At 41.1% G+C, this 72,089-nt stretch overlaps 2 protein-coding genes and 1 pseudogene across 2 annotated transcripts; 2 read left to right on the forward strand and 1 right to left on the reverse strand.

Annotated features, from left to right (window-relative positions):
- Nucleotides 1–8,212: 8,212 nt before the first annotated feature.
- On the forward strand, nucleotides 8,213–10,409 carry LOC132099015 (uncharacterized). The gene is made up of 4 exons (XM_059505380.1): nucleotides 8,213–8,350; nucleotides 8,494–8,782; nucleotides 9,009–9,903; nucleotides 10,073–10,409. Exons 3-4 carry the CDS (start codon nucleotides 9,086–9,088, stop codon nucleotides 10,407–10,409), a joined length of 1,155 nt encoding a protein of 384 aa, XP_059361363.1. The 5' UTR covers nucleotides 8,213–8,350; nucleotides 8,494–8,782; nucleotides 9,009–9,085.
- Nucleotides 10,410–28,778: 18,369 nt separating this feature from the next.
- LOC132109505 (large ribosomal subunit protein eL34-like) lies at nucleotides 28,779–46,187 on the reverse strand. Its single transcript, XM_059515636.1, has 5 exons — nucleotides 46,137–46,187; nucleotides 45,634–45,704; nucleotides 45,410–45,509; nucleotides 44,614–44,717; nucleotides 28,779–28,902 (listed from the first exon to the last, which is right to left on the reverse strand). The coding sequence occupies exons 2-5, from the start codon at nucleotides 45,696–45,698 to the stop codon at nucleotides 28,818–28,820; spliced, it is 354 nt and encodes a 117-aa protein (XP_059371619.1). The 5' UTR covers nucleotides 45,699–45,704; nucleotides 46,137–46,187; the 3' UTR covers nucleotides 28,779–28,817.
- Nucleotides 46,188–47,275: 1,088 nt separating this feature from the next.
- LOC132099022 (piggyBac transposable element-derived protein 4-like) lies at nucleotides 47,276–49,862 on the forward strand (annotated as a pseudogene).
- The last annotated feature ends 22,227 nt before the right edge of the window (nucleotides 49,863–72,089 follow it).

The raw sequence follows: 72,089 nt of genomic DNA on the forward strand, positions 1-72,089 counted from the left end.
CAACATGGATATTAAAATCACCAACTATTAAAACTTTATCTGCAGCCAGAACTAACTCGGATGTAAAATCACCAAACTCTTTAATAAAGTCTGTATGGTGCCCTGGTGGCCTGTATACAGTAGCCAGTACAAACATAACAGGGGATTTATCATTAACATTTGTTTCTCTGGATAATGTTATATGAAGCACCATTACTTCAAACAAGTTATACTTGAAGCCTGCCCTCTGAGAAATCCTGAAAACGTTGTTATAAATTGAAGCAACACCTCCACCTTTGCCTTTTAGACGCGGCTCATGTTTATAACAGTAATCTTGGGGGGTGGACTCATTTAAAATAACGTAATCATCAGGTTTTAGCCAGGTTTCTGTCAAACAGAGTACATCTATATTATGATCAGTGATCATATTATTTACAAAAAGTGTTTTCGTAGAAAGGGATCTGATATTCAATAAGCCAAGCTTTATCATTTGTTTATCCATATTGCTTCTGTTTTTTATTTGTTGAACCTCAATTAAATTGTTAATCTTAACTTGGTTTGGACGTTTTTTGTTTTTTCTAGTTTGGGGAACAGACACAGTCTCTATAGTGTGATATCTAGGTGAATAAGTCTCTATGTGCTGAGAATTAACTGACCTCTGTGACGGGAGGCAGCTAGCAGACGGTCGGTTTAGCCAGTTTGTCTGCTTCCTGACCTGGGCCCCAGTTAGTCAAGTATAAACTCTAAGACTATTTGCCATATTTCTAGAGAGAAGAGTGGCGCCACCCCAGGAGGGATGAAGACCATCTCTTTTAAACAGGTCAGGTCTGCCCCAAAAGCTCGTCCAATTGTCTATGAAACCTATGTTATTCTGTGGGCACCACTTAGACATCCAGCCATTGAGTGATGACAATCTGCTATGCATCTCATCACCACGGTAAGCAGGGAGGGGACCAGAGCATATTACAGTGTCTGACATCATGTTTGCAAGTTCACACACCTCTTTAATGTTATTTTTAGTGATCTCCGACTGGCGAAGTCGAACATCATTAGCGCCGGCATGAATAACAATCTTACTGTATTTACGTTTAGCATTAGCCAGCACTTTTAAATTTGCCAAGATGTCAGGCGCTCTGGCTCCCGGTAAACATTTGACTATGGTGGCTGGTGTCTCTATATTCACGTTCCGTACAATAGAATCACCAATAACTAGAGCACTTTCATCAGGTTTCTCAGTGGGTGCATCACTGAGTGGGGAGAACCTGTTTAATGTTTTGATCGGAACAGAAGAGCGGTGTTTTGACCCACGACTACGCTGCCTCAACGTCACCCAGTTGCCCTGCTGCAGGGGCTCTGTTTCCGGAACCGAACAATGTACAGGAATCCCTGAGCTAGACGCATCCAAAGCCGTATCTAGAGCCCTAACATTCTAACTGTCCTCAATTAAAGTTTGGATGCGTGTCTCTAATTCTGAAATCTTCTCTGTCAGCCTAACTATTTCCCTGCATTTATCACATGTGAATCCCTCATCAGCGACAGAGATAGATAAACTGTACATGTGGCAAGAGGTGCAAGTAACAATGACAAGAGAAGCCATTACTCACCGTGCTTGATGAAATATTCTTACTGCGGTTGTTTGATGAACTTGTGAAAAACTGGAGCGAGAGGAGAGTAGAAAAGAAAACAGCGATAGGTTCGAATGAAAACGCTAATGACAAGCTAACGAGTGCTAATGCTTTGCAGGTGTACTGCACTCACGGATATAAAATAAAAGTGAACAATCAAAGTTAATCTGATAAGATTGATCGATAATATCAGAAATATGGTGTGAATTAAGTTATATTTTACCACTTTAAAAAACAGAGAGTGATAGTAAGATAAAGATTCTAGAGAAAAAATAAAATAAAAACAGCTACACGGAGCTACGATTTGCTACAGAAGGCCAACGGGAAGTAGAGAAAACACTGTCCTAACCTTTTATTTAGAACCAAGAACCAAGAGAAAACATTACTGTCTACAGCCGCGAGAGGGCGCTCTATTTTTTCAGTGGTAGGCTACAGGAGCACTGAGCAGCATAGAGCGCCCTCTCGCGGCTGGAGACGGTAATGTTTTCTCTTGGTTAATTTCTCTCGGTTCATGTCAAATTAATTTTGATAAGTCGCACCTGACTATAAGTCGCAGGACCAGCCAAACTATGAAAAAAGTGCGACTTATAGTCCGGAAAATACAGTAAGTATGGAACATGAGAGGAGAAAGAGTTACTTGCTAGGGATGATGTTAGGAAGTGATATTCAGGTTGCTGCTACATTTTTAATGATTACAGTAGTTAGAACAGCTAAACTTCAACATTTTAGCTATAAAATGCCACATGCAGTAGCTAATATTAAGAAATATTTTGTGCTTTTACTTTTAAAAATGTTGGTAACGTTACAGTTAATGCTTACAAACTTTGAAGATTTTGAATACAGAAGTTACATTTGTAATGGTGTATTTTAATTTAGATGTGGTATTATTATTTGTGCAGTAAGATTAATTACTGCATAAATTAATTAAGATTATTAAGTAATAAATTCATTTTAAGACAGCATGGAATAGATTGTATAATATGCTGTTATTACAGCATATTATATAATCTATTCCATGCTATCTTGGAATAAAACTTTTTTTTTTTTTTAATCCATTTCATAATTTGTTTATTCAGGTTGAGCTTAGACCAAGAGCAGAGAAAGACACTCACTCCAGCTCAACTTTAAATTACTTTTAAGCGCCCCAAGTCAGATAGTCACATCCTAGAGTTTTTTTTTTTTTTCAAACCACCCTCAGAAGAAGACAAAATACCTGACAGTACAGAGAGTGTTTAAGTTGAGTGTTTAAATCAACAGTACACAAAGATGGCGCAGACAGACTGTTGTCGAGTTTCCGCACGCCGATTGCTTTGGGCCGGGTTTAGTCAAAGTCCAGGGCAGTTTTATATTCCCAGTCCGTCCCTGTTTGGAGGTTATTGCTCACGTCTCGTTCTGCACATATCCAAATGTTTCCATATTCGCAATGTATCTGAATATTAAACTATAATATGTTTTATTTATTTAATGTAAACTAGACGGAAAAGATCACCCTCTTCACATGAGCAAAAACGTCCTTGGCATAACAGCAGAGTGGACCGGAATACAGTCTATTTAAACTGACCAGTGTAACCTTTTAAATGTTTGGTTGACTGTACTTTATTTTAATAATGAACAGACTGCGATTTAAGTTTGAAATTAGAATGCACTTTAGATGTTCTGTGTCATTTATACCAAACACAAATGTTGCTGGTTGCTAGTGTGTTTGCAGCACTACTGTTATTTATTTTTTATATATTTATTTTTTTTATATTTTTCAGTTTGATTTTTATTTCTAAAATTGTATTTATTTAAATGTATATTTGTTTACATTTATGTTCCAACAAACTTGAAAAATTCTACTTGATAAATGCTCTAAAACTTTTATGTAAATGATTGACTTGATATATATATTACCTGTTTTATATATTTAATACTTGGTCAGTTTATTGATTTTGTTTGGTTAACTTTGGATAATTTTTATATTTTAATACCGTGCAGTGCACAAAATTAAGATTCGAGAGATGGTTCAAGTCAGTGCTCAATAAATGATGATAAGTTTAGAAATGTTGTGCATCCACTTATTATTAGTGTGACATTTTAGCATGCAAATGAAGGGGAAAACTTCAAGATATCGGCCCTAAAAATCAGCAGCACATATCGGCCATCGGCTGACCCTGACCTCTAAACATTGGCATCGGCTATAGAAAAACCCATATCGGTCGATCTCTAGTACTTATCCAGAGTGAGCAAAATGGCCAGTAAAATCACTCTGGACCCCTCACATCCAGCTCACTCCCTCTTTGAACTGTTGCCATCTGGTCGACACTACAGAGTACTGAGCACCAGAGCGACCAGACACAGGAACAGTTTCTGAAAGTGAAAGTGACATGACATTCAGCCAAGTATGGTGAACCATACTCAGAATTCATGCTCTGCATTTAACCCATCCGAAGTGCACACACACAGAGCAGTGAACACACACACACACTGTGAACACACACCCGGAGCAGTGGGCAGCCATTTATGCTGCGGCGCCCGGGGAGCAGTTGGGGGTTCAATGCCTTGCTCAAGGGCACCTAAGTCGTGGTATTGAGGGTGGAGAGAGCACTGTTCATGCATTCCCCCACCTACAATTCCTGCCAGCCCGAGAATCGAACTCACAACCTTTCGATTGCGAGTCCGACTCTCTAACCATTAGGCCACGACTTCCCAAAGCTAACAGCACCTGGTATTCCCAGGCGGTCTCTCCTCTAAGTCCCTATACTGACCAATTATTGACCAATCATTGAGCGCCGTTGAGCAAGTTGAGCAGCTCAATCTACCAATCACTGAGCTCTGTTGAGCAGGCTGCTTCCTCAACCCACCAATCAGATGGCCGCATTGCTTTGATTGACTGAACGTGCATCATGTGAGTGACGAGCGTTAACAATATCATCAGTGGACGGAGATCGGTGATAGCAAAAAATAGGTAAGTCCAGTATATTCTCCAGTATATTCATATAAATGCTTTCTAACAGTTTTTTCCCGCATGGTTTATGCGCAGTAATTACAAAGTTATTAACTGTTAAAGTTTTAAAACCATTAAGGGAAAATATAATCGCCCATCTAACTAACATTACTAACATGAATCTCAAACTGCAGTAATTCTTGATAGTCTTTGTAATGTTTTACTAAAAAGTAAATTCTTTGGAAATACCCAAGCACAATCAGGGCTGGACATTAGGAATAACCTACTATCCAAATACAGGTCGATTTTACTTATGGCTAGTAACACTACTGTCACTTGCCAGTTTGTCCTGTTGGAATTGACTGACTACATACTGTACATTTACTGTACATTTAAACAGTTTAGGCCGGTTTTGTCCGGCTATCTCCACTAATCTAAACTATTTTGTCTATAAGCCATTAACATTAAATAACATGTTAAAACACTGAAAACACAAGGCAAGCAAAAATATAGTCTAAAATTATAAAAGCATTACCTTTTGAACTTTCAGCTAATCATATGAAATATCACATTAAAAGGTAAATCAGATAACATCCATAAAGATAACTCAGTACTTGTGTAGTATTTTTTATTTATTATCTACTTTAAGTAATAGTAATAACAGTACTGTTACTTGTGTACATGTTTTGCATCTCCTGGTCTTCCAGTGTTTAGTCCCCTGTACAGTTTGAAAAGAAGAAACTAATCTGAATCTGTTTCTGTTTTATTACAACAGATAAAAAGCATGGATTTGGCGGGACACAATTGCAGTGTATGTGGCAGTAGTTTCTCTGTGAAGTCCAACCTGACTCGGCACATGCAGCTTCATGGTCCAAAGGAACGTGTGTGAAGTGTGTGGGAAAAGCTTCTCACTGAAACAGCAGCTGAGCAGCCACCAAAAACAGCACCTGTACCCATGCATCCGTCTGTACAGGCAGGGAGAGGCCAAGCTGCAGTGTACGGATGCAGCTAAGAGTGTGGCAATGGCCCCCAGCAAAGCACTAGACCCCAGCTGTCTGGATTCTGAAAAGGCGGAGGGTGCTGCAAAGAAAGCTGGACGGGAAATGTGGAAAGGCCAGCTAGTTGTCACATTCGGCAAATATGCAGGACAGTCTTTCAGGTGGCTGCTTGAAAATGATGTGGGCTGGGTCATATGGCTGCTGTCTGAATATTGCCAGCAGGGTGAGAAGAACGATCTCCTAAAGTGGCAAAAGGAACGATTGCTGCAGTATGCCAGAGAGTTCCCACCTGTCTCCTTTCATCTTGACAAATGCTTGGAGGTAACTTTGACCCTTTAACTGAAATTAAATTATATTTACTGTTTTGTTTATAAAAAAAATATATAGTGCATGTGTAAATCAGGCACATGTAATGCACCTACAAAAGTAAAATCATGTTTACTCTGCACAAAAGCTTGTGCTTTAGACATAGGAAGTGGTAACAGTTTAAGTACTTGTGTTTATGTGGTACAGTACAACTTTGTATGTGTTTTTCTACAATTTCTTTATTTTCTGCATTAACAGGAGTCAAGGAAAGACAAAGGAAAGAAGACTGAATCTACCCTTTCTAAGTTCCAGCAGGATCCTGACTATGCCAGTGATGCTGAATTGTTGGCAGCTGCTGGTAACATTTAACACGCCATAACTCTATTTTAAAATTCATATAACATTTTCTTACTGATGTATTTCAAACATAAAAATACTAAAATCTAACTAAAAATACACTGCCAAAATATCACACATTTTATGGCACTGATAATGATTAGTATTTCACTTTAATTTTCAGCAGTGTGAGGGATATTATCAAGCTAGCTGATTGTTGGCATTTAGATAACACATAAAAAATCAATTTAATTTGTAGATGTGATATGTTGGATTTTTTATTATATTAAAATATTTGTATTATTATTCAACTATTGCCTATATTTTTTGTAGCAGCTCTATACTAAAATGTTTGTATCAAATATCATTTGTGTTCTCTAAAATAAGATCTGATAACATGGAAAATATAAACAAACTTTGTTTATTTTGATTATGCTTATGTTTGTCATTATATTCACATCTTAAGCAATGTGCTCAATACATTTTGTCTGATTTTTTCTACAGAGACTGTCCTTGAAGAGTCTGAGGTAGCGATCTCCACACAGCTGACCACCTGGGGAGAGCTCACACCGGCTGTGAGTCAGGACTCTTCCTGAGCCTCAGCACATCTCAGGGAAGACCTTCTTCCCCTGTAGACACCTCTACCTCAAAAACCGGTAACACCTTGCTGGAGGGCTGACAAATACTGGGAGCATCCACCTCCATCTACACAAGCCAATGGTATAGCTCCTCCTTTAAGTGGCTGAAATGTGATGAGATGTATGGTCTGTTTGAGAGGCCTTTCAAGTACAAGAATGCCAAAGGAGAGATTGTGGAGAGAAGGCTTTTAAAGGAGAAGATGGAGTTCCACCCACCCCCAATTCCTACTTCTGTCAAGGGAGGACTGCCCAACATGATGGCCTTTTTCACAACCCCTGTCTTCTTCTGGCGCCCAGTTGATGTGATGCAAGCCAAGATCCGCTGCCCTAGCTCCAACTGCCCTGCACCACCAGGTGAATACCTTGAGAAGAAAGGCTTTGGTAGTTATGCCAGGCAAGTGTGTGGGATGAAGTACAATTACACCCTGTTGGCGGAGAAGCTGAAGTGTTCACATTGTGAAAAGATGAGGCAGGCAGTGAGTAAGACACATAGTGATGCAGACAGTGAAGATGAGGAGAGTCATCATGTTCAGCAGTACATTTGGCTGGCACACAGTCCCAAGATTCTGATGAACTTGGCCCCGGCCATCAGAAGCATGTTTCCTGCCATACTATGTGGGAAGCGTGCCATTGATAAAGGCGTGGTTACTCTTCTGAATGACAGGGTCAACAGTGTGTCCATGAACAAAGTCCAGAGACTGCTGCAGCAGGGACATGATGAGTGGTATGTGGTGGGCCGTGACCTGTACCAGACTCTCCTGTACGAAGCCCAAACAGCTGGATCTGCATCGTATCAGAAGAGCATCCTGTCCTTCGTCAAAGCTGCTGGTACTTACACCTCTCCTCTGCCCTGGACTCCCCTTCCTTGTGCCCGTGTGCTGAGGCGTGCACACATGATCATGGAGAAGATGCCTGTGTACAGAGCCTCAATCCTCAGTGTGACTGGAGACATCCTCTGCATTGATGGTACAAAAAAGGTATGTGTATTGAATCAATTCATGAAGCAGACTTAATATTTATTTAGCCACTTTAAAGTGACTTGAGCCAGCTTATTGTTTTGAATAAGGGACTTTGGCCTCACTGTTCAGTGTTCAAATGTGATGGATACAAAATGTACATGCACTGTAATTCATATAAGTTATATTGGACAGACAGGTTATTGATAGAAACTAGAAAACATCATTACGGAGTTCAATGGACCTGCAGGCCTTGACATTGATGGAATCCACCTGTTCAAATCAGCACAGGCAGTGGATTCTCACTGGGCAACTGCAAGCAAGCATCTTAGTTGTATGCAGGTGGGTAAACATTTTTGTAAAATCTTACAAACTCAAACTCACAGACACCATAATAAATAAGCAATGTACTATGTTTTATAGGACCCCCCTGGCATACAGCTATATGTCAGTGAAGGTGGTGGTGCTGAATGGTGTCCGCCTGAACAAGTACAGGTGTCGGCGAGGCAGTAACTCCTTGGAGGGCTTGCACTCACACCTATACAATGCCATTCCCTCACAGAGATGTGGAGTTATGCCATTCCAAGTAAGTATAAACAGCTTTAATATATAAAAAAAATGTTGATTAAACGTTATTGTTCATAGGCATATTTTATCTCTATTATGTCCATTTTGTAATCAAAATTAGTTTCTGATGTACAATAATGCATGAATGGTCATGTCTTTCAGGTGTATCTGATTGCATTTGCTGTGCAGTGGAACAGCCGCATGGAATCACTCCGGGTTGCTGGTGGTCACGGCAGACAGATGTGGTGTATGGACCCGCGGCAGATTCAGCGCCTGAATCAGCAGTCTGAGGTGCTCTTCGGTAAAGAGCATGTCCTCGAGCCCAACTTTGCCGCTCCAATGCCCTACCCTGCTGTATACAAGGACCCAGACGAGGAGGAGCTCCTTGGAGTAGAGTATGCCATGTGCCAGTCAACCAGCTTCATTGCAAAGGATTACTATGCCCAGTAAGGTACACAATCTTGCATTATAACAATATACATACAAACTAAGCAGTCAAATATCTATAAATATCATGCATATTCTATCCATGACAAGTATGTATGATATAGTTCATTTTTATTTTACATAATATGAAACAAATGAACTGCAGCATTGCCATGTTGTATTAATTAGTCTACTGTTAGTTGTTGTAACTGCCTAGACACACTGGTGATTAGTACATTACATATTTGCAGTTGAGGAAGAGCAGTCCTGTGAAGAAGAGGAGACGGCTGAACAAATTGAGGACAAGCTGGCAGATGAGGGTGTGGACATGGGTGCAGAGTCAGAGGAGGATCCTATGGACACTGTCAGTGACAAACATGTCATCCTCACTCAGTCAGAACAGGTGGAGGAGGAGGACAGTCTTGCTCTGCAGGATGTGCTGATGACCCAGAGCCATCTGCATCTTCCTGGGCTGGAGGAAGTGGAAGCCTTGGCCCTGCTCATTTTAGAACTGGCAGACAACAGTGACCGTCACCTAGTGCCAGCTGACCTAAGGCTGAAGATTGGCACTGCAGTTGGTGCTCTGCATGAGCATAACAGGTCTGCAGCCAACTTTGTAAAAAGGTATGAGTCAAGGTGGGGTTACACCCTGTTTGGCAAAGGCTTGGGAGCTGACACACCTGAGACAAGAGCAGCACAGAAGACAAAGTTTTCCTGGATGAGGTACCCTCAGGCAGCCCAGGTGACTGAGGATAGTCGTCTGTTGTACCTCATTATTAAGATGCTGAAAAACCGGCCACCAGCCAGTCGTCTCACTTCCCCCACTAAAATCACCAATGCAATCAAGAGCCAGTATAAAAGGATTGTAGACAGAGTCAGAGACGATCCCATCCTCAACGGTCTCTCCATTCCTCTGCCCAATCTGAATGCCAAGTCCATCTCTACATTCATGGCACGGGAAGAGAAGGCGGCTAACTACAGGGCAACAGTAATGCCAAAGGTGAAACCCCACCAAAGAGTGCTGTCAGAAGAACCAATGCCAGCAGCTCCTACTCTGCCAGAATCCCTTCCAGCTCCAGATCGACCTCAGGTTCAGTACCAGAGCCTAATTCATGTAGCTGGGAAAAGGCATGGTCAGAAGCGGAAGTAAGTTGCTCAGTTCTTCATTTTACAAGTATGTGACTTTACTACTTTATTACAATATGTGAACACGGATGGTTTAAACTGAAACACAACAAACCATGTGACTTGATAGTCATACACATTATTTCTCATGAATTATACTCATCATCGCATGTATGATTTATTTTTGCAGGTTAGATGTGGAAATGCTTGTGAACCGGCCCATTCAACCTAAAACCCCTGTGGCCACGTACATCCCACCCAGAACGTCAGCAGCAACTGTCCTGGTAGTGGTTCCTGCACAGCCACAGGGACCATCCATGATGCTCTGTGGGGCATCCAGCAGTCAAGGGTTCATACCTTTTGCACCACCTCCTGCGCTGACATCCAGATTAATCAAGCCTCATACAGGTAAATCCATGAAGCCTTGTGGGGCCTGCCAAGTACCCCAGTGTGGTGGGCAGCGTAAGAGGTACACGCCCCCCAAAGACAAGGCTGCTGAAAGTGCTTTCCTATTGCTCAGCAACTAGGAAATCCACCACTTCAGGTTTTGAAGGTGTTGTGTTCAACAGTTTTGAACACTTCAAAAGTGTAGTAGATGAGGAACTTAAAAAGAAAAAAACTACAACTACATCTGCAACTACATCCCCCAAATCACAATAGCAGATTTCTGTAAAGCAGGCCCTTTTATGTGTACATTTTACATGCTCCCTACAGGGCGAATAGGGCCTACAGAGTGAATAATATCTCAGATATGAGCAAATTACACTTTGGTCGAGTAGCCTAATAAAGTTTCTAAGATTTTTTTCAGTGATCTTGCAAACATTGTAACTAAAAGTCTCAAGTTTATTTGTAAAGTGCATCCATTCATACTTCAAACAGGTATGTGCAAACACATTTGTTAAATTACTTGTTTTTATTGAAGAATTATGTTTGTTACATTAAGTGACAGACATCATATTATACTTAATAAAACATTCAAGTCAGAGATTCTAATCTTCATGGTCTTACAAAAACATAAAAAAGAACAGTAAACCATTTCATAGGGAAACAAGACTTAGTAATGATGTCCTGAAGTGTGAAAACATTGGTCGCTCTTTCCATTTGGCCCCTCCCCTGTCTCCTACTGATCTGTTTTTTTTTCACAGTGATCAGGCCCCAGGAGAAGGACTTGGAGGGGTCAAGGCCCATTCTCAGGCGGTCTCCCATCCAAGTACTAACCAGGCCCGACCCTGCTTAGCTTCCGAGACCGGGGGTGCTGAGGGTAGTATGGCCGTAAGCGATCTTCTTCCCTCAAGCAATCCATCTAATGAATAATTGATAATGACTGTGGAACACACTACACTTACTATTTATATTTATATACACATACACTTATTTATCTAACACACATACTTGATGTACACTTAAATTTTGCACATAATATACCTGTACATACATAACAGCTTTTTGTAATATACCTGCCATTCAATTATCAATTGGTATATTGTCATCCCTTACCTACTTTTTTGTATTTTATTCTTTTATTGTTTTTTTTCTGCCACTGTCATTCTGTTGTACTGTGGAGCTTCTATCACGATAACAAATTCCTTGTTTGTGTAAACATACCTGGCAATAAAGCTCATTCTGATTCTGAGACTCTTGTTCTATATGTGGTCACATACCACTCTGGTGATTTTCATATCATTTTACTGTATCATTCTTTAATAATTGCATGCCAAAATCATAAAAATTGCTATCTTTTTTACTATACAGTCATTTTAAAATTCATAAAAGATTTAAATCAAATTGTTTTCTGCAATCTCCATGAGACTCTTGTTATACATGTGCCCACATACCACTGTGGTGATTTTCATATCATTTTACTGTATCATTCTTGTGATGAGTGGGGCGGGGGGCCGAGAGCCGTGGGAACAGAGCGAGGCTGGTGGAGTGATTGGAAATGAACGACACCTGCAACACTCACCGGTCTCAAGTCCCACGGAGTAGATGGAAGGATACAAAAGAGGAGCGACGACAGTGAAGGACGAGAGAGGACCAGGCCTGGATTTTAGTTGTGTTTGGTTTTTGTTTGTGCGCGGCAGTCGTCCGTGAGGGGCTGCTGCACTGTTTTGTCTTTATTTTATTATTAAAGTCATTTGATTGTCCGCCGGCTCCCGCCTCCTTCTTCCCACGAAAGAACTGCGTTACAATTCTTTAATAATTGCATGCCAAAATCATGAAAAATGCTATCTTTTTCAATATACAGTCAGGTTTGAAAATTCATAATAAATTAAAATCAAATTATTTTCTTCAATCTCCATGAGACTGTCCATGAGCTGTCTAGTGCACTCTCAACAACCTGGAGCTTAACACTCTCAAAACAGTAGAGATGATAGTGGACTTCAGGAGAAACCCCCCTACTCTCTCCCCACTCACCATCATGAACAGCACTGTGACTGCAGTGGAGTCATTCAGGTTCCTGGGCACCACTATCTCTGAGGGCCTGAAATGGGACATTCACATTGACTCCATTTTGAAAAAGGCCCAGCAGAGGTTGTACTTCCTTCGCCAGCTGCAGAAGTTTAACCTGCCACAGGAGCTGCTGAAACAGTTCTACTCCACCATCATTGAATCCATCCTCTGCACTTCAGTAACTGCCTGGTTCAGCTCAGCTTCAAAATCTGACCTCAGAAGACAACAGAGGGTAGTCCGAACTGCTGAGCGAATCATCGGTACAACCCTCCCTTCTATTCAAGAACTGTACTTATCCAGAGTGAGCGAAATGGCCAGTAAAATCACTCTGGACCCCTCACATCCAGCACACTCCCTCTTTGAACTGTTGCCATCTGGTCGACGCTACAGAACTCTGAGCACCAGAGCGACCAGACATAGGAACAGTTCTTCCCTCAAGCAATCCATCTAATGAACAATTGATAATGACTGTCAAAGTCAAAGTCAAAGTCACCTTTATTTATATAGTGCTTTAAACAAAATACATTGCGTCAAAGCAACTGAACAACATTCATTAGGAAAACAGTGTCAATAATGCAAAAATGATTGTTAAAGGCAGTTCATCATTGGATTCAGTTATGTCATCTCTGTTCAGTTAAATAGTGTCTGTGCATTTATTTGCAATCAAGTCAACGATATCGCTGTAGATGAAGTGTCCCCAACTAAGCAAGCCAGAGGCGACAGCGGCAAGGAACCGAAACTCCATCGGTGACAGAATGGAGAAAAAAACCTTGGGAGAAACCAGGCTCAGTTGGGGGGCCAGTTCTCCTCTGACCAGACGAAACCAGTAGTTCAATTCCAGGCTGCAGCAAAGTCAGATTGTGCAGAAGAATCATCTGTTTCCTGTGGTCTTGTCCTGGTGGTCCTCTGAGACAAGGTCTTTACAGGGGATCTGTATCTGGGGCTCTAGTTGTCCTGGTCTCCGCTGTCTTTCAGGGATGTAGAGGTCCTTTCTAGGTGCTGATCCACCATCTGGTCTGGATACGTACTGGATCCGGGTGACTGCAGTGACCCTCTGATCTGGACACAGACTGGATCTGGTGGCCACGGTGACCTCGGAACAAGAGAGAAACAGTCAAATATTAGCGTAGATGCCATTCTTCTAATGATGTAGCAAGTACATAGGGTGTTATGGGAAGTGTTTGCGGTTCCGGTTTACCTAATTAATGCAGCCTAAAAATCCTTTAACGGATTTGGATATTAAAAGCATCTTAGTACGTTATGTGTATGCCAGGTTAAAGAGATGGGTCTTAAATCTAGATTTAAACTGCAAGAGTGTGTCTGCCTCCCGAACAATGTTAGGTAGGTTATTCCAGAGTTTAGGCGCCAAATAGGAAAAGGATCTGCCGCCCGCAGTTGATTTTGATATTCTAGGTATTATCAAATTGCCTGAGTTTTGAGAACGTAGCGGACGTAGAGGATTATAATGTAAAAGGAGCTCATTCAAATACTGAGGTGCAAAACCATTCAGGGCTTTATAAGTAATAAGCAATATTTTAAAATCTATACGATGCTTGATAGGGAGCCAGTGCAGTGTTGACAGGACCGGGCTAATATGGTCATACTTCCTGGTTCTAGTAAGAACTCTTGCTGCTGCATTTTGGACTAGCTGTAGTTTGTTTACTAAGCGTGCAGAACAACCACCCAATAAAGCATTACAATAATCTAACCTTGAGGTCATAAATGCATGGATTAACATTTCTGCATTTGACATTGAGAGCATATGCCGTAATTTAGATATATTTTTGAGATGGAAAAATGCAGTTTTACAAATGCTAGAAACGTGGCTTTCTAAGGAAAAATTGCGATCAAATAGCACACCTAGGTTCCTAACTGATGACGAAGAATTGACAGAGCAACCTAATCAAGTCTTAGACAGTGTTCTAGGTTATTACAAGTGGAGTTTTTAGGTCCTATAATTAACACCTCTGTTTTTTTCAGAATTTAGCAGTAAGAAATTACTCGTCATCCAGTTTTTTATATTGACTATGCAATCCATTAGTTTTTCAAATTGGTGTGTTTCACCGGGCTGCGAAGAAATATAGAGCTGAGTATCATCAGCATAACAGTAAAAGCTAACACCATGTTTCCTGATGATATCTCCCAAGGGTAACATATAAAGCGTGAAGAGTAGCGGCCCTAGTACTGAGCCTTGAGGTACTCCATACTGCACTTGTGATCGATAGGATACATCTTCATTCACTGCTACGAACTGATTGCGGTCATATAAGTACGATTTAAACCATGCTAATGCACATGCTAAACCATGTGGAACACACTACACTTACTATTTATATTTATATGCACATACACTTATTTATCTAACACACATACTTAATGTACACTTAAATTTTGCACATAATATACCTGTACATATGTCACACCCAGGGGCTGGCTATGCTTTAACTAAGCCACACCCCTTCTCAACTTCCACCTCGAGGAGGTCCCCAAACCCGACCCAATGGCCAACCAACACGAGAACAAGTAAGTGATAAAACAATCTTTATTTAAATATCTAAAAATAGCTTGGGGAATAGGGAAAGGGCAATTAAAACTAAACTCTGACTCGGCCCTCCAGATGGGCTATGGCCGGGAAGAGGTCAGGGAGCAAGGGGGCCACGGGGATCCGGGGCGTGGGACTCGGGCCCCGGCCTGAGTCTTAGGTATCCGTAGCGCCCTCCTTCTTCCTCCTCTTCGCTGAATACAGCTCACGGTAAGTACTGGTTCACACAGTTCGTTCTCGAGGTGCTCACTCTCTTTCTCTTCCTCCACAGGCAACGGGCTCTTTCTCTTTCTCCACAGGCAACGGCTGGGACACACAGGCACAGTTAATTCAGCTTGGTTTTGCTCTCACCTCTTCGCTGATTACAGCTCACAGTAAGTACTGGTTCACACAGTTCGTTCCTTGGGTGCTCACTCGCTTTCTCTTTCTCCACAGGCAACGGCTGGGACACACAGGCACAGTTAGTTCAGCTTGGTTCTGCTCTCACCTCTTCGCTGATTACAGCTCACAGTAAGTACTGGTTCACACAGTTCGTTCCTTGGGTGCTCACTCGCTTTCTCTTTCTCCACAGGCAACGGCTGGGACACACAGGCACAGTTAGTTCAGCTTGGTTCTGCTCTCACCTCTTCGCTGATTACAGCTCACAGTAAGTACTGGTTCACACAGTTCGTTCCTTGGGTGCTCACTCGCTTTCTCTTTCTCCACAGGCAGCGGCGTAAGTACAGGTTTCCTCAGTCTCTCCTCGTGTTACCCACTCTCTCTCCTTTTCTCTCCACAGGTATCAACTTGGGCACAATAGCACAGTTAGTTTGCTTTGAATGGCTCTCACCTCTGGGCTGGACACAGCGTACTGTAAGTACAGGGTTCGCTCTATTCCTCCTCGTGTTATTCACTCTCTCTCTCCTTTTCTCTCCACAGGTATCAACTTGGGCACAATAGCACAGTTAGTTTGCTTTGAATGGCTCTCACCTCTGGGCTGGACACAGCGTACTGTAAGTACAGGGTTCGCTCTATTCCTCCTCGTGTTATTCACCTCTCTCTCCTTTTCTCTCTCCACAGGTATCAACTTGGGCACAATAGCACAGTTAGTTTGCTTTAAATGGCTCTCACCTCTGGGCTGGACACAGCGTACTGTAAGTACAGGGTTCGCTCTATTCCTCCTCGTGTTATTCCCTCTCTCTCCTTTTCTCTCCACAGATATCAACTTGGGCACAATAGCACCGTTAGTTTGCTTTGAATGGCTCTCACCTCTGGGCTGAACACAGCGCACTGTAAGTACAGGTTTCCTCTGTTTCTCCTTGTGTTACTCACTCTCTTTCCTTTCCTCTCCACAGGTATCAACTTGGACACAAAACACAGTTACTCTGCTTTGGATGGCTTTCACCTCTGGGCTGGACACAGCGTACCGTGCTATCTCCGGAGATCTGAAGCACGCTCACAACATATACTGTACTGAACTAGGCTAGGACCAGCAATCTCCTTGTCCTCCCACGCCGAAGTGCGTGAAGGCGGGGGTTTATCTGACAGGACACACGGCAATACACAGCAGCCCACAGCAATATACAGCACCACGTCAAAATTATAGGTTTTCACAGCACGAAGACTCACCCACCACACTCAGTGTACGGAAAGGACACCCGTCTTCCTTCACTTCGCTTGGTTCGGATCTGGCGATGGAATATGCGGCCTAGCTAGTGATGTCGTCGTTGTGACTACTTCAATAAGTATTCCTTCGGCTCTCCCACCACACTATATTAGGGGTAGGGCCGCCCTCCTCCTCCTGGAGAGATCTACACAACGCCAGGTCAATATACAGGGCACTTTCGACTGGCTCTTAGTACTCACATCAATGCCACTCCCAATCCCCTTTTTCACGTCGTCTCAGTTCGCCGTATAATCTGTTCACTTCTCAACCTTTAAGGTTCGCGATGTCTTCACAATCATACAATTCCAGCCTGAGGGAGAGAGAGAGTTAGACAGCTACCAGCAGCGTACCAAGACGGGCACAACCCAGTGCTTCACACACACCAAAAAGAGCTTCCCAGACTGGGAAATAACTTGGCCTTAAGTACTGCCTTGTCCAGCGTATCCTCCAATCACCAACCGCTGTCCCTAACTAGGCACAGGTGCATCGAATTCCCTGATTTTCCTTCTTACGGCGCTACCGGAAGTTCCGGTGTTCTGTTTTTCCGGTCCGGGCGGAAACGCTTCCGGGCGGAACCAAACTTCCCGAATTTTGGTTCCGCCCCTAAAGATCGTCACCTTGTGACATCCTCCCCCGCCAATCCGTTCTAGTCCCTAGAACGTCCTCGGGCTGTCCACTCCCCATAGCGGGCAGGGGGTCGGCCTCGGTTCTCTCGCCGGGATCGTCTCACTGGTGAATCGGGCTCAGCTTGTTCAGGGGCTGCTTCTGGTTCTCTCGGGGCGATCGGGGGTGGTGCCACCACGGGTCTCCCTGGTACCACAGCCCAACCTTCAATCCAGGGGGCCGCTGGTACAGGTTCCGTGGGGACTTCTTCCACGGCTTCAGGGTAGTTAGGGCATGGGCGAATCATGTTCCGGTGCACCACACGGTCGGGGCCTGACTTCCCTTCTGGCCGGATGGTATAGACCGGCTGCCCCGGCCTCTGCTGCCGGCAGACTACATAAGGGGTGGCCTCCCAACGGTCACTCAGTTTCCCCTTCCCCTGCCGCCGATTATCTCTCACCAACACCCTCTCTCCTGGCAGTAGAGGGGCTTCTCTAGCAGTCCGATCATACAACCGCTTACTTTTCTCTCCTGCCGTCTGTATCCTTTTCGACACCTGCTCGTAGGCGAAATGCAAGCGCTGGTGATGGCGCCCCACCCACTCCGTTACACTTGCTTCCTCTTGGTCGGCTATCACTCCTAGGACCAGGTCAGTAGGCATTCGTATGTGTCTGCCAAACATCAGGTAAGTGGGAGCGTAACCCGTAGTACTATGTATACTGTTGTTATAGGCCTGTAGGAGGTTTGGCAAGGCACTCACCCAATCGTCCTGCCGTTGTTGGTCCAAGGTCCCCAGCAGCCCCAATAGGGTCTGATTGAATCTCTCACAGCCGCCGTTCCCCTGAGGATGATACGAAGTGGTGTGAGTTTTCGTGCAACCGTACAACTGGCATAGTTCTCTAATTACCCTGGACTCAAAGTTGGCTCCTTGATCGGAGTGCAGAAACTCCGGGCATCCGAACGTCTGGAAGACGGCCCGCCATAAAACTGTAGCGGTGGTGGTTGCAGTCTGGTCGAGGGTGGGGATAGCCCAAGCGTACTTTGTGAACAAATCCGTTATTACCAAGATGTTCTGGTAGCGATCTCGTGGTCGGCCCAGTGTCAAGAAGTCCATAGCCATGATATGAAGGGGGGCCTTCGCATGGATGGGTACCATTGGCGCTCGGACCTCCCGTCTGGACTTAAACAATATGCATCTCGGGCAAGCTTGAATTAGGGCGTGCACCGATGCCTCTAGCCCGGGCCAAAAGAAGAATCTCCTAAGCAGGGACACGGTCCTCTCCTGTCCCTGATGCCCCAACTGGTTGTGGTACGCCGAAACTAAAGCCGTTACCTCATCTGCGGGTACCACGATCTGGCGTACTTCTTCGCCCAACTTCGGGTCACTGACCCTTCTGCACAAAACGCCATCTCTCAGCTCCAGCCTGTCCCATTGCCCCAGCAGCCTCCTCCCAGTATCCGTCTGGGCTAACCTCTCCGCTGGCGTCAGCCGTCGGCCCTGTTCCAGCCATTCTCTTACCAGCCGCACATCTTGATCCCTGGCCTGTCTCTCCCTCCACCGACGGGGATCCCATCCCCAGTTCTCAGGCACGGCCTCTTGTCTGCTGCCTGGTGCCTCTACTGCTCCTACCATATAGCCCTCCTCCGGGCTGGCCCCTCCGGGGCTTTCCGCTTCGGGCAGCCTTGAGAGGACGTCCGCGTTCGTGTGTTCACGCCCTGGTCGGTACTGTAGTTGATAGTCAAAGTTGGCCAGTTGGGCCACCCACCGCTGCTCCACGGCTCCCAGCTTCGCCGTCTGTAAGTGTACTAATGGGTTATTGTCTGTAATGATCGTCACCTTGGCACCCCAGAGGTAGTCTTTAAATTTCTCACTTAGGGCCCACTTCAACGCCAGCAGCTCCAATTTGAAAGAACTATAGTTCGCATCGTTCCTCTCGGCTGGGTGGAGGCTCCGGCTGGCGTACGCGATGACCCTCTCAACTCCGTCCTGCCGTTGAGCCAACACCGCTCCCAGCCCGAGATTGCTGGCATCTGTATACAAAAGGAATGGTTTTGTGAAATCTGCGTATGCCAAGATAGGGGCCTGTAGCAGCTCCTGCTTCAATGTCTGGAACGCCGACTCACAATTTGCATCCCAGTCTACGTTGGGCGACCCCCGGCCCCGGTTACGACCTGTGCCAACCAGCAACTGATTAAGGGGTTTAGCAATTTTTGAAAAGTCCTTTATGAAACGCCTATAGTATCCCACAAATCCTAAAAAGGATCGCACTTGCCTCACTGTCCTCGGGGCCTTCCAGTCCTTCACGGCCGATACCTTTCCAGGATCGACGGACACTCCAGCCGCACTGACCACGTGGCCCAGAAAGTTGACTTCTCTCCGTAGTAAGTGACACTTATTGGGCTGTAGTTTCAATCCGTACTTCTCCATGGCCCGAAAGACTTCCTCGAGGTGCCTCAGGTGTGAATCAAAATCTGGGGAGTAGACAATCACATCATCCAGGTAAACTAATACTGACTCCATTAACTGACCTCCCAAGCACCGCTGCATCAGCCGCTGGAAGGTGGCCGGAGCGTTACAGAGCCCGAAAGGCATCCGGTCCCATTCAAATAGTCCAAACGGGGTTGTAAAGGCAGTCTTCTCCCGGTCTGCTTCGGCCACCTGCACCTGCCAGTAGCCACTGGCCAAATCTAGGGTAGAGTACCATGCCGACTGCGTGAGGCTGGCAAGCGAATCTTCGATCCGTGGCAAAGGGAAAGCGTCTTTCTTAGTCACGAGGTTCAGCTTACGGTAGTCCACGCAGAATCTCCAAGCCCCCGTCTTCTTTTGCACCAGCACTATGGGGGCCGCCCACGGGCTGCTGCTTTCCCTAACAACTCCTTGCTTCAGCATGCCTTGCAGGAGTGTACGTACCTCGGTATACAAAGTGGGCGGAATTGGGCGATACCTCTCCCGGCTGGGCCCTGCATCCCCGGTAGGTATATGATGTTGTACCACCTGGGTGCATCCGTAGTCTTCGTCGTGGGTGGCGAACACATGCTGCCATCTCCGAAGGAGGGCCTGTAACTTCTGTGTCTGTGCTTGCTCTAAATCCTCCCCTTGTAACGACTCACCCGCCAGGTGGCTCGGCACACTCCTCTCCATACCACCCCATGGGGTGTCTACTTGTGTCAGGGCCACCTCGATGACAGTGGGGCACACCTGACGAAAACTAATATCCCTCTCTTCCCTTACTTGGTGGGATGTAACCGTTGTCAGACGGGCTAATCGTTGGTGCCGATGTAGTTGCACCGCGTATGGATGTACATTCCGTATCCTCACGGGGACTCTCCCCCGCCGGACCGTCGATAATCCTCGTGCCACTTCCACTTGTGGACAATCCACATGGGGCTCCACCAGCACCCACTCTTCTGGGCCCGCTCTTCGGGGCGGTACTCGCGCCCACACAACAGCCTCACTTTTTGCGGGGACAGACAAAGCAAAACGACACATCACTCTTCCTACCTCTTCCTGTTCCCTGCGGACTTGGCTCATTTGCACCCTTCGACAGTCAGCTACCACACACTCCCACTTGGGCCTCTCTGCAGGTGGTATCTTCGATACGGGCCTAGCCCGAAATAGCTCTTCCCAGCAATCAGCGAGGACATTCATGCCCAACAGGGCTCGATGTGCACCCAGACAATGGTCTTGCACGATAATCACACCTTTCTGGGGGACCATCACTCCGTGAACCTCTAGGTCCGTCAATCGGTAGCCAATATATGGGATGTCGAGGCCGTTTGCGCCCTTCAGAGTAAGCCAGGGGGCCTCCGCCCCTGGTGCCCCTTGTTTCCCAAACACTTCTTCGGATAAACTCTCAGCAAACAACGTCACTTGGGAGCCTGTGTCTACCAGGCATTGAATCTCCTTGCCGCACACTCTCACCTTCGCCACGGGGCTACGCCCAATCATCTGGCTCCTAGAGCCATATCCTCTTCCAGGGTCTTCTCGAGGGGTCCCGGCCACACGACCCACAGTGGCCGGCCGACCTAAAAACCCCCTTCTGACGCCCTGCGGGGCCCACACTGACGGCTATAGTGACCTGGTTTGCCACAGCGGTTACAGATGGGTCGCCCTTGCTCGTCCCATTCGAAACGGGGCCGGTTAAAGTGGTTCGGGCGCCTGAACGGCTCTCGGCCTCCCTCTGAGTACACTCGGTCTCGGGGCGCCGGCCGTGGTTCCTCCCGCGCCCGTCCTTGGCGCAATTCTCCTACGAGGGCTTTAGACAGTTCAGACATCTGATCGCGGACATCTTGCAAAAGTTCAGCCTTCAGTGCTTGCTTCCAGTCAGGGCCTCCGGGTTGTGCTGGTGCTACTTCACTGACAACCGCACACACTGGGGAACCACTCACCTCAGTCTCATCACCTTCCAGGGCCAGTGCCTCTTTCTTCAGATCTTCGAACGTAAGACCCGGGTCCCTTCGAAACTGGATACGTAGGCTCTGTCTCACCGGACCCTCCTTCAACCCCAGAAGAAACTGGTCCCGCAATAGAGTCTCTCCATCTCCCAACCCGTGGTCCCGACGGGTCTGTAGTCGGGCGAATTGCTCTCGCAACCTCAGGGCGAAAGCTCTAATCGGTTGGCGGGGGCCCTGCTTACAATTGAAGAACTGGGAGCGAAGGACAGCTACGGGGGTGTGGTCACCATACTGTTCAGTGAGGAACTGGAACACGGTTTGGGCGTTGGCTCTAACGGCTTCGGGGGCGGCATGCACCTCTCGCCGCGCTTCTCCATCCAGGGAGTTTAACACAAATTGAAGCCGCTGGGCTGCACTAAGGCCCTGTAGGTCGGCCAAGTACTCTAGTTGAGCCTTCCATTCAGACAATCGTACCTCGGATTCTGTCCCCCCATATTTTTGAATCCAGGGGTCTCCCCGCGCAGGTTCAAACCCTGCCGACTACGCCAAATCTGTCACACCCAGGGGCTGGCTATGCTTTAACTAAGCCACACCCCTTCTCAACTTCCACCTCGAGGAGGTCCCCAAACCCGACCCAATGGCCAACCAACACGAGAACAAGTAAGTGATAAAACAATCTTTATTTAAATATCTAAAAATAGCTTGGGGAATAGGGAAAGGGCAATTAAAACTAAACTCTGACTCGGCCCTCCAGATGGGCTATGGCCGGGAAGAGGTCAGGGAGCAAGGGGGCCACGGGGATCCGGGGCGTGGGACTCGGGCCCCGGCCTGAGTCTTAGGTATCCGTAGCGCCCTCCTTCTTCCTCCTCTTCGCTGAATACAGCTCACGGTAAGTACTGGTTCACACAGTTCGTTCTCGAGGTGCTCACTCTCTTTCTCTTCCTCCACAGGCAACGGGCTCTTTCTCTTTCTCCACAGGCAACGGCTGGGACACACAGGCACAGTTAATTCAGCTTGGTTTTGCTCTCACCTCTTCGCTGATTACAGCTCACAGTAAGTACTGGTTCACACAGTTCGTTCCTTGGGTGCTCACTCGCTTTCTCTTTCTCCACAGGCAACGGCTGGGACACACAGGCACAGTTAGTTCAGCTTGGTTCTGCTCTCACCTCTTCGCTGATTACAGCTCACAGTAAGTACTGGTTCACACAGTTCGTTCCTTGGGTGCTCACTCGCTTTCTCTTTCTCCACAGGCAACGGCTGGGACACACAGGCACAGTTAGTTCAGCTTGGTTCTGCTCTCACCTCTTCGCTGATTACAGCTCACAGTAAGTACTGGTTCACACAGTTCGTTCCTTGGGTGCTCACTCGCTTTCTCTTTCTCCACAGGCAGCGGCGTAAGTACAGGTTTCCTCAGTCTCTCCTCGTGTTACCCACTCTCTCTCCTTTTCTCTCCACAGGTATCAACTTGGGCACAATAGCACAGTTAGTTTGCTTTGAATGGCTCTCACCTCTGGGCTGGACACAGCGTACTGTAAGTACAGGGTTCGCTCTATTCCTCCTCGTGTTATTCACTCTCTCTCTCCTTTTCTCTCCACAGGTATCAACTTGGGCACAATAGCACAGTTAGTTTGCTTTGAATGGCTCTCACCTCTGGGCTGGACACAGCGTACTGTAAGTACAGGGTTCGCTCTATTCCTCCTCGTGTTATTCACCTCTCTCTCCTTTTCTCTCTCCACAGGTATCAACTTGGGCACAATAGCACAGTTAGTTTGCTTTAAATGGCTCTCACCTCTGGGCTGGACACAGCGTACTGTAAGTACAGGGTTCGCTCTATTCCTCCTCGTGTTATTCCCTCTCTCTCCTTTTCTCTCCACAGATATCAACTTGGGCACAATAGCACCGTTAGTTTGCTTTGAATGGCTCTCACCTCTGGGCTGAACACAGCGCACTGTAAGTACAGGTTTCCTCTGTTTCTCCTTGTGTTACTCACTCTCTTTCCTTTCCTCTCCACAGGTATCAACTTGGACACAAAACACAGTTACTCTGCTTTGGATGGCTTTCACCTCTGGGCTGGACACAGCGTACCGTGCTATCTCCGGAGATCTGAAGCACGCTCACAACATATACTGTACTGAACTAGGCTAGGACCAGCAATCTCCTTGTCCTCCCACGCCGAAGTGCGTGAAGGCGGGGGTTTATCTGACAGGACACACGGCAATACACAGCAGCCCACAGCAATATACAGCACCACGTCAAAATTATAGGTTTTCACAGCACGAAGACTCACCCACCACACTCAGTGTACGGAAAGGACACCCGTCTTCCTTCACTTCGCTTGGTTCGGATCTGGCGATGGAATATGCGGCCTAGCTAGTGATGTCGTCGTTGTGACTACTTCAATAAGTATTCCTTCGGCTCTCCCACCACACTATATTAGGGGTAGGGCCGCCCTCCTCCTCCTGGAGAGATCTACACAACGCCAGGTCAATATACAGGGCACTTTCGACTGGCTCTTAGTACTCACATCAATGCCACTCCCAATCCCCTTTTTCACGTCGTCTCAGTTCGCCGTATAATCTGTTCACTTCTCAACCTTTAAGGTTCGCGATGTCTTCACAATCATACAATTCCAGCCTGAGGGAGAGAGAGAGTTAGACAGCTACCAGCAGCGTACCAAGACGGGCACAACCCAGTGCTTCACACACACCAAAAAGAGCTTCCCAGACTGGGAAATAACTTGGCCTTAAGTACTGCCTTGTCCAGCGTATCCTCCAATCACCAACCGCTGTCCCTAACTAGGCACAGGTGCATCGAATTCCCTGATTTTCCTTCTTACGGCGCTACCGGAAGTTCCGGTGTTCTGTTTTTCCGGTCCGGGCGGAAACGCTTCCGGGCGGAACCAAACTTCCCGAATTTTGGTTCCGCCCCTAAAGATCGTCACCTTGTGACACATACATAACTGCTTTTTGTAATATACCTGCCATACAATTATCAATTTGTTTATTGTCATCCCTTACCTACTTATTTGTATTTTTTTTTATTTTATTCTTTTATTATGTTTTTTTTTTCTTTTTTCTGTCGCTGTCATACTGTTGTACTGCGGAGCTTCTATTACAATAACAAATTAAGCAATAAAGCTCATTCTGATTCTGAGACTCTTGTTCTATATGTGGCCACATACCACTGTGGTGATTTTCATATCATTTTACTGTATCCTTCTTTAATAATTGCATGCGTAAAATCATGAAAAAAAATCTTTCACTATACAGTAAAATTTTAAAATTAATAAAAGATTTAAATCAATTTGTTTTCTGCAAACTCCACCAGACTCTTGTTCTACATGTGCCCATGTACCACTGTGGTGATTTTCATATCATTTTACTGTATCATTCTTGAATAATTGCATGCCAAAATTATGAAAATATATTTTTCAATATACAGTCAGATTTGAAAATTCAAAAAGTGAGAAAGATAGCATTTTTCATTATTTTTAAATTAAATTATTAAAGAATGACACCGTAAAATGATATGAATATCACCTCAGTGGTACATGGGCACATCTTGAACAAGAATCTATTGGAGATTGCAGAAAACGATTTCATTTGAATTTTTTATGAATTTTCAAAACTGACTGTATAGTGAGAAAGATAGCATTTTTCATTATTTTGACATTTAAATTATTAAAAAGAATGATACGGTAAAATTATACGAAAATCAACACAATGGTACTTGGGGACATGTAGAAAAAGAGTCTGGTGGAGGTTGCAGAAAACAATTTGATTTACATTTTTTATAAATTTTCAAAATTTGACTATTGAGTGAAAAAGGTAAAAATTTTCATGAATTTGGCATGCAATTATTAAAGAATGATACAGCAAAATTATATGAAAATGACCACAGTGGTACTTGGGGGATATGTAAAACATGACTCTGGTGGAGTTTGCAGAAAACAATTTGATTTTATTTATTTTTTTATGAATTTCCAAAATTTGAGTGTATTGTGAGAAAAATGTCATTTTTTTTATGATTTTGAAATGCAATAATTAAATAATGATACAGTAAGATGATATGAAAACCACCAGTGTTATGTAGGGACTATTTATTTATATGTTTAGCTAAAACTATTTATTTTTGTTCATTTTGTTCTTTATTTTTTCATGCAATTATTAAATAATTAAAGAGTTTGGTTGTCTTTTTTAACATTTTTCCCCCCTCACTTTATGTTGATTTTCTCCACATAAGCAGGAAACACCATACAGCAGCTGGTACAGATCGAATGATAACATGCACTTATAACGTGAATGAACTCCGTCATTCTTAAGATAAATAAATAAATAAAAACTGATTTACAATAATGTTAACTGTAAGTAGAAAGACAGTTGTACAAAACACGATCCAAATTATGCATTAATTCAGCAGCATTCCACAAAAAAGGAAAAAGTACACAGCTTGAACCCAAAAATACATAAAAACACAATTATAGTAAAATAAATGGTGAAAACTTAAATAGAATATTAATACGCATATGAATAAATATGACAACCGAAAGAAGGATTTACTAAGCATGGCCTTCAACACGCTCGCACCTTAATCTGCCACGCACCGCCGAGTAGACGTGCAATGAATTTAAAGAATCTGAATCAGAATGAGCTTTATTGCCAGGTATGATCACACATATGAGGAATTTGTTTTCGTGACAGAGCTCCGCAGTGCAACATAACAGCGACAGAACAAAAAACACAATAAGGAATAAAAAATACAAATAGGTGGGTAAGGAATGACAATATATACAAATTGACAATGTATGGCAGTTATATTACAATGAGCATTTATGTATGTACATGTATATTATGTGCAAAAAATTTAAGTGTACGTTAAGTATGTGTGTTGGATAAATAAGTGTATGTGTATATAAATATGTGTAGTGTGTTCCATGTATGTACATGTATATTATGTGCAAAAGATTTAAGTGTACGCTAAGTATGTGTGTTGGATAAATAAGTGTAGTGTATATAAATATAAATAGTGTAGTGTGTCCCACAGTTATTATCAGCTGTTCATAAGATGGATTGCCTGAGGGAAGAAACTGTTCCTGTGTCTGGTCGTTCTGGTGCTCAGTGCTCTGTAGCGTCGACCAGATGGCAACAGTTCAAAGAGGGAGTGTGCTGGATGTGAGGGGTCCAGAGTGATTTTAACAGCCCTTTTGCTCACTCTGGATAAGTACAGTTCTTGAATAGATGGGAGGGTTGTACCGATGATTCGCTCCGCAGTCCATACTACCCTCTGTAGTCTTCTGAGGTCCGATTTAGAAGCTGAGCTGAACCAGACAGTTACTGAAGTGCAGAGGATGGATTCGATGATGGTGGAGTAGAACTGTTTCAGCAGCTCCTGTGGCAGTTTAAACTTCCTCAGCTGGCGAAGGAAGTACAACCTCTGCTGGTAGCGCAGATGTCGTGACCGCGCTACTCTGAAACGCAGATGGCTTGTCTGCAGTGATTAACTGCAACTTTGTCATTGCACATATAAGGTACAAGGCAACGAAATACAGCTAGCATCGAAACAGAAGTGCAGAATATACAAGGTCTTCGATGTTAAATGTACAATAAATATGTAGTTATGTCTGTATTATGGACATAATTTACAGATTTTAAATACTATCAGCATGATACACATAGGTGTACTATAAACATATTATACAGATGGATTATGTAAAAGTGTATTTACACTATAGGCAGAAACTATGAAAATATGAACATTTCAGTGTGCAAATGGATCACTCTGTATTCTGGATGAACAGACAGTAGTGCAAGTAATAACAGGTTCACTGTTTTGTGCTTGTTTGTATATAAATCAATCAGATGTAGAGATGAGGATGATTGAGGAGTCTGTGGTTGCTGTGTCGGGGGTGTCAGAGGGCAGAGTTCAGTAAGGAGACAGCTGTGGGGAAAAGCTATTCCCGAGTCTGCTGGTCCTTGTCCGGAGGCTCCTGAAGCGCCTCCTGGAGGGCAGGAGGTTAAACAGTCTGTGGTCAGGGTGAGAGGAGTAGACAGCTTTTCCTCTGGATGTCCTCAATAGCAGGAAGTGGTGTCCCCGTGATGCTTTGGGCAGTTTCCACCACTCTACAGTGCCTTGCGGTCAGCAACTGAGCAGTTCCCATACCAGACTGACAAACTGGTCAGGATGCTCTCGATCACACACCGGTAGAAGTTCACCAGGATGGCTGAAGACAGCTGGTTTTTCTTCAGTGTCCTGAGGAAGAAGAGGCGCTGGTGAGCCTTCTTGACCAGGCTGGAGTTGTTTATGGTCCAGGACAGGTGCTCCGAGATAGTGGTTCCCAGGAACTTGAAGCTGGAGACACGTTCAACAAACATCCTGTTAATGTGGATGGGGTCATGCATGCTTGCTTTCTTCTTCCTAAAGTCCACAATGTCTTTGTCTTCCTGGTGTTGAGCAGGTTATTGTCAGCGCACCATGTGACCAGGTGCTGTACCTCTTCCATGTAGTCTCATCGTTGTCTCTGATGAGGCCAATCAATGTGGTGTCATCTACAAACTTAATGATGGACTTGGATCCATGCACAGGCTTGCAGTCGTGGGTGTTAAGGGGAGTAAAGGAATGGGCTCAGCACACAGCCCTGTGGTATGCCGGTGTTGAGTGTGATGGAGCAGGTGTGGCCTGACCTAAAATGCTGAGGTCTGTTGGTCAGAAAGTCCATAATCCAGGTGCAGAGGGAGGTGTTAATGTCCAGGTCTCGAAGTTTCGTGGTCAGCTCGGAGGGAATGAAAGTATTAAATGCTGAGCTGAAGTCAAGAAACAACATCCGTACATACCTGTTTTTATTGTCCAAGTAGAGTGCAGCACTGTGCATACTGCATCCTCTGTGCTCCTATTTTTACGGTAGGCAAATTGGTGTGGGTGGAAGACAGTCTTTGAGGTTTATATATATAAACTTCATAAACCCAGTTTATATATATACATACACACACAATATGTACAGAGTATACACAGTATGTCAAGTTTAGAGATGCAAAAAAGTTCCTGAATACTACAAATGTGATGATACATTTTAGTTGCCTAGAAAAACTACTTTGTGGAATTAGGTTAAGAAGTTTTTTTTTTCTTCATTTTGTAAAGGAACTGGGTTAGCTTACCATTCTATCAACAAAATATTTACTCATTTCCAAAACATAATTTAAATTCCTGCCACTATTATATTATGGTAATTCACCTTTATTGGCAAATAAGGACACAAAACAGTGCTTTCAATTATTATTTTATTTAAACAGTACAAATCAACTTCTACTTAGACTTCTGGCTCTGTGCCTGGGCCTTCAGTACTTTGACCACAATTTTCTGCTCCTCAATTAGGAAAGCTCGTTTGATCCTGAAAAGACAACGGATGTGGATCATTAGCTCACAAAAAGCATTTAAGAGTTTACCTACAGCATTCAACCCTGTCATAATTTTTCTCTTTATTTGTTTTTAACAGCAGAATTAATATTTATCCATTTATGGTGTATTTGGAGTGTCCAAAACAATGGTGTCCTGCTTCACAGTTGCAGAGTGAAAGTAGGGTTTTATAATGAGAGGACATGCATTTATACAGCACTTTATTCAAAAGGAATAAATACGTAATTACGTTATTTCTGCGTCATTGCACATGATTAGTCCTTTAAGTTTCATGGTTCAATCCGATCTAATGTTTACATGCACTCTCAATCATATTACCGGGCTCTAGCCAAACTTTTTTACTTGCGTACACCAGCACAAAAGTCAGGTGCCCCCAAATTTTTGACCGCATCGCACCACACCACAGTTTTACAAGTTCACTTTTTTAAAATCACTGTCCATATAGGCAATATTGACTTGAAGCCTAAATGACTAATTAACAATCTGGTCAACAAAGTTCTTTATTTGAAGCACAATTTTACAAGAATGGTAACTTACTGAAAAAGTGTTGGTGCTTAAAGTGCTTAACTGAGCTGAAATTTAAACTTAAAACATCAAAAAATAAATGAAATAAACATTAAATCTAAAATATAGTTATGGGGCCAAGCACTCCAGCGGCAAGTTGAGGTTCTAAGCATGGCATGGATCATCAGACCAAATGCAACGAGCAATAAAAGCAATTTTAGGATGATTGTAATTTAAATGGCTGAAAAATCAAATAACCTCTAGTAGTATGATTTATCTCTTTATCAAGTGTAACCAATAGGTGACGCTGTTACCAAATTGATGTGGCATGGTCAGTGTGAGGTGACAATACAAAGTTTGGTGTAAATATGTCAAGGCTTTGCAGAGATACAGCCCTCAGGTGCATATTGGCATCTTTTTTGAAAAAGTAGGTTGTCAACATGAATCAAAATGGTGGACAGGAAGTTCAGCCAATATTGGTAAAATCTGTAATGGATGTTCTCATCATGATCCAAGGAATGCACTTAATATCAGTCCGATTCCAATAGGTTAATGTAAGCAAATGTTATTAGCATTTTTCTAAATTTCATTATAACTGCCCCCAAACTTTGAGTACCATGAGGCCATCCTTAAAAATATTCTTGTCTGCCGTAACCCGACCGACCCTGTCAATTTAGGACCGACTAAATTTTTTATTTTTTTTGCTTTTAGTCCGACCGACTTGCCGATTGTAAATTTGCGTTAAGACAGACCAATTTTTTTTTTACTCTTCAAACAACTAATACAAAAGCAATAAAATATTAATTATATTTAAGTATTGTAAATATATAAATTTCCTAGGCCTACATACAAACGATGGCTATCTTCCTTAATTAAAAAAAAACCTGTGACGTCATCTATGTTTACACAATTGGTTAACGGATGTCACACTATGGCCTGTGCGTTCGCTTCGTCTCATACTCTCATTCATTGTCAGAGTCAACGGTTCACGCTTGGTAATGATGGCTGCGGCTGCAGTAAACAAAATGTTCACGGTCACTGTTCAAAGTCATACGGGTTCGGGCACCATAATACATCTAAAAAATGCATTAAAACAGCTCGACACCGCTTTAACTTGGCATGAAGTTCTGGAAAAACTGTGCCCAGATCTTTTCCCATCCCTTCTCCCGTCTAGTCTAATACATCTAATACTCTTCTCAATATCTTGAGGCCTCAAGATAGCACATCGAGCAAAATATTACTGCACGTTTATTCAAAGCATTAGAATACATGACTGTAAAAAAAACAACATAATATTTAAAATTAAAATAATTTTTATGAACCAATTATTAAGTTGCTTAAAGAACTATAAACAAAACAGCGTCATGTATGCATGTATTGTTAAATAAATAAAAAGGGCGGAAAACCAGTCACACAGAATACATTTTTCCATTTAAAAACATGAGATGCAGTGGGATGGGGAACAAAAACCCAACATAAAATCTCGAGATATTTTTAGAAAATTAAAATACATAAATTTTACATGTCTTTCTTAACATGCGGCTCTCTTGTGCAAGATGCGAGTCCAACGGTGTCCCTCTAGAAAATGCACGAAATATGCGTTCTGTGTGAACGGCTTGGTTTCAGTTTTGATGTAAACAAGATCTTCTCCACATTGATGTTCTCTTGTTTTTATTTATTTATTTTGTAGTGACACTGCAGAGGATTTTTTTCTTTCTTTTTTTACTTCGTTACAAAGGGGTTTTCAGTGGTGGAAATCCATTACTGAAATTTCCTTGTTGTAACGGATATCGCAGCTGATGGATGCTTGGCAATGACAGACGTCTCAGGAGCAGCTGCCCGAGCACTTTGGAAAGGAGAAAACGAGTGTGTGTGTGTGTGTTAACTCACACAATCACATGCCTACAGCATACCTGCCAACCTTGAAGAAATTTTATGAGTACTACAACCAGCAGGCACGCACGCGAGAACCTAACAGCCCACCGCCAATGTATGCTCCACCGTTGCACACACACCTGTGAGAAACCTATGAGATACCTAACACTATAATACATGTTATACACCTAATATCCTTTCACCAATTAAGATTTATTAGTTACTCCATAACATATACAAGTAAACCATAAATGTTATACAATTACTGCAATCACTCCGAACATTTTGTACAGGAGGCATAGCCCATGGAAACTTCTTCCACCTGAAAATCTTGTCAGAAATAAAAGTAAACTGAGGACATTCTTTCTAAATAAATAAATCAAAACATTTAATAAATGTGCAAAACCAGCAGTTATCAATATCAAAATCAGTTTGCTAAAAACAAGCAACAATTTTTTAAATAATTTTCCATGCATAGTGTTTAAACTATTGTTTAACTCGTTAAAGGTTGCAGATTTGGCTTTTTTAAGTAGTGCATCAGTGAAAGTCTCTTTGTAACAAATGCTGCCTTTGGAGGCAATCATGACTTTTCTTGTCACCAGAGAACTAAACCTCTCTGTGCTCATATTAATAGATTATTATTAATGTTGAAAAGAGCGGAGAATCCTTTTTTTTTTTTCAGGTTTTTCGGGGGGGGGGATAAATTGAAAGAAAAGGCATTGTTTGTTACATTTGTTACAGTTACATTTATTTGTTACATTTATATTATTTACATCAAGCTTTTGAATGGTATAGTATTGCATATTGTTATTGAAACTTCATAATGTTTCACTTGATTATACATTTAGTCAGAGATTATAGTTTGGAAAAAGTCTAACTTGTACTAGTTTTCACATAACGTGTAAAAATTTTACAAGTATATAAATAAATAATAAGAGACTTACTCATGTTTATTATCTCTGCTGAATAAAGTGCTTCATTCTTTTTTTTCTGAGGAAATCTCAAATACTCAACCAAATCACATTTTGGGGTGAATTATATCTTATTCCTCTCATCGCGAAGCAAACAGTACAATAAAAAAAAAAAAAAAACTTTAACATTAGAATCTGAATAGAGCGTTCAGCGCGGGGGGGCGTGATCGAATTAGAAGATAATGAATGAGACATGAAAAACAGACATATGGATTACTTTATCACAGAACATTTTTTTTCGGCAGCACTTGTTTAGTTTAAAAGTAGACTTGTCAAGCTTTCTATAGATATCTCTCTCATGTCTCTTCGTTGAGTATTAACGGAGTTACAGTTCATTTTAATGACGTGTTTGTAAATGAAGATCAGCGCAGACAAAGGCTGCAGACAGCACGCCTTGTTTGTTTTATTTTATAAGTGCACAAAGCTTTGTTGTTATTATATCTGTATACAAATAAAAGTAGACCATTTACAGATTTGATTGATGTATTAATAGCTCTTATCTGTACGTTCAAAACTGAAAGTGTAATTTAAATTACTTTCGGGGTTATCAGGAGAAAATGATTCATAACGCGTATACACGTTAAACGACTCAAGAGGTTTGAACAGAACAATTCAAAACGAAAGAAAAATGACTGCTCTCTGCTTATGTAATGTTAATCCGTATGAAATGTGCATTTCTCTGGCGCTTTCACTACTGCGAAGATCGCGAGACAGCATCGTCAACTTTATCTTTGCAGTCGACAACATTGATACAGAAAACACTTGTTTATTAATAATTATATTCATAAAATATAAAATATTCATAATCATTGCTTTTGCCGGTTCTTTGTGACAGCTTTTAGGTGTGTTATTGGCAGCGCCACCCTTAACGTTACATGTTAGCCTACATGAACGCGTGAACTGAACTGAGCTCGTCACAGCTGGACTGCTTGTTATGATGTCAAGGTCATTTTTAATGTTCATAAATTCAATTAGGCTAAACATAGCCTAACTGTTACCTTTATCTTACGTTAATCAGCACCTGGCCTGTCTAAAACCTTCTAGATTTCAAGCTATTCCACCACTTTTCTAACTCCCAACTAAGCTTGTGGATAGGAGGTGGGCGGCGGGTTAACATGCAGTGCTCTGATTGGCCGAAAGCTTTTCACTCCACTTACACGCTGTGGCTCAGCGGCAGAATCAGCGTCATAGATTGCATAGAAACTGAAATCGGCGAAATGCGAGAAGCAACAAAATGCGTACCTAGAGAGCAGCAAATCGTACAAGCGTACTTTTGGGTCAAAATGCGTGCAGAGTACGAAAAATGCATACATGTTGGCAGGTCTGCTACAGACATATTTAGCTGAGCAAGCCAAATGAAGTGAGCGAAAAGTAGGCCCATTTCAACAGAAAGGGCAACGAAGTTACTTGCAAAATATGTGACGCAGTATTAAACCAAACCATTCTGTCACCGATGGAGTTTCGGTTCCTTGCCGCTGTTGCATCTGGCTTGCTTAGTTGGCTTGATTGCAAATAAATGCACGGACACTATTTAAATGAACAGAGATGACATCACTGAATTCTATGATGAACTGCCTTTAACTATCATTTTTGCATTATTGATACACTGTTTTCCTAAGGAATGTTGTTCAGTTGCTTTGACGCAATGCATTTTGTTTTAAGCGCTATATAAATAAAGGTGACTTGACTTGACTTGAAAATAAAGTACAACGGTTGTGAAAGTACAATGCTGTATCAACTGAGACGCAAACATCCACAAGCAAATGCAAGGCGCTTCCCAAAGCTGGTCACTCTAGCGAGACGTTATTTCTTTATTCCCGGGACATCTGTGCCATCGGAGAGGGTGTTTTCTACCACGGGCTGTCCACAGGCTGTGCTCCAGACTAACCCCACATCATGACATGACATGCTACATTTAAATAAAAACTGAAAAATCCCAGCCGAAAATTAATTGATTTATCTACTATCGTGCCTACGCAAAGATTAGGCAACTAGTCTGGTGATGTAGGTCTGCACGCGTTTCTCAATACAAAGTATGCTGATTTTGGACTTGCATCCTCAGTAGTTCAGACTTTGTGCATTCGACTGGGAAGTGTGATGTCTGCAATGACGAAAATCCGGTAATTCTGCAAACAGCAGCGTCTTAACATCAGTCAGCTCGCCTTTGCTACTGCAATTTTCCTCTCTGTATATTTACAATAAAACAAAATAGGATATAAAATACCACTGCCTCCTTTCGTTTTCATTTGAACATAATAACCGCAGAAATGTACTCAGTTCAGGGAAATGTGTATATATACAGCCATAACAATGAAACGAAATTATATAAATTTGCATTTTTTATTTTCATTTTAACATACATTAATACAGACCAAAGATTACTTGTTAGATTTACCTAAAATGAATTATATTTTATGTTTAACCACTAAAGAGACATCAGAGCCAGCGGCACATATCAGAAGGACTAGCCGAGGTGAGGTGACACATTTTTAACCCTCTGGAGTCAATTAACGCGTATACGCGTTATGAGTCCTTTTCTCTCCTGATAACCCCGAAAAGAACTTAAATTACACTTTTAGTTTGGATCGTACGGATAGGAGCAATACATCAATCGAATCTGTAAAGGGTCTACTTTTTATTTGTATACAGTCATAACAAAACTTTGTGCACTTATAAAGATAAACAAGGTGTGCTGTCTGCAGCCTTTGTCAGCGCTGATCTTCATTTACAAATACGTCATTAAAATGAACTAACTCCGTGAATACTCAACGAAGAGACATGAGAGAGATATCTATAGAAAGCTTGACATGTGCCGCCGAAAACAAATATTCTGTGATAAAGTAATCCATGTACGCGATGTACGTTTTTCACATCTCTCTTCATTATCTTCTGAGACCACGCCCCGCGCTGAACGCGCTATTCAGATTCAGACTGAAGCACGCGGCTTGAATACGCCCACACAGAAGAAAAAGCAGCGAGACTGTTCAAGTTTTTTTATTTTACTGTTTGCTTCGCGAGGAGAGGAATAAGACATAATTCACATAATTCAGGATTTGAGATTTGGATTTCCTCAGGAAAAAAAAGAACGAAGCACTTTATTCAGCAGAGATAATAAACATGTGTAAGTCTCTATTTATTTATATACTTGTAAAATGTTTACACGTTATTTGAAAACTAGTACTAGTTAGACTTTTTCTAAAGACTTTTTCCAAACTATAATTCCTGACTCAATGTATAATCAAGTGAAATATTATGAAGTTTCAATAACAATATACAATACTATATCATTCAATAGCTTGATGTAAATAATATAAATGTAACAAATAAAGATAACTAATAAATGTAACAATGTTGTTCTTTAAATTTATCCCCCCTAAAAAAAACAGAAAAATATTCTCAGCTCTTTTCAACATTAATTATAATAATAATAATATTAACAATAAATGTTTTTTGTAGAAAATAAGATTGTCAAAATGATTTCTGAAGGATTGTGTGACTGGAGTAATGATGCAAAAAAAAAAAAATAGTTTGAAAGTCAGCTTTGATTGTTCCTAATAAACTGTTTAACTGCTCCCCCAAGGGGATATTAAATTATGTTGTGGGATAATTAAATTTATTCTAAATAAACTACGAACATAATTATATAGATTTATTTTGTTCTCACATTCTTTCTTGTAACTCTTCCCTCTCAGTGACACAAGCTGACTTAAAGGCTCATTATGCAGCTCAGGCCAACCTTAAAAATATTTTGGTTTGCAGTAACAGTCATTTTTTTTTTTTTTTTTTTTAAAAGGGTCGGTAGGTTGGTCTATATTTTTTTTTTCAAGTTTCAATGTAAACAAAAAAAGGAACATTTTGGTGATGACGTAGGTATGAATTTAAACAAATTAGCATATCGTGGCGTCACTGACTGGGTCTTCAACCCGTGCCTTTGGGCGCATAATTGCAAACCTCATTTTGATGCAGGCTATATAGACCACAAACAAATTAAAATCTTTGTCAAAAACATGTTTATTGCACGAATTTCAGGTGAGAAGAAAAAAAAAAATGAGGTATTGTTATACTGTTTTACTCATCCAACGCTAGGTATCAATGCAACCTACAAATGAGAGACTGTTTGCTTTCTTAGGTTGTCACTTTTGTGAAAAAAAATCCTGTTTGATTTGAGTGACAAGTGTTCATTGAATCGATTGTAAAATCGATTTTGCATGTCTAAAGTTTTATACGGCAAATAACACCAAATATAGGTAATATAAGGAAGCTGCCTTATGAACCCCGGTACTTCACAGTCCGTGTTCCATTCCATCTCGCTGTGCGCACAGCCGTGTCTACACAAATTTCAAAGGCGGACGAGCTCGACACGCAGTAGCTGCTGTCTCAGCTTTCACCTCGTGTACGCGCACCGTCCGCGCGGTCTCAAAAAATGCCCGCACGCGGATGACGAAAAGGACAGTGTGCGGACGGCCGAAGTATACTTGATCTTTATCAGTGGCGCACGAAATGCGATGACGATGTATGTGGCATTGCATTATGAGGTTATGTTAGCCTATACAGTTGAAGCCATCAATGTGGAGAAGATCTTGTTTACATCAATACTGAAACCAAGCCGTTCACACAGAACGCATATTTCGCGCATTTTCTAGAGGGACACCGTTGGACTAGCATCTCGCACAAGAGAGCCGCATGTTTAGAAAGACATGTAAAATTAATAAAAATATCTCTAGACTTTATGTTGGGTTTTTGTTCCCCATCCCACTGCATCTCACGTTTTTAAATGAAAAAAAAAATTATTCTGTGTGAACTGGTTTTCCGCCCTTTTTATTTAACAATGCATGTATACAAGACGCTGTTCTGTTTATAGTTCTTTAAGCAACGTAATAATTGGTTCATAAAAATTATTTTAAATGTTTTTTTCAGTCATGTATTCTAATGCTTTGAATAAACGTGCTGTAATATTTTGCTCGATTTTGCTTGAGGCCTCAGAAGAGAAGCAAAAGGCTTTTCTTCACCCTAACTGAAATTATGCATTTTAAATTTGAATACAATTCGAATTTTGATCATATAAGTAAAAAATTTGAATTTAGTTTTTCAGCTATTTTGACAGCCCTAGGCGATTCTAGTCCGAATCTGGATCTGTATGCATGAGACCGTCTGAATACCGGCAGAATTCACATTTCTGTTGTAAAAAGAGAAACATTGTGCAGAAGTATTATTTGCTTTTATGCATTTGTCCGAAGCTGCAATTGCTATGTGACGCGTGTTCAAAAAAAAAAAAAAAAAAAAACCTGGACGCGCTCTGAGAGAAGGTCGTTAAAATCAATTTCCTATTTTCGTTTTTAAAAATCTTGTGTTGGTCGATTCGTGCAATAGATTTTCGAACATAAAGTGACAGTCGACACGGTCACAGTTTTAGACAAGACGGGATAAGGGATGGGAAAAGATCTGGGCACAGTTTTTCCAGAACTTTGTGCCAAGTTAAAGCTGTGTCGAGCTGTTTTAATGCATTTTTTAGATGTATTATTGTGCCCGAACCAGTATGACTTTGAACAGTGACCGCGAACATTTTGTTTACTGCAGCCGCAGCCATCATCAAGCGCGAACCATTGACTCTGACAGTGAATGAGAGGAGACGAAGCGCAGGCATAGTGTGACATAGATGACATCACAGGGTTTTTTTTAATTAAGGAAGATAGCCTTCATTTGTATGTAGGCCTAGGAAATTTATATATTTACAATACTTAAATATAATAAATATTATTTTATTGCTTTTGTATTTGTTTGAGGAGTAAAAAACAAGTCTTAACGCAAATTTACAATCGGCAAGTCGGTCGGACTAAAAGCAAAAAAAAAAAAAAAATTGAGTCGGCCCTAAATTGACAGGGTCGGTTGGGTTACGGCAAACAAGATTATTTTTAAGGATGGCCTCATTATGCAATGTTCTGTGTGTTTTTTTGCCTTATTCAAGTGATTTAACATTTTTAGTTTTTCACTAACCACGCATAATATTTTTCTCAAAAATACAACCATGTACATACATGCATTTCACAAATTATTATAGCCCAGTTTGTGCTGATTACAGTGATATTAGACTTTACCCATTTAGATATTTATAAGAAACTGAAAAAAGCACAAATGTCAGGGCATGACAAAACTTCTCCAGGCCCCAAAAATACCCTTAGACTCCAGTTAATTTAGAAAAACCTTTGGAGCATTTTTTGTTTGTTAAATAAGGTTTCGTTTTTTTGTTTGTTTGTTTTAAGAACCGACCAAACGGCCAGCAGAATACAACAGTGAGCCTGTTTATTTAACTTTCAATTAAGCCTTCTCAAATCACCACGACTTGCCTCAAATAAAATCTATAGATATAAAACAGTTCAAGCATATAACAGTTTAAACATTAAACCTAGATAAAAGCGTGCTATATCCAATAGTTTGCACAGAGACGCTTCAGGACATGGAGATGCCTGTGTGATCACTTTTTTTCAGTGTAATTTTCAGCTGTCATTTTTTATCATAAAGGTAAGAGCAATACATCATTTGTAACTGCAAAGGGTCTACTTTTATTTGTGTGTACTCAATTTCAACAAAATGTTGTGCTTTCTGCCGTGTTGTCTTTAACAGGTGTACAAATATGAACCGACATGCACTGAAAACATGCCTCGCAGACATGATAAATATATATATATAGAAAACTTTAAAAATGACTACTAAATGAAATAAATTATAATCATAATCTGTGAAAATCACTTCTATCTAAAGTAGGGCCCTAGGTTTTATTTTTTCCCAAATTAATTTTCTTTCCACTTAAATTTTTCTGGATTCAGTTTTTTTAATTTTTCTTGACACTTATTTTATGGTTAAAATTGTATTAATCAAAAAGCATGTCTAACTTAAAATAAGGAAACTTATAAATTTTCACATCAATTTAAGAAAAGTTTTACAAAAATTACATGTATAGGGCCCTATGAAATGTTTTATTTTTTCTTCACCATATTTTATTGTTTCCTAATTCTGTGTTTTCGCATGTCTAATTATTTAAATGCATAAAAACAACTTAATTTTCTAAGACTCCAAAATATATATTTCACCAATGTTTTTTGTTTTGTTTTTTGTAATAGATTAATTTATGACAAGAGTGCACCTTCAAAAAATCTAAATCATAACAGGAGTTCTGTACCCGGTTGCATGAAACTCCTTAAGCTAAGAAATCCCTTAGATATAAGGTTAAGGGCACCCTTAGTGAAACTTGGGTTGCATGAAAAAACCCTAAGGGTTTCCTTAAGGAACTTAAGGATGTTATTAAGTTTTTCCCCTTAATTATCTAAGTGTTCCCTTAAGCGTTGCTACAAAGTCCTTAGTGAGCATTTCACCGTAATACATTTAAGGGACCAAAACAGCTCCCTTAAGTCAATTTAAACTCAAAATACGATGGCTGATTTGGTGTTAATTGAAGAGGAGGAAATACCAAGGCGTGTTTTTAATGATCGTAATAACCCCTTGAAGACGATGACGTTTTTTGGTTTTCTGTTATGTTTGTACTCTCCCTAGCAAAAATATATTAATACAAGTGTGATTTTAGCAAGGGTTTGGATTTGTGGTTCGTTATGTTCTGTTTACTGTTAGAGGTAGTAACTATAGCAACTGCAGCGATCTTTGCCGTATGTTGTCAGAAACTACTGTGAAACGATAAGTATAAACACTTAGGTAAGGGTGACAGTTAAGAGGTTTCTTGCAACGCTCTTAATGAAATCCCTTACCTCAGGGATTTTTTCTCCCTCAGGGATACCCTCACTTAAGGAGTTTCATGCAACCGGGCACTGAACTTTATTTTAAAAAAAGACTTCTTTGTCGCCTTTTTCCTCTATCACATTTTAGAAATCATCAGAAATGATATATCAACTGAAAACTTAAAATCTCAAAATTCATCCTTTAAAACCCATTTTAAAATCAGACATTGCATTACCATGTAAATGGTACATCAGCATCATGTTACAAAATGTCTTCATTCATGAATTCAAGTTTGGATCGTGCACTATAAAGTCTATGTTCAAAAACGTGAGTGACAGTTAAGGGGTTATAAAAAAAAAAAAAAAATACCCTCAGAAATCCTGTTATGTTTTAAAAAAATTTTAGTTATCAAATGAAGGCATAAAATATTCATTTCATTTTTCTTTTAGTTACTGAAAATTAAGCAAACAATTTTTTGATAAAGTGGATTTACATTTAAAATAAAAACATGGACAAAATGTGTCATTATTCCTTAAAAATAATGTATTTCTTTTTAATAGTTGTAGGCTATGTACATTCTGCTGAACAGTAGTAATACATTTCTGGCAAAAACTTATTTGACGGGCTGCCATGAATGTGATATGATGCTAGTTACTATTTCCTTATCTCCCCGTCACATTTATGGTAATTGCTCTTGCCATTGCTTTGCGACAAGTTTAAGCCTATTGCGTGTATCTGAAAGTAGATCTGTTCAGCTGCGGGACACTAAACACCATCGAGCCGCTCTTGACAATCGTGGTAGCACAGTATCGTGTTGTTTCCACCAGCGCGGCAATTTTTTTTTCATCACTTAATGATGGATGTCTAAAACATTATAGTAAGTGTAAGTCTAAAATAGGCGTGAGGCCTACTGTTCTGTCAATTTGTCCTAACCTGTCAGATTTTGCTACCTCAGTTGATTGTAAGGCCTATATATCCATTTATCAAACGTGTTCACCATCTGCCTGAAGAAGACCGAGCAGGGTGGAAACATTGCTTTTAACTCCCATATGTAATAAAAGGCAGTGTTGCAGACATTAAATTTTTTTTAGATTTTGCTACCTCCCAATAAAACAGTGGGTAGTAGGCTACAATAACAATGAAAAATGCTACCAGTAAAATTCTGGTTTATTAAATGTCTAATAGGGATGTTCATTTTAAACGGTTAACTGTTAAATGACCGTTGAGAATTTTGACCGATTTATACAATCAGTTAAATGGTTTAAAAAGTAATTTATTTTCAGCAATTTATCAAAATATTAAAAGAAAAAAAAAGTTTGCTGCATTGTTAAAATACACGTATTTAAAAAAATCATATGTCACGTAGCCTATTAATGAGTCACATTTTATTTCATTCAGAAATAGGCCTAATGCTGAAACAAAATGTTTAATCAGCTGTAAATCTCCACCTGCGCGCTGTCACATGGAGCAGCATTAACTACACAGAGCCGTTGTTCACTGACAAGCTGCGCAAAAACATTCATATTTTGTATTTTCATATTATCAGCACGCAGGTGATGGAGATTTACTGCTGATTACAGAACCGGCTTTTCTGACAAGATGCGCATTAAACATCGAATGCAATTTATCTTGCAGCCCTAACAAACATTATAATGAACACCGTAAACATAGATTTTAGTTCCCCTCAACCCACAACAAATCCTTTCAAATAACAGTAGCCTATTTAAAAAAAGAACACGTCAAATGCCAAATACGTTTACGTTCCAATATCCACGTAAAACAAACAAAAAAAAAAAAACATTTTCTTAATTTATTATTCAAGTAAAATATATTTCTCGTATATGCCTATTTATCCGCTATATATAGACTGTCTTTATTATGTTTCTCACCACTCGCAGAAGTGCTGCAGGTGTGTGATGTGATATGAAGACCATGTGAATCCTCAGGTTATTTTCTTTGTTCCTTTTTGAACATGTGAAATTAATCCCTGGGAAACAAATGTTAGTATTTTTAATGGGTCACAGACACTTATCCTAATTTAATTAAACTCAAATTTAAAATAATCTTGTCGGTTAATAATCTGTTAACAAGCGTCAGTTGTCGGTTAGCAAAAATAACCAAAATGAACATCCCTAATGTCTACACCTACCACAACCCTAAACATACCCTTACCATACAGTAATGCAAATACAGTAATAATGTGTTACTTTTGCGGTTAAAGCCAGAAAGAATACAGCTACAGAAAACAGAAAAAAAAATCTAGCTATTAGATTGTGTTTCATTAAAGTCTACACCTTTCCTAACCTTAATCCTAATCTTACAATAATGCTAATTACATTTATTACATTTACATTTATTCATTTAGCAGACGCTTTTATCCAAAGCGACTTACAGACGAGGACAGTGGAAGCAATCAAAAACAACAAAAAGAGCAATGATATATAAGTGCTATAACAAGTCTCAGTTAGGTTAACACAGTACACCTAGCATGGGATTTTAAATAATATAATATAAACAGATAGAATAAAAAAAGAATAGAGCAAGCTAGTGTTAGAGGTCTTTACACATACACACATATGCATAATTAAAAGAAAATAGAATAAAAAGATTAGAAAGGTAGTTAGATTTTTTTAAAGAATAGAATTAGAATAGTGAGTGTTAAAGTTAGAGGGTCAAATAAAGATGGAAGAGATGTGTTTTAAGCCGATTCTTGAAGATGACTAAGGACTCAGCTGTCCGGATTGAGTTGGGGAGGTCATTCCACCAGGAGGGAACATTTAATTTAAAAGTCCGTAAAAGTGACTTTGTGCCATCCCAAAGAAGCACAATCAAGCGACGTTCACTTGCAGAACGCAAGCTTCTAGAGGGCACATAAGTCTGAAGTAACAAAATTTAGGTAAATGGGTGCAGAGCCAGTGGTAGTTTTGTAGGCAAACATCAATGCCTTGAATTTTATACGAGCAGCCAGTGGAAGCCAGTGCAAATTGATAAACAGAGGTGTGACATGTATTCTTTTTGGCTCATTAAAAATTAATCTTGCTGCCGCGTTCTGAATTAATTGTAAAGGTTTGATAGAATTTGAAAGAAAGAATAAATTTAGCAGCATTATCTGTTATCATAAGAAACATAAGAGTAATAAATTTATCTTGATTCTGAACTTTGAATAAAAATATGAAGTGTCTATATTACACAATGTTTCTGAACTCAGAAGATTCAATATCAAAATATAAATAATATAAATTTAAGCAATTTTGCAACTTATTCTGTCAGTTGTGCAATATTTTCTTTCAGAGGAGAAAACTCAGCCAGTGAGCTTTATTGAGCGTCATCTTTAGTGAGCGTCATCTTTTTCTACCAGTCGTGGACCGGCGGCCACAGTATCACTTGTGCTCGCACATGCAGCCTAGAGATCCGCGGGTCAGATTTTTTTCCAACCCGCGTCCCACTTTTATAAAATTATTTGGCCCGTCCTGCAAATAAAGTAACATTTCTTTACCAGCCCCGACCCGCGCATAGGGGACATCACGGAAGTTACGTTGCTTTAGACCTTTGTATTGTAACCTTATCAAAGAACCTAATAAAATATGAAAATATATATTCCAAATATTTAATATAGGCTATATGAAATTGCACTAGTGATGGTTCGTCGAACCAATCTTTTAGGTGAACGAATCATTCTAGTTCACGTAATCCATGCACTGACTCATATTTCTTGTTCACTGAAGTTCCTCCCTCCACAGCAAACACATTAAATATTGTTGTTTAGCATGAGAAAAAGGACACAATATTGATGTGCGCATGCAGAGTAAACCCTTGTAGGAAAATCTGATGGGTAGGATAAATTGTCAGGACACCGGCCTGGACTATGACGTGACGCGGTGCGACCTATGTATTTTTTTTTTGTCGCACCATTTAGAAATTAGGTTGCATGTGCGACCAAATTGGTCACACTCTAAAGCCCTGTATTAGAAGAGGAATACATCACCCCCTTCAATCCGATCAAAATTTCATTCAGATCAAACTCAGTCAAATTGATTAAGGTGTTTACCTGAAGGCTTTTCAGTCCGACTGAGCCATCAATCCGATTACAAACAGATTATTTTGTTGTATGTAGGGCTGCACGATTAATCGCATGCGATTGTCATGCGTGTCTCATTAGTAAAGCCGGTTCTGTGATTAGCAGTAAATGTCCATCACCTGGTTTCAAATCGAGCGGCACTTAATACAGAGCCGTAGTTCGCTGACTAGCTACGCAATATTGCGTTCATAATCGCAGATGGATCGCATGCGATTATGAACACAGTATTGCGTAGCTTGTCAGCGACTACGGCTCTGTCTATTAAGTGCCGCTCCATTTGAAAGCAGATGATGGAGATTTACTGCTAATCACATGCGATTAATCGTGCAGCCCTAGTTGTATGTTAACATAGCCAGTGACAATCCTCCAGTCCAGTGAAATGTTATAATAGTTGGTCTACTTTGCTGTGTTTAAATGTGCCATCTAAATAAAATGTACTTTACCTATGATGAGTCAAAAACTTTTGTATGAACCCACTATGAATCGACTTATTTATAAACAGGCAAATGAAATCGTCTCAGTCAGTTACCTGTCTCGTACACACTTGGCACACATGGAACCACCATAAGCTCGGCTGACATGCTTCTTGGTTTTTGAGAGTCTCATAAGTACCTGAGGTCTCACAGCATGGATCTATTGAGGAAAAAACAATAGAACATGGTTTAAATCACGTGTTCAATTCAATTCAGTTCAATTACTATTAGAAGAAATAATATTGTTCATATATGTAAAAATGTCTAAGTCATAACATAACATAATTTCACATATATAATTAAGAAAAAATAAATATTAAACCGTAACTATGCTTCCACTATTCGAGCTCGCCGATTGGTTTAAGAATAAACCGCCAATTTATCTTAGATATTTTTGCTGCGTATGCTACAGAACAACAGCAGTTGTGCCAAGCGGTGCCAGCCTGAGTTATTTTCTGTTCATTGCCAGTTCATTCAACAAAGACAGTTAACAATCTAGCTTCTGAGTACTAAGTTTTTAACCCATCAATAGTGGGGTCAGTTAATTTTTTTGCAGTGGGCCGCGCAAACATATGTGTTTGGTTGTGTGGGCCGCAAGTTGAGTTGAGAAAGGCTGGGAAGCACTACTCTAGAGATGATACCAATTATTTTATTAAATAATCTTTAACTCATGATAAACATACCATTTACGCTACAACAAAGCTGCACCTAAAAAAACAAGAGCCAAGAAATTTAAAGACTGCTCATTTTCACCAGCTTTATTGGCCTCTATACTCAAACACCATTCATATCAGTATACTCAGGATAACGACGTAGTAAAAGATCACAGGAAAAAACTAGTGCACCACTTACACCACGCAGCCTACCGGGGCAGATTCCGCATGCCGACTTGGGTGCCTTGCCAGTCTTCTTGGTATACAAGTACACAATTCGGTTACCTGGCGTACGGGATCTGAGTGATATCGTAGTCATTAAGTACAGCTTTAGAAGTATGCATAATTATACACTAAATTACATTGTAGAAAGTCGTTGGTCAATGGTGAAAATCTATTTGCATCAATGCAGTAATTACTCACAGTCTGGTTTTGTTTGAGGCAGTGTTGTAGGAAAGCCTACGTCGGTAAGTCAGGCGCTGCACCATCTTGATCTGAAAAATTACACAATCTTTATGCAAGTTCAAGAGATGTCAAAGCCTGTGTGGAGTTCAGGCTTAGTAACGGAATAAGCACCATTTATCTTATAAGATAAAAATCTTCAAACGTGTTAAATATCAGTTTACACCCGAATCAACGAATATAACGGCGTTACACCTTTACTCTTGTTGTAAGATTTTAACAACTGTAATATCGTAATCTTATACGTTCGAGTTTGTAAGGGAAGTGAATGACAACTTCCCAGCGTCAACTCAAGCAATAACAAAATCCATAATTACACTAATAACTTAATATGGCAGGGGTATCCTCCGTTAGAATGCGAACTACACGTATAAATCTGAATATATATATTTTTTATCTTCAAAAACGGCAGATGACAATAGATATTTCATTCACATTTTCAGCACAAAGACAATCCGCCATACCTGCTATCACTGTAGACGGAAGAGGAAGGAGTCGATACCGGGTGAATGTTCAAGGTCTGCCGGCAACGGAAATAATGCGTTTGCATATCAAAATAAAAGACCTTATAGAGTAGGCTACCTTGTTGCTGTATATTATAATAGATTTTCTATAAAATAGTATATTTTGTAAGATTCAATTGGTATATATATATATATATATATATATATATATATATATATATATATATATATATATATATATATATATATATATATATATATGTGCCTTTGGTGTCCACATCAGGATCACTTATATCATGAACATAATATGAATGGAATTCTGAAATTAGATGATAAATGACCAAACATTTGCACACATATAGCTACAACTACAGTCTACAGAAATGTATTTTTCTAATTTTATACCATTTTCTTTGATTAGATGTGTGTGATTTTGGCATGTCCCTCACACAGCTCAGCTAATCTCAATTAAAGTAAAAATTGATTAAATAACACAATGTTTAAATAATTTTTAAATATACTGACTTAAAGTCAGATTGTTCATTTATATTTTATTTTCATAATAATATTAAGCATTTTGCTCGTGTCCCTGAAATTGTTGTCCACCCCGTCGTGATGTTGTAAATGCTCCTTTAAGAAACCCTCTGATCTACTCCACTCCACTTGCCTTTCTTCAGTCGAGGTTAAAACATCTGCTGCAAGTACACTAAGTATCTACACTTATATTTCCCAATTTTCATCATATCGTGTTTGTAGTTGCATGTTGCCAAGCTTAACATGTCCACCCGGTCATAGTAAAATATTAGTTTACATAAAAGTTTTTCAGAATTTCAAAATATACATTTTAAGCTGTATATATTCAGCTTCAACAATGCACCACTTTGCTGACTGAAAGTACACAATGCGTTTATTAAATGATAACTTTAACCAAAAATGTCCACACTGTCACCAGGACTTCCATTACCGAGGGTCATATGCATAGTTTTTGCCAAATTCTGATAATGTTTTAACAAAGGCTATTGATTTAACATGTTAAATTGGTTTGATTAATGGGGAAAAAATGTTTAATTGATAAATGCGTTTAATGCACCCCAGCCCAGAACTGTATGCTATCTTACATTCCATGCAGTTGCTTAGTGATGGACATGATGGAAGGCAATGACTCACTGTGATATAGTTTATTAGAATCCAGTTACAATGTGACAAAAATTCAAGATAAGTTGGCAAAAAATGCCCAAAATTGCAATTTTCCTGAATATTTGCTCGATTGCAAATGTGATATTGACTTTATTCAACAGTACAATACAAAAATAAAATAAAATAATTTTACTATTATAACACAATACTGACAATATTGTCTGTTTTTGTTCTATTTCTCCAAAGAAAATAGTTCCAAAAAATCCACAGTGAAGCTGAATCTCTGAGCAACACAAAGTGTCATTTCGTTTCTGAATTAATCTGTGTTTTTACAAATCTAGTGAGTGGCTTTAATTATATATTTAGAGTATCATTTCATTTTTTATTACTTTCATAATTTAATATTAAATTTGTTTTAACCCTTGTAAGACACAATAAATAATAATAAATAATAAGCTTTGCGAGTGTGGTGAAATTTGTAGGTTCTGTGTACCTTCACTCTGTCCGGGCCTGCTGTTATTGTGTGTGTGTGTGTGTGTGTGTGTTCTTTTTTATATGGTTTATGAGGACACAAGTGTGTATAATGGGTATTACAATATAAACATGGTTTATGAGGACATCTGTGTCCTCATAAAACAAACGGCATAAAAAAACATACTACATGGTGTTTTTTGTAATTCACAAAATGCCAACATTTTAGGGGTGGGGTTAGTGTAGGGGGTAGATTATACAGTTTGTACATTAGAAAAACCATTACGCATATGGAGAGTCACCATAAACCACATATATATGTGTGTGTGTTATGTGTGTGTCGTGTGTGTGAGAGAGAGATTGTATGTAAGTGTGAGAGAGTGTGAGTGCAAGAGTTCCCGCACAAGGTTGCCACATTGTTGGAAAATTTAAGCACCAACACCGTCTGCTCTCACATTCTTGCACATTTTACCCTTTGTCTTGTGGGAACCAATATTTATTTTCTCTAAATTGTGGGCAGGACACAATAAATATAGCTTTGCCAGTGTGGTTTCTTATCACAACTGATCAAGATGGCCAAAAGATTCGCTGCTCAGAGGGCCTTGCAATTGATTTTTTTGAAGAAGCAGATTTTGATGATGTAGAAGAAGAGGTTTCAGAATGTGAGGATCACCTATTCAATTCAGAGTCTGACAGTGACTTTGAAGAAGAGAATGAGATTGAGCATCACCTAGTTCCAAAATGAAGAAAAGCCACAGGACCAGTCTGTCAGCATCCAGCTCCAGGACCAGCCCATCAGCATCCAGTTCCAGGACCAGCCTGTCAGCATCCAGCTCCAGGACCAGCCTGTCAGCATCCAGCCACCCCGCATGGTTGCCAATGTGATAAGGATGGAACCAGGGCCAACACGGATGGCAGTTACTCATGTGCAGGACATCAAGTGTTCTTTTGAGCTTTTCATCCCAGATTCCATACAGAAAATCATTCTGGATTGCACTAATTTAGAAGGAATGCGTGTTTTTGGAGAGAGGTGGAAGGAGATGGATCAAACACATTTGCATGCCTACTTTTGGGTTCTTATCCTTGCTGGAGTTTTTAGATCCAAAAGGGAATCCACAGAATCCCTTTGGGATGCAGAAACTGGCAGAGAACTTTTCCGTGCAACAATGTCTCTGGAAAACTTCCACATAATTTCCAGGATTATCCGCTTTGATAACCGAGATGACAGACCAGCTCGATGGCAGAGAGACAAGCTAGCTGCCATCACCCTGTTTTTCAACCCTGGGCCTAATGTCACCATTGATGAGCAGCTGATGCCATTTAGGCAGTATATACCATCTAAACCTGCCAAATATGGTATAAACATCTGGGCTACCTGTGATGCCACTTCCTCATATGCTTGGAACTTACAAGTCTACACAGGGAAACCTGATGGAGGAGCCCCTGAAAAAAATCAAGGAATGAGAGTTGTCCTGGACATGACTCAAAGACTCAGTGGACACAACATCACATGTGACAATTTTTTTTATCTCACACAAGCTGGGACAGGAGCTCCTAAAGAGGAAGCTGACCATGGTGGGAACGATACGGAAAAACAAGACAGAGCTCCCACCCCAACTGCTGACTACAAAAAACAGACCTGTCAAGTCTTCCAAATTTGTGTACACAGCTGACACGTCCCTGTTATCCTATGTGCCAAAGAAAGGGAAGAATGTGGTACTCATGAGTAGTACACTGCACAGGGATGGAAGAATATGTGGCCAAGAGTATCAAAAACCAAAGATCATCATGGATTATAATGCCACAAAAGGAGGGGTGGATAACACGGACAAGCTGGTGACTGCCTACAGCTGCAAAAGGAGGACCCTATGCTGGCCACTTGTTATATTCTTTGACATATTGGACATCTCAGTGTACAATGCCTTTGTCATCTGGATGGGACTGAACCCAGAGTGGAACAGAAGGAAGCTCCAGAGGAGGCGCCTCTTTCTCAAGGAACTGGGAAAAGCACTGATACAACCTCAAATCCAGAGAAGACAACATCTTCCAAGAACCCCAGCATCTGCAGCCATCATGAGGAGGATTCGGGAGGAGAATGGTGGTACCCCATCCACCTGACCTACAGAACTACAATTTGCAGAGCCTGAAGTAAGTGTGCTATGCTGTTGCAGTATAGTATCTCCTTGCGAGAGAGAGAGAGAGAGAGAGAGAGAGAGGTGTTAGTAAAATTCCTGATCTTTTCATTATTCTAGGTTGGTAACAAAGGTAAAGAGAAAATATTAACCATATATGCTGTTTATATTGCTTGTAATTGGGATTAAGTAAACATCTGTTGAGTATTTTAACATAAAATTGTTTAATTGTGTTGAATTAAAAAACCCAAAATGCAGCGGGTCCACCAGTCCCCACGAACACTGGCTGAATAACAAAAAAATTAACACCACACAAGGGTTAATAATTTAAATTAGGGCTTTGCGTTTAATCGAAATTGAATCGCAACAGCTATTTGAGACGTCGCGATTTTGCTAATCACAAAGCCTGCGATGTGGACGCGATATTACTCTGTTCGAGGGCATATGCTTGACTGTCAGCCTTGAGTGACAGTCTTACTAACCAATAGAGTGAGTGCACCTCCGTTCTCCTCAATCTAACCAGCTGCGTAAATGCCCACCATTAAAAAAAGGAAAGTGGGAGAAAGAGAGGGAGAGATAGAGAGAGAGAGTGTGTGTGTGTTTAGCTTTGTCCCAAAGTTAAGTGCATGGACTCCGGAGTGTGTATTTGTATTTATTTATTTTTTATTTTTTTATTTTTGCAAATAAAGGGTACAAATCACATATGATTAGCCAAAATATAAATAACATACAAAAACAAAGAGGCAAACAGAAAATAAAACAAAATTGCCAGGGGAAGCTTAAAGGTCATTACAAAGAGAAGGAGGACCATATGATGATAGTTTTAACAGCCTTTTGATGTTTTAGTCAGAAATCAGATTAATATAATGTTCAACTTCATGGATAAAAAGTACAAAACAAGGTTTTTTTGAGCTGAATTTACATTTATGAATGTGAAATTTTTCCAAAAGAATTAATAAGTTTATAATGAAGTACGTTTTTTCTTTATAAAAACTATAATTTCAGCCTTAACCTTTTAATGTTTAACAGGGAATTGTTTAATTTCCAGTAGCAAAATCTATAAAATGTATTAGATGCACTAAATTGGATGTTAATATGAATTGCTCTATGGTCAGTAAGGGGTGTGGCATGGATATTAACAATCAATGTTACTGGATAATAGCCAAAAATCAATACGTGAATGGCTGGATCCTGACCTGTTGCTCCAAGTAAAGGATCTTCCACCAGGAAATTTCTCTCTCCATACATCCATATCAAATTGCCTGAGTTTTGAGAACGTAGCGGACGTGGAGGATTATAATGTAACAGGAGCTCATTCAAATACTGAGGTGCTAAACCATTCAGGGCTTTGTAAGTAATAAGCAATATTTTAAAATCTATACGATGTTTGATAGGGAGCCAGTGCAGTGTTGACAGGACCGGGCTAATATGGTCATACTTCCTGGTTCTAGTAAGAACTCTTGCTGCTGCATTTTGGACTAGCTGTAGTTTGTTTACTAAGTGTACAGAACAACCACCCAATAAAGCATTACAATAATCTAACCTTGAGGTCATAAATGCATGGATTAACATTTCTGCATTTCACATTGAGAGCATAGGCCGTAATTCACGTAAGTCTTATAATTAGAGTTGACAACATTTCAGCAGGGAGTCTGTATCTTAGGTGGGCAGGGGGACTTCTGATCCATTGACAAATCTGCGTTCTCTGTCTTCTTTAGAGAGATCCTCCGCAAGATCCTCCGTTGTCGCGCAGGTGCGGTGACGTCTTCTCAGCTTTCCATACGGCGTCTCTACAGACAGGTGCATAAGGTAAGAAAAAATGGACTTTTTAAATAATTGCGGTGTAGAATATATATTTCTGAAAACATTCTTTATTTTAGCTAAGGGTTTCTTGCTGTTCCTGTTGTTTATCTGATGTCCTCTTCACCCATTAATAAATAATAATAATTCCTTACATTTATATAGTGCTTTTCTAAGCACTCAAAGCGCTTTACATAGTCAGGGAGTCAAATCAAGTCAAGTCATCTTTATTTATATAGCGCTTTAAACTAAATACATTGCGTCAAAGCAACTGAACAACATTCATTAGGAAAACAGTGTGTCAATAATGAAAAATGACAGTTAAAGGCAGTTCATCATTGAATTCAGTGATGTCATCATCTCAGTTCAGTTTAAATAGTGTCTGTGCATTAATTTGCAATCAAGTCAATGATATCGCGGTTGCACTTTATTTTACAGTACGTGTACTAACATGTACTTATAGTGTACTTACAGTGTATTTATCTAAGAAAGTTCTGGTAATACAAGGTAACTACATGGGGTAGGGTTAGGTTTAGGGGTAGGTTCAGGGTTAGTACCTAGTTATTACATAGTTATTGTAATTACTATAATAAGTACATAGTATGTATTTGAGGAACAGGACTGTAAAATAAAGTGCTACCGATATCGCTGTAGATGAAGTGACCCCAACTAAGCAAGCCAGAGGCGACAGTGGCAAGGAACCAAAACTCCATCAGTGACAGAATGGAGAAAAAAACCTTGGGAGAAACCAGGCTCAGTCGGGGGGGTCAGTTCTCCTCTGACCAGATGAAACCAGCAGTCCAATTCTAGGCTGCAGCAAACTCAGATTGTGCAGAAGAATCATCAGTTTCCTGTGGTTTTGTCCTGGTTGTCGTCTGAGACAAGGTCTTTACAGGGGATCTGTATCTGGGCTCTAGTTGTATTGGTCTCAGTTGTCTTTCAGGGCTGTAGAGGTCCTTTCTAGGTGCCGATCCAGCATCTGGTCTGGATACATACTGGATCCGGGTGACTGCAGGGACCCACTGATCAGGATACAGACTGGATCTGGTGGCTACGGTGACCTCGGAATAAGAGAAAAACATACTAATATTAGCGTACTGTAAATGCCATTCTTCTAATGATGTAGCAAGTATATCGGGTGTTATGGGAAATTTTCCCGGTTTTGGTTAACCTAATTTATGCAGCCTAAAAATCCTTTCATGGATTTTGATATTAAAATCATATTAGTACGTTATGTGTAAGACAGGTTAAAGAGATGAGTCTTTAATCTAGATTTAAACTGCAAGAGTGTGTCTGCCTCACGAACAATGTTAGGTAGGTTATTCCAGAGTTTAGGCGCCAAATAGGAAAAGGATCTGCCGCCCGCAGTTGATTTTGATATTCTAGGTATTATTAAATTGCCTGAGTTTTGAGAACGTAGCGGATGTGGAGGATTATAATGTAACAGGAGCTCATTCTAATACTGCGGTGCTAAACCATTCAGGGCTTTGTAAGTAATAAGCAATATTTTAAAATCTATATGATGTTTGATAGGGAGCCAGTGCACTGTTGAGAGGACCGGGCTAATATGGTCATACTTCCTGGTTCTAGTAAGAACTCTTGCTGCTGCATTTTGGACTAGCTGTAGTTTGTTTACTAAGTGTACAGAAGAACCACCCGATAAAGCATTACAATAATCTAACCTTGAGGTCATAAATGCATTGGATTAACATTTCTGCATTTGACATTGAGAGCATAGGCCATAATTCAGATATATTTTTGAGATGGAAAAATGCAGTTTTACAAATTCTAGAAACGTGGCTTTCTAAGGAAAGATTGCTATGAAATAGCACACCTAGGTTCCTAACTGATGATGAAGAAGTGACAGAGCAGCCATCAAGTCTTAGACTGTGTTCTTATTAATACATTTATATAGACTATGCATTCCATTAGTTCTTCAAATTGGTGTGTTTCACCGGGCCGCGAAGAAATATAGAGCTGAGTATCATCAGCATGACAGTGAAAGCTAACACCATGTTTCCTGATAATAACTCCCAACTATCCTGTGATAACTCCCAAGTGTAACATATAAAGCGTGAAGAGTAGCGGCCCTAGTACTGAGCCTTGAGGTACTCCATACTGCACTTGTGATCGATATGATACCTCTTCATTAACTGCTACGAATTGATGACAAAGTGTTCAAGTCTATGCAAAAGAATGTTGTGATCAATAGTGTCAAACGCAGCACTAAGATCCAATAGAACTAATAGAGAGATACAACCACGATCAGATGATAAGAGCAGGTCATTTGTAACTCTAAGGAGAGCAGTCTCAGTACTATGATATGGTCTAAATCCTGACTGGAAATCCTCACAGATACCATTTTTCTATAAAAAGGAATGTAATTGTGAGGATACTACCTTTTCTAGTATCTTGGACAGAAAAGGGAGATTCAAAATCGGTCTATAATTAACTAGTTCTTTGGGGTCAAATTGTGTTTTTTTTTATGAGAGGCTTAATAACAAGCCAGTTTGAAGGTTTTGGGGACATATTGTCAGGGACCAGGCAGAACCGGTCCTAGCCAATCATCAACGCTCACACTCCCCTGAGTACTAATCACCAGCACCTGATCTCCATTACCACGGCACTATATAACACTCACCCATGCACCAGTTCACCGTCAAGCCTCCAACAGGAATCGACCTCACGATCTTGTCTCCAACTCACCTCGTCTTCGATGAAACACCAGTAACGTATACTTACATTTTGAGAAGCTAACCTGTGTGTCTTTGTTCTCCTGTCTACAGAACGCTCATGGCACTATCCGTGATCTGAATTCTCCTACGAACCTCGATATCTCCTCAGTGCCCATGTGATTCTCCGAGCATTGTTCTCCCACTGCAAGTAGAAGAGACAAGTATTGATATTCACATATTATGTGGCTTTGACGTCTCGGCACGTAACGAACTCACCTGGCTGTCACAGAAACTAACTCCACAGAACCCGCACCAAAGACTACACTAAACTTACCTATCACGAACCTTTGTCTTAATAAAGACTTTGTGTTGAAGTCAACCACCTCTGTCTCCCGAGTACTATCCTGACAGAAGGCTTGACCAACACCGATGAATTCGACACAACCCGAGGACGGCACTTCCGCAAACCCTGCTCCCACACTGGTGTACATTGCGAACACAATCACTCGACCAGCTCCCTTCACCGGCCGGGAAGAGGACTGCAATGGATTTCTGCTACAATGCTCTCTCGCACTGGAACAACATGCATATCAGTACCCCATGAACAGATCCAAGATATCATTCATTATTCAGCAGTTATCCGGTGCTGCGCTGAGATGGGCAAAAGCACTATGGTTCCAGGAAACAGCAGACACTTCATCGTTTCAGGATTTCATTAACCATTTCAGAGAAGTGTTTGGCCGTCCGGTGGGTGATTCCTCGGTCAGTGAACAATTATTACATTTACATCAAGGAAAGAAATCAGTGTCTGAATATTCTCTTGAATTCTGAACCCTGGCCGCAGCGAACGGATGGAACGAGAAAGCCTTACTGACGGTGTACCGAGAAGGGCTGAATCCCGCACTATGGCTACAGCTCGCCATCTACGATGACAATATGGGGTTAGAAAAATTCATGCAGCAAGCCCAGTGAGTTCACTTAAGATCCAAATCATGTTATCAAGAAACACATTACAGGTTATGCCTTTACTGTGGGAATGAAAATCACTTCATACGCACTTGACCATCTCGTCCCCAACGTTTAATGGTGACTTCAGTCCTTCCTAAACCCTCTGTGTCCTCCCCATTAACTATCTGTGTGACTCTGAGAATTAGAGATCTCGTCGTTTCAGCCACGACCATCATGGACTCCAGATCAGCCGGCAACTTCATCTCGGGAAAACTCGCCAAAGCCAACGATCTCCGAAAGACCAGAATCCAGAAACAATACTCCATCTACGCAGTGACAGGTAAGATGATCAATCAAGGGTATGTGACCTCACAAATTGCACTCGTCACTCTCAGTGTGCAGAATACCCATCATTATTCTTTCACTCCATTTATTCTTGAGAACAGTCAGACCGATATAATCTTAGGACGTCCGTGGCTGATCCAGCGCCAACCCTCATTAGACTGGGCCACCGGAGAGATTCTAAATTGGGGCTGCGATTGCATTAAAGTAAACCATGTACATTCTCCTTGTGACAAACCTGATTCCATGGTGATTAACTCTACATCTATTGAAAGTCCAAAGGAAAATTTATCCACCAGTGTCCCTTCATGCTATGCCTCCTTTTCAGATGTTTTTAATCCGATCGCAGCAGCCAAACTACCCCTGCATCGACCTTGGAATTGCGCTATAGACCTCATACCTGGAAAACCCATTCATAAGGGCAGAATATATTCCCTGTCCATTCCAAAACAGACGGCGATGCTTGAGTATGTTGAAGAGACCTTGAAACAGGGATACATTAGACCATCTACCTCACCAGCTGCAGCCAGCTTTTTCTTTGTCCCTAAGAAAGATTGTGGGTTACGACCTTGCATAGATTACAGGGCCTTAAACAAAATAACTGTGAAATTTAGCTACCCTCTTCCCTTGATTCCATCCTCCCTAGAACAACTCCGTGACGCTCGCATTTTCACCAAATTAGATCTCAGGAGTGCGTACAATCTGATCAGAATACGAGAGGGAGACAAATGGAAAACGGCGTTCATCACTCCAGCTGGGCACTACGAATACCTGTTGATGCCATATGGTCTTGTTAACGCCCCTTCTGTTTTTCAAAGTTTCATGGATGAGGTCCTTCGAGAGTTCCTGAACCGGTTCGCTCTTGTTTACATCGAAGACATACTCATCTATTCTCACAATGAAAGGGAACATCAACAGCACGTTGCCCAAGTACTCCAGCGACTCCGAGAATTCTCCTTCTTTGTGAAGGCAGAGAAATGTATCTTTCACCAGACCTCCGTGGAATTCCTAGGATATCAGATCAGTGCCAGAGGGGTAAAGATGGATGACCGCAAGACAGAAGCTATCACTTCCTGGTCTACTCCCAAGTCAGTAAATGAACTCCACAGGTTCTTGGGCTTCGCAAACTTCTATCGTGAAAACTCACGGATCACAAGAACCTCCAGTACCTAAAAGAAGCTTAAAGACTCAACCCTCGCCAAGCTAGGTGGGCGCTATTCTTTACCCGGTTCCATTTCCTAATATCCTACCATCCTGGTTCCAAGAACACGAGAGCCGACACCTTATCCCGCCTACACACTGTAGAGGAAATCCCGGAAGAAGCAGAAACCATCTTGCCCACCAAACTATTTGTTAACACGATTAAGTGGGATCTTGACGAACTACTCTGTGAACAAGCCCAAAACCAACCCATTCAGCCAATGTGTCCGGTAGAGAAGATCTACGTGTCGGAGGATTACCGTGTGCCCCTCATCTCCGATGGTCATTCCTCGGTGAGAACCGGTCATCCAGGAGTAAATAAAACACTGTCAACTCTTCAAAGAATATACTGGTGGCCAAGGATGCAGGAGGATGTCACGGAGTTCATTCAAGGATGTGCACTCTGTGCACTGACCAAGATACCTCGACAACTACCTACTGGAAAGCTCCTTCCCTTACCAATTCCTCAGCGCCCCTGGTCCCACATTGGGGTTGACTTTGTCACCGATCTCCCAGCGTCTGACAGTAATACCTGTATCCTTGTGGCCATAGATAGATTCTCCAAGGCATGTAGACTTATTCCACTGAAAGGCCTACCCACAGCCTTTGAAAACTGCAGAACTTCTGTTTAATCATGTATTTCATAATTTTGGCATTCCTGAAGACATTGTTTCCGACAGGGGACCTCAATTCATTTCGAGGGTCTGGAAGTCCTTCCTTGCTCTGCTCAACGTCACAGTCAGTCTTACTTCCGGTTACCATCCTCAGGCAAACAGGCAAACAGAACGGAAGATACAGGACATCAGCCGCTTACTCAGGACCTTTTGCCACCGAAACCAAAACCTATGGAACAGGTACCTAGTCTGGGTCGAATATGCCCAAAATTCCCCAAAAAACATCAACTAATTTTAATCTGTTTCAATGAATTCTTGGTTACCAACCTCCTCTGTTTCCATGGTCTGGAGAGCCCTCTAATCATCTGGCTGTAAACGACTGGTTCTGTGACAGTGAACGAGTCTGGAACCAAGCACACCGCCACCTTCAACAAGCGGTCAATCGCCATCAACGCTTTGCAGATGCTCACCGTAAGGAAAACCCTGCCTACCAGCCTGGCCAACTGGTATGGTTTTCCACCCGGGACATCAGGTTATGACAACCCTGTAAGAAATTAAGCCCGAAGTATATTGGACCATTCCCAATTGAACGACAAATTAACCCCGTCCCCTACCGACTCCAACTTCCTGCTCAGTACCGGATCCACCCTACCTTTCACGTCTCCCTGTTGAAACCCCATCACTTACCTGTTTCTGTTCCCTCTGCAGACCCGGTCCCTGACGACGAACCCCCGTTGCCGCCCATCGACTCGGAACCCATCTACACAGTTAAGGAGATCCTGGACTCCAACAGGCATCGACCTCACAATCTTGTCTCCAACTCACCTTGTCTTCAATGAAACACCAGCAGTAACGTATACTTACATTTTGAGAAGCTAACCTGTGTGTCTTTGTTCTTCTGTCTCCAGAAGGCTCATGGCACTATCCGTGATCTGAATTCTCCTACGAACCTTGATATCTCCTGAGTGCCCATGTGATTCTCCGAGCATTGTTCTCCCACTGCAAGTAGAAGAGACAAGTATGAACACCCGGTGATCGTGCACCGTGATCAGACACTGCTTTTGTTTTTTTGCAACTTGCAACTTGTAAAATTAGGAAAAGAAAAGAGTGAGCCAAAAAAAAAAGTGATCTCTCTCTCTCTCTCTCTCTGCCATTAGAAGCAGAGCGCGCAGGCTCAGAGTTAATGCAAGTGCACGCACGGTAATAATGCTTGCAGACTTGACACAATCATATTTAATTTATTTCAAATCAGCAACAAGATCTGAGGTGAACTGTCACATGAATGTTTTCTATGACACTCAAATTGTGTTAAAAATCATATTTTAGGTTGATCCAGCTAGCACGCATGTACAGTCTCGAGCGTGTGCCATGTTTCTACCAGTCAGGGACAAAATGACTTCGACCACCAAACCGCACTTTACATTTTCTCCCATTTTTATAATAATATAAATGAACCATTTAATCTTAAAGTTTTAGTGGTCAGATTCAGACTTGACGCAGAGCAGAGAGCACAGAGATGATAGCAAATAAATAACGTCAGCGGCCATGGCACTGAACGAGCGATCAAACAGTCAAAGTTATAATGCGAGTTAACTCGAGTCAGAATGTACATGTGCACAGCTGCATTTGTCATCTGTCACCGTGACATTAAGTGGACTTTTGAAGCTGAAATAATGAGTGGATTAAGTGTTGACTTGGAATAACGAGAGGAATAACATGGATAACTTTCTTGTCGGAAGATTGTAATGAATCACACGCAGTCAGGTAAAAGGAAGAGAGACTACGGCTCCTCAAATTAGGTAAGACAAAAAGTTATATTTTTCGCAACAGGTTTATTGACTTGTAGATTTGACTTTTGATGTATTTATTACTGGATTTAAGATGGTTTTATCTCTAACCTGAGCAGTAGGGCTGTAGTCAACCAAAGAAATGCTTAGTCGACCAAAGTCCTGTCCGGCGCAACGATCAGTCGACTAAAAAAAAAAAAAAAAAAAGACGCAATGTTTTGCATTTTGATTGAACATTTATTAAAACAATTGTCATAGAGTATTTATAAAAGAACAACGAAAAAATAATACATAATACATAAAACTATAATAATAATAGAATTCTTTGAAAATTAAGTGATTTTTTTAACTGCAAAGTCAGGAGCTCACGTCTGGCCACTGACCGGATCCCTTCAGTAATTCCACCGAGAGCATGTTGACAGCGTTGTCCATTACCACTGACACCCGCTTCTCTGGTGGAATGTGGTAAGCGTCCGCGACTTGAGTGACATTTTCTCCCGTGTGCGCTGCTTTGTTTCTAACACAACGCTATTCATTTTACAGTCCGCATCGATAAAATGGACTTTAACTGTCATGTATGCCTCCATTCTAAGCGAAGATCACAAATCAGATGCGAGACCTACAGCCAGGGAGGATTGGAGTAACGGTGTTGTCTTTTTTTTTTTTTTTTAAATGCAGCCAGACAAAAGATTTAAATTCCTTGGACATTTTGTCGACAAAAGCCAAAACAAGTAGCGTTCTAACTGAATGAATACAGCAAACCTACCTATATTCCTTACTGAGCGCGAAGCAGCAGTGCAGCCAGCCACAGGTACGGTTCCTGAGTGTTCACGTGGTGCGCTAAACTCTGGTGCTGTTATGTCTAAATTAATGCATTTAAAGTTTGGGATAAAACATAGGCTAATTATATTTAGAATGCAGTAATATATAACTGGTAATAAAAGGAATAAATATCAAGGAGTAAATCAATGAAAATTTCTTCATTGGTGAAAAAAAAGAAAAAAAAAATATGCAACAGGTCGACCAGTATAAATGTCAGTCGACCAAGACATCATCGACCGATTAGTCGACTAAACGACTAAAGTTGACAGCCCTACTGAGCAGTGGGGGTTTCTATGGAGTTCCTTCCTGACAAGTTACCCACTTCCAGTCAGGAGGTGATTTGGTTCTTCCTGGGAAAAAATGGCTGAGCAAAGGGTGTGTATGTCAGGTACGAAAACACTGGATCCAGTTGCGAATGTAAAGTATTTATTTAATACTCAAGAGAACAAGACAAGGCCTCGAAGACAGGAACCGATATAGGAACTACAATGGCGAGAAGCAAACTTGGGTGACAGTCCAAGGCACTAGCACTGGCGGCAGAAACTTCCAAACAAACCGGAACTGGAGGACAATGCACGGAGCGAGACAACAGATAACCAGTAACAACGATCTGACAATGAACAAGACAAACACAGGACTATTTGTAGACCCACAGAACAAGACACACCTGTCGCTGATCTGATTGCTCGTCAGCACAGCTGATGCTGATAGACAATCAGACCAGAGCAGTAAACACCGAATGAACAGACAAACCTGTGAACAGTGATAGTGTATTGTCACCTTGACAGGAACAGTGTTTGTTTGATCGATATGTTATATGTTAATACCTAGACACCAACAGTGTGGCTACCAACTGGTCTACATCTAGCCCTAAGCAAGGAGATTGTCTGGGCGTCTGGCTTCTGTGTTTGTGTTTTAGGTCAACACCATTGGTGGATTGGTGTCTAGACACCAGAACCTTAAGCTTCTCCCCTGTCTGTTTCCATACAATGATGTAGTCGGTGTTCGGTATACTTTTTAATATGTTTGTTAATAGGAATGTGGTTTGTTTGGGGTTAGAAGATATTCGTCAAAGAAAGATTCACTCCAGACTTAGAGAAAACTCCTTTGCATAGCAACCCGCAATCCAGGAAGTCTCGCGAACGAAGCGCCACCCGGCAAAGCCATCCAACCACTCACCATCGAGTGCTGTCCCTCAGAACGCATCATCGACCGACTGCCAGCCAATCAGTCTCCAGCAACTTCGTTACAGAAGGGAACACATCCAAAGCCACAAGGAGCATCCAAACGCAAGTACACAATATCTCCTAATTCAGGCTGAAACTGGTGCAAATCTTATTAAGAAAATGATCTAAGATTAAAGTGCTAGTAGATTGATTCTCTCAGGTTGCGGTCAAGAAAAATAGTGTCTAACGAATTGAATGAATATTTGTGTGTTTTCGTTAGTTTAGTTTGTGTGTATTAGAGTAGTTCAATAAAGCCTTGTTTGATTTTACATACTAGTGTATTGTGCTGTGTGCTTACAAGTTACTGCCTTAAACTATAGATTCTGTTACCTTGCTCATAATCAGTTAACATTTCATGATATTATTACTGTAGGCCATGGGATAATATTTTGTCCAGAATTTATAAAATACCCTAACCTCAACTTATCGGTGGATGAATAGTTGATAAAGTGTTAAATATTAATTCTGAATAATTTGCATACTAATTCGGTTCTTCCATCCATCCATCATCTTCCGCTTATCCGGGGCCGGTTCGTGGGGGCAACAGTCTAAGCAGAGACGCCCAGACTTCCCTCTCCCTAGCCACTTCCTCCAGCTCTTCCGGGGGAACCCCGAGGCGTTCCCAGGTCAGCCGGGAGACATAGTCCCTCGAGCGTGTCCTAGGTCTACCCCGGGGCCTCCTCCCGGTGGGACATGCCTGGAACTCCTCCCTGGGAAGGCGTCCAGGAAACATTCGAAATAGATGCCCGAGCCACCTCAGCTGGCTCCTTTTGATGTGGAGGAGCAACGGCTCTACTCTGAGCTCCTCCCGAGTGACCGAGCTTCTCACCCTATCTCTAAGGGAGCGCCCAGCCACCCTATGGAGAAAGCTCATTTACAGGCCAACTGTATCCGGGATCTTGTCCTTTCGGTCATGACCCACAGCTCATGACCATATGTGAGAGTAGGAACGTAGATTGACCGGTAAATCGAGAGCTTTGCCTTACAGCTCAGCTCCTTCTTCACCACGACAGACCGGTACAGTGACCACATTACTGCAGAAGCTGCACCGATCCGTCTGTCAATCTCCCATTCCATCCTTCCCTCACTCGTGAACAAGACCCCAAAATACCTGAACTCCTCCACTTGAGGCAGGAACTCTCCCCCAACCTGAAGTGGGCAATCCACCCTTTTCCGACTGAGAACCATGACCTCGGACTTGGAGGTGCTGATTCTCATCCCAGCCGCTTCACACTCAGCTGCAAACCGTCCCAGTGCACGCTGAAGGTCCCGGTCTGAGGAGGACAAAACGACAACATCATCCGCAAAAAGCAGCGACAAAATTGTATGGTCCCCAAACCGGACACTCTCCAGCCCTTGGCTGCGCCTAGAAATTCTGTCCATAAAAATTATTAACAGAACCGGTGACAAAGGGCAGCCCTGCCGGAGTCCAACATGCACCGGGAACAGGCCTGACTTACTGCTGGAAATGCGAACCAAGCTCTTGCTCTGGTCGTACAGGGACCGAACAGCCCTAAGCAGGGGGCCGCCGACCCCATACTCCCAGAGCACCCTCCACAGGATGCCATGAGGAACACGGTCGAATGCCTTCTCCAAATCCACAAAACACATGTGGACTGGTTGGGCAAACTCCCATGAACCCTCCAGCAGCCTGGAAAGGGTATAGAGCTGGTCCAGTGTTCCACAACTGATTCTCTCAGAAGAATTTGGTTCTTATTCACTGTAATTCAATCCCCTTTAAGTTATATTTATCTTAATTCCCTTATTAATCTTACAACACACACACACATCTGAGTAAACTACATTGGAAGATTGAGCAAAATCGTATTTGTTGTTTTTACTTTTTGTTGTTAATTAAGAAATGTTTTCATTTTAATCTAGTATGTAGATAGTATATGTACTGTAAAAGAACAAACATACATTTTGCTTAAACTCAGTAAATTACACCTACAATTTTAAACATGTTTAAAAGGTTAAACACATTGTGTGTCACTAAACGCTGTTGGACAGTGTTTTCTCAACTTCCTGCTGGCCTTCTGAAGCTAATCGTAGCTCCGTGTAGCTGTTTTTATTTTTTTTTCTCTAGAATCTTTATCTTAATATAACTCTCTGTTTTTTAAAGTGATAAAATATAACTTAATTCACACCATATTTCTGATATTATCTGAAATCTTATCAGATTAATTTTGATCATTCACTTTTATTTTATATCCGTGAGTGCAGTACACCTGCAAAGCGTTAGAATTCATTAGCTTGTCATTAGCGTTTTCATTCGAACCTATCGCTGTTTTCTTTTCTCCTCTCTCTCGCTCCAGTTTTTCATAAGTTCATCAAACAACCGCAGTAAGAATATTTCATCAAGCAAGGTGAGTAATGGCTTCTCCTGCTATTATTATTTGCACCTCTTGCCACATGTACAGTTTATCTATCTCTGCCGCAGATGAGGGATTCACATGTGATAAATGCAGGGAAATAGTTAAGCTGACAGAGAAGATTTCAGAATTAGAGATACGCATCCAAACTTTAAATGAGGACAGTAAGAATGTTAGGTCACCGCTCTTCTGTTCCGATCAAAACATTAAACAGGTTCTCCCCACTCAGTGATGCACCCACTGAGAAACCTGATGAAAGTGCTCTAGTTATTGGTGATTCTATTGTACGGTACGTGAATATAGAGACACCAGCCACCATAGTCAAATGTTTACCAGGAGCCAGAGCGCCTGACATCTTGGCAAATTTAAAAGTGCTGGCTAATGCTAAACGTAAATACAGTAAGATTCTTATTCATGCCGGCGCTAATGATGTTCGACTTCGCCAGTCGGAGATCACTAAAAATAACATTAAAGAGGTGTGTGAACTTGCAAGCATGATGTCAGACACTGTAATATGCTCTGGTCCCCTCCCTGCTTACCGTGGTGACGAGATGCATAGCAGATTGTCATCACTCAATGGCTGGATGTCTAAGTGGTGCCCACAGAATAACATAGGTTTCATAGACAATTGGATGAGCTTTTGGGGCAGACCTGACCTGTTGAAAAGAGATGGTCTTCATCCCTCCTGGGGTGGCGCCACTCTTCTCTCTAGAAATATGGCAAATAGTCTTAGTGTTTATACTTGACTAATGGATTGCATAGTCGATATAAAAAAAAACTGGATGACGAGTAATTTCTTACTGCTAAATTCTGAAAAAACAGAGGTGTTAATTATAGGACCTAAAAACTCTGCTTGTAATAACCTAGAACACTGTCTAAGACTTGATGGTTGCTCTGTCAATTCTTCGTCATCAGTTAGGAACCTAGGTGTGCCACTTGATCGCAATCTTTCCTTAGAAAGCCACGTTTCTAGCATTTGTAAAACTGCATTTTTCCATCTCAAAAATATATCTAAATTACGGCCTGTGCTCTCAATGTCAAATGCAGAAATGTTAATCCATGCATTTATGACCTCAAGGTTAGATTATTGTAATGCTTTATTGGGTGGTTGTTCTGCACGCTTAGTAAACAAACTACAGCTAGTCCAAAATGCAGCAGCAAGAGTTCTTACTAGAACCAGGAAGTATGACCATATTAGCCCGGTCCTGTCAACACTGCACTGGCTCCCTATCAAGCATCGCATAGATTTTAAAATATTGCTTATTACTTATAAAGCCCTGAATGGTTTAGCACCTCAGTATTTGAATGAGCTCCTTTTACATTATAATCCTCTACGTCCGCTACGTTCTCAAAACTCAGGCAATTTGATAATAACTAGAATATCAAAATCAACTGCAGGCGGCAGATCCTTTTCCTATTTGGCGCCCAAACTCTGGAATAACCTACCTAACATTGTTCGGGAGGCAGACACACTCTTGCAGTTTAAATCTAGATTAAAGACCCATCTCTTTAACCTGGCATACACATAACATACTAATATGCTTTTATTATCCAAATCCGTTAAAGGATTTTTAGGCTGCATTAATTAGGTAAACCGGAACCGGAAACACTTCCCATAACAACCTATGTACTTGCTACATCATTAGAAGAATGGCATCTACGCTAATATTTGTCTGTTTCTCTCTTGTTCCGAGGTCAACGTGGCCACCAGATCCAGTCTGTGTCCAGATCAGAGGGTCACTGCAGTCACCCGGATCCAGTACGTATCCAGACCAGATGCTGGATCAGCACCTAGAAAGGACCTCTACATCCCTGAAAGACAGCGGAGACCAGGACAACTAGAGCCCCAGATACAGATCCCCTGTAAAGACCTTGTCTCAGAGGAGCACCAGGACAAGACCACAGGAAACAGATGATTCTTCTGCACAATCTGACTTTGCTGCAGCCTGGAATTGAACTACTGGTTTCGTCTGGTGAGAGGTGAACTGGCCCCCCAACTGAGCCTGGTTTCTCCCAAGGTTTTTTTCTCCATTCTGTCACCGATGGAGTTTCGGTTCCTTGCCGCTGTCGCCTCTGGCTTGCTTAGTTGGGGACACTTCATCTACAGCGATATCGTTGACTTGATTGCAAATAAATGCACAGACACTATTTAACTGAACAGAGATGACATAACTGAATCCAATGATGAACTGCCTTTAACCATCATTTTTGCATTATTGACACTGTTTTCCTAATGAATGTTGTTCAGTTGCTTTGACGCAATGTATTTTGTTTAAAGCGCTATATAAATAAAGGTGACATTGACATTGACATTGACATTGACTACTTAAATGAATTTGATCACTGGGCCTTATTGCTTGGCTTACTCCATTACTATGAAGGAAAAGTATATTGCTGACTGACTGCGGTCCCAGACTTGTTTATTTTTCTTCCAAGATCCACCCATTCACACTGAATGCACCTCTGATTAGAATGATCAAAATAAAATTTTGTGAAAAAATGTGAATTTTGAGAAGACAGGAAATCGCTCTTTCCTATTTTTTTTTTTTTTGTGACAAATGAGAATGGCTTCCAGATGTTTGACTTGCTGCTTTGCTTTTGTCAAGTTATCAGCAGCTTTACTTTTCTTCTCAACTTCTTGTGTTGACTCTATTTCTATTACACACCACCGTCCCCCTGCGGGTCCCCTGCGAAATGTTCTGACCGCCCACTCCCTCCCGCAGTAAAGGTAAAACCGCCCCCTCCCGTAAGATTTGCGTTGGGTCCCATGGGAGCCCAAACCCAATGTAGCCCTCTATTTGGTTGTGAAAGTGAAACTACTTTGTTTGGCCTTCCAAAAGAGGACGAGATCCGCTTCGTCATGCCTGGAGCTGATCTGTGCTGGGTGCTGAGGAAATACAGCAACTTTGCACTGTGGATCGCCGAATTAGCTTTCACTGTAGACGAAGCGGAATCCAGCCAGGGGTTGTCATATGTGGTTGCCGCAAGCCCAACGGATGCTCCTTCTTAAGGGGGTCGCACACCGGACGAGAAGCGCAGCGCCGCTTCACGCCATGTCTTTAAAATTAAAAAACTAATGTGTTTTTGAATTTTAAAGACGTGGCGCGAATCGGCAATATACAATATACTTCTCTATGAGTGTACACACACCGGCGGCGCCATTTGGTGTCTGTCTGCGGTGCCAGCTACGACTCAGGACGCTGTTCCAATTCCTGCCGAGCCACAGAGCGCCATCTGCATAATTTTGTATTAAATAACATCATATTTGTTTCAAATAATTATTCATACATTATACCAAGATACCACTGCTGCAAAATACTACCTATATTAGTTGTACAGCTTGAATAAAATGTAAACATATATAATTAAATGTATAATAAATATAGTCATTTGAATCTTTTTTTTTTATCTTGAGACATTTTTACGTACGCAAAATATTACAGTATTTGTCATGATTACACTGTGTCGTCAGCAGCCACCTACTGGATTTACCAGGTCACAACCATCACAACACACTTCAGGTCATTTATATAGCGGAGAAGCAGGCCGCAAAAGATGCAAAACTAATCAAGGACGTAGGGAAATAGCCAGAATTATATGTAACCAACCATAGATTATTCAAAGACAACATGAGGAAGTCATAAACGTGGAGGAAGATCGCGTTTGTCATCGGTTTTTCAGGTAAGAATGTCAAATTTTAGATCTGAAGTAAAATGTTCAGGGACAGTCATTAGAAAAGTTAAGAAATAAGTATACCTATATACATTTCTTTTACTTTATTTTTATTGAGCAAACAAATCAGTATTAGTAGCTACAGCATTAGAAATGTTGAAATTGCTTATAATAATACACAAAATTGATGAATGTCAGTCTAGAATGCTAGTGATAATCTAGACTACATTATAACACAGATTCTTTTCATTAATTAACGTTCAAAACTCAGGAATTATCAATTAAAATAATATATTTAAAATAATAATAATAAATGAATCAAAACTCATTGATGCTCTGAACTTGATTCAATATTGAGCTCCAGCGTACAGAATGTGCGCGTCAGGTGTGCGATACCTCGAGTTGTTCTACATGTGGCGGCACAGTGCTTCTCGTCCAGTGTCAATGTCAATGTCACCTTTATTTATAGAGCGCTTTAAACAAAATACATTGCGTCAAAGCAACTGAACAACATTCATTAGGAAAACAGTGTCAATAATGCAAAAATGATAGTTAAAGGCAGTTCATCATTGGATTCAGTTATGTCATCTCTGTTCAGCATGCCCAGTCGAATTGCAGAGGTCCTGAAAAAGAAGGGCCAACACTGCACTGCACTGACTCTTTGCATAAATGTCATGTAATTGTCGATAAAAGCCTTTGATATATATGAAGTGCTTGTGATTATATTTCAGTACATCACAGAAACAACTGAAACAAAGATCTAAAAGCAGTTTAGCAGCAAACTTTTTGAAAACTAATATTTATGTAATTCTCAAAACTTTTGGCAACGACTGTAGTATTATATCACATTGTGAGTGTATATTAGCACCTTTTGTTGTTTTCTCGTGGTATCTGATAGAGCATTTGGACATGGAAGCAGTGACACGTGACATCAGACTTAACAAGCAAATAGCCTGCTAAACAGGCTATTGCAAAAAAGAGAATAAATACTACAATATATATATATATATATATATATATATATATATATATATATATATATATATATATATATATATATATATATATATATATAAAACAGAGTCTAGTCGTAGACTACTTTTTTTTTTTTTTACTACTTTTACATTATAATCCTCTACGTCCGCTACGTTCTCAAAACTCAGGCAATTTGATAATACCTAGAATATCAAAATCAACTGCAGGCAGCAGATCCTTTTCCTATTTGGCGCCCAAACTCTGGAATAACCTACCTAACATTGTTCGGGAGGCAGACACACTCTTGCAGTTTAAATCTAGATTAAAGACCCATCTCTTTAACCTGGCATACACATAACATACTAATATGCTTTTATTATCCAAATCCGTTAAAGGATTTTTAGGCTGCATTAATTAGATAAACCGGAACCGGAAACACTTCCCATAACAACCTATGTACTTGCTACATCATTAGAAGAATGGCATCTACGCTAATATTTGTCTGTTTCTCTCTTGTTCCGAGGTCACCGTGGCCACCAGATCCAGTCTGTGTCCAGATCAGAGGGTCACTGCAGTCACCCGGATCCAGTACGTATCCAGACCAGATGCTGGATCAGCACCTAGAAAGGACCTCTACATCCCTGAAAGACAGCGGAGACCAGGACAACTAGAGCCCCAGATACAGATCCCCTGTAAAGACCTTGTCTCAGAGGAGCACCAGGACAAGACGACAGGAAACAGATGATTCTTCTGCACAATCTGACTTTGCTGCAGCCTGGAATTGAACTACTGGTTTCGTCTGGTCAGAGGAGAACTGGCCCCCCAACTGAGCCTGGTTTCTCCCAAGGTTTTTTTCTCCATTCTGTCACCGATGGAGTTTCGGTTCCTTGCCGCTGTCGCCTCTGGCTTGCTTAGTTGGGGACACTTCATCTACAGCGATATCGTTGACTTGATTGCAAATAAATGCACAGACACTATTTAACTGAACAGAGATGACATAACTGAATCCAATGATGAACTGCCTTTAACTATCATTTTTGCATTATTGACACTGTTTTCCTAATGAATGTTGTTCAGTTGCTTTGACACAATGTATTTTGTTTAAAGCGCTATATAAATAAAGGTGACATTGACATTGACATTGACTACTTAAATGAATTTGATCACTGGTCCTTATTGCTTGGCTTACTCCATTACTATGAAGGAAAAGTATATTGCTGACTGACTGCGGTCCCAGACTTGTTTATTTTTCTTCCAAGATCCACCCATTCACACTGAATGCACCTCTGATTAGAATGATCAAAATAAAATTTTGTGACAAATGAGAATGGCTTCCAGATGTTTGACTTGCTGCTTTGCTTTTGTCAAGTTATCAGCAGCTTTACTTTTCTTCTCAACTTCTTGTGTTGACTCCATTTCTATTACACAGCACCGTCCCCCTGCGGGTCCCCTGCGAAATGTTCTGACCGCCCACTCCCTCCCGCAGTAAAGGTAAAACCGCTCCCTCCCGTAAGATTTGCGTTGGGTCCCATGGGAGCCCAAACCCAATGTAGCCCTCTATTTGGTTGTGAAAGTGAAACTACTTTGTTTGGCCTTCCAAAAGAGGACGAGATCCGCTTCGTCATGCCTGGAGCTGATCTGTGCTGGGTGCTGAGGAAATACAGCAACTTTGCACTGTGGATCGCCGAATCAGCTTTCACTGTAGACGAAGCGGAATCCAGCCAGGGGTTGTCATATGTGGTTGCCGCAAGCCCAACGGATGCTCCTTCTTAAGGGGGTCGCACACCGGACGAGAATAGGTAAGAATGTCAAATTTTAGATCTGAAGTAAAATGTTCAGGGACAGTCATTAGAAACGTTAAGAAATAAGTATACCTATATACATTTTTTTTTACTTTACTTTTATTGAGCAAACAAATCAGTATTAGTAGCTAAAGCATTAGAAATGTTGAAATTGCTTATAATAATACACAAAATTGATGAATGTCAGTCTAGAATGCTAGTGATAATCTAGACTACATTATAACACAGATTCTTTTCATTAATTAACGTTCAAAACTCAGGAATTATCAATTAAAATAATATATTTAAAATAATAATAATAAATGAATCAAAACTCATTGATGCTCTGAACTTGATTCAATATTGAGCTCCAGCATACAGAATGTGCGCGTCAGGTGTGCGATACCTCGAGTTGTCCTACATGTGGCGGCACAGTGCTTCTCGTCCAGTGTCAATGTCAATGTCAATGTCACCTTTACTTATAGAGCGCTTTAAACAAAATACATTGCGTCAAAGCAACTGAACAACATTCATTAGGAAAACAGTGTCAATAATGCAAAAATGATAGTTAAAGGCAGTTCATCATTGGATTCAGTTATGTCATCTCTGTTCAGTTAAATAGTGTCTGTGCATTTATTTGCAATCAAGTCAACGATATCGCTGTAGATGAAGTGTCCCCAACTAAGCAAGCCAGAGGCGACAGCGGCAAGGAACCGAAACTCCATCGGTGACAGAATGGAGAAAAAAAAACCTTGGGAGAAACCAGGCTCAGTTGGGGGGCCAGTTCTCCTCTGACCAGACGAAACCAGTAGTTCAATTCCAGGCTGCAGCAAAGTCAGATTGTGCAGAAGAATCATCTGTTTCCTGTGGTCTTGTCCTGGTGGTCCTCTGAGACAAGGTCTTTACAGGGGATCTGTATCTGGGGCTCTAGTTGTCCTGGTCTCCACTGTCTTTCAGGGATGTAGAGGTCCTTTCTAGGTGCTGATCCAGCATCTGGTCTGGGTACGTACTGGATCCGGGTGACTGCAGTGACCCTCTGATCTGGACACAGACTGGATCTGGTGGCCACGTTGACCTCGGAACAAGAGAGAAACAGACAAATATTAGCGTAGATGCCATTCTTCTAATGATGTAGCAAGTACATAGGGTGTTGTGGGAAGTGTTTCCGGTTCCGGTTTACTTAATTAATGCAGCCTAAAAATCCTTTAACGGATTTGGATAATAAAAGCATATTAGTATGTTATGTGTATGCCAGGTTAAAGAGATGGGTCTTTAATCTAGATTTAAACTGCAAGAGTGTGTCTGCCTCCCGAACAATGTTAGGTAGGTTATTCTAGAGTTTGGGCGCCAAATAGGAAAAGGATCTGCCGCCTGCAGTTGATTTTGATATTCTAGGTATTATCAAATTGCCTGAGTTTTGAGAACGTAGCGGACGTAGAGGATTATAATGTAAAAGGAGCTCATACAAATACTGAGGTGCTAAACCATTCAGGGCTTTATAAGTAATAAGCAATATTTTAAAATCTATGCGATGCTTGATAGGGAGCCAGTGCAGTGTTGACAGGACCGGGCTAATATGGTCATACTTCCTGGTTCTAGTAAGAACTCTTGCTGCTGCATTTTGGACTAGCTGTAGTTTGTTTACTAAGCGTGCAGAACAACCACCCAATAAAGCATTACAATAATCTAACCTTGAGGTCATAAATGCATGGATTAACATTTCTGCATTTGACATTGAGAGCATAGGCCGTAATTGAGATATATTTTTGAGATGGAAAAATGCAGTTTTACAAATGCTAGAAACGTGGCTTTCTAAGGAAAGATTGCGATCAAATAGCACACCTAGGTTCCTAACTGATGACGAAGAATTGACAGAGCAACCATCAAGTCTTAGACAGTGTTCTAGGTTATTACAAGCAGAGTTTTTAGGTCCTATAATTAACACCTCTGTTTTTTCAGAATTTAGCAGAAAGAAATTACTCGTCATCCAGTTTTTTAT

Source organism: Carassius carassius, chromosome 2 (genome assembly GCF_963082965.1).
Source record: "Carassius carassius chromosome 2, fCarCar2.1, whole genome shotgun sequence".
NCBI lineage: Eukaryota > Metazoa > Chordata > Actinopteri > Cypriniformes > Cyprinidae > Carassius > Carassius carassius.

Bases quoted from the DNA above. Each gene is read 5' to 3' on its own strand.
- LOC132109505 (XM_059515636.1), bottom strand. From the start codon at position 45,698: ATGGTGCAGCGCCTGACTTACCGACGTAGGCTTTCCTACAACACTGCC. The intron at 45,510-45,633 runs GTGAGTAATTAC...GATATCACTCAG, and splicing joins GCCTCAAACAAAACCAGACT to ATCCCGTACGCCAGGTAACC. The intron at 44,718-45,409 runs GTAAGTGGTGCA...TTTCCTCAATAG, and splicing joins GCCCCGGTAGGCTGCGTGGT to ATCCATGCTGTGAGACCTCA.
- LOC132099015 (XM_059505380.1), top strand. From the start codon at position 9,086: ATGGGTGCAGAGTCAGAGGAGGATCCTATGGACACTGTCAGTGACAAA. The intron at 9,904-10,072 runs GTAAGTTGCTCA...TTATTTTTGCAG, and splicing joins AGGCATGGTCAGAAGCGGAA to GTTAGATGTGGAAATGCTTG.